The sequence below is a fragment of the Theobroma cacao genome, chromosome 6 (genome assembly GCF_053813885.1).
Source record: "Theobroma cacao isolate CCN51 chromosome 6, ASM5381388v1, whole genome shotgun sequence".
Lineage (NCBI taxonomy): Eukaryota > Viridiplantae > Streptophyta > Magnoliopsida > Malvales > Malvaceae > Theobroma > Theobroma cacao.
In genome coordinates this window covers 6541049-6613137 of record NC_142644.1, presented here as the reverse complement: position 1 = coordinate 6613137, position 72089 = coordinate 6541049, and the positions used below count along the sequence as shown (strand labels likewise).

General features: G+C 34.0%; 1 protein-coding gene and 1 non-coding gene across 2 annotated transcripts; one reads left to right on the top strand and one right to left on the bottom strand.

Moving 5' to 3' along the window:
- The first annotated feature begins 48199 nt into the window (after positions 1–48199).
- Positions 48200–48306, top strand: LOC148762028 (small nucleolar RNA R71). Its single transcript, XR_016027285.1, has one exon. It is a non-coding gene; the product is annotated as a small nucleolar RNA R71 (small nucleolar RNA).
- A 4242-nt stretch (positions 48307–52548) lies between these two features.
- LOC18595543 (ABC transporter G family member 39-like) lies at positions 52549–61398 on the bottom strand. Its single transcript, XM_018123879.2, has 20 exons — positions 60748–61398; positions 60532–60652; positions 59687–59775; positions 58788–58872; positions 58399–58689; positions 58230–58320; positions 56996–57896; positions 56620–56780; positions 56318–56421; positions 56019–56184; positions 55760–55846; positions 55475–55611; positions 55014–55346; positions 54624–54914; positions 54433–54516; positions 54124–54257; positions 53790–54017; positions 53504–53675; positions 53162–53416; positions 52549–53067 (listed from the first exon to the last, which is right to left on the bottom strand). Exons 1-20 carry the CDS (start codon positions 61104–61106, stop codon positions 52798–52800), a joined length of 4359 nt encoding a protein of 1452 aa, XP_017979368.2. The 5' UTR covers positions 61107–61398; the 3' UTR covers positions 52549–52797.
- Positions 61399–72089: the final 10691 nt, after the last annotated feature.

The following is a 72089-nucleotide window of genomic DNA, read 5'->3' as shown; positions in this document are numbered from 1 at the left end:
TTTGAGAGACTAGGATGGTGAGAAAGAATTCCGAAGCACAAATGGGGAGAAATGGGGAGAAATTGTGATGAATGGTTTAATTTATTTGAAATAGTTTAAAGGGTATTTTCATCAAGTTATGACTAAATATGGCTAAAAACAGTTAAACTTATTTTGATGGTTACTTTTAAAATGTCTTTATCAAGAAATGTCATTTCTCACAATTTCCTCCTTAAAATTTGTAGAGATTTAATTGCATGACAATGGACAAGGTGTTGACTAGTACTTTGTAAGCTTTTCAAGGTGATAAATATTGAGAAAATTGTGAGAAATAACCTTCTTAATAAAGTCATTTCAAAAATGACCTTCACTATAATTTTAATTGTGTTAAGACAAATTTTGGCATGATTTGACAATAATACCCTTTACACCATTTAATCCAAATTAAGTGGTTCTCGTTTTTTTCTCCTCTCCCACCATTCAGATAAAAATTTCAAAATTAAATCTCGATTTAACTATGTTTCCATCCAAGTCTCCAACGTCATCAGGGTATATATCTCGTCGTTTAGCTCTCCAATGCTATCAAGGTCTATATTGACATCCAACTTTTTCACTATCCCAAAGTGCAGAGATGACATCAAGGTATTTGTTATGAGTTCTTGGGTTTATTTTTTTATATTCATAGAATGCAAAAGTTGATGGATAAATTATATGACTTTGGAAACTTAAATTTGGCTGGAAGTAGAGAATCAATCAGTTTATAGGCGATGCGTAAATATTTATTAGGCATTGCGTCACTGAATATTGGGTGTGTTACTAGATATTAGGAATCGTAACCTGTTTATTTGGCATTACGTGACTGAATATTAGACAATGTGGGACTAGATAGGTGTCAAACCCTACTTTGTAAAATAATTATGATGTCATTTACATGCTCAATAGAATGTTTGTATATTGAGGAAGCTCGAGAAATCAACAAAAGATGGTATTGCCCCTAGATGTGCTGTGAAGTTGATTTATACCTCGAGCTAGTTCAAATGAAAAATTTAAAAGGAATTTGAGAGTTCTGAAATCCCAAAATTTACTTAGAATGGTGATTTGGAGTTGGAAGATCAATTTGGAATCAATCAGGAAATTTGACCGGTTATGAGGCAAAATGGTCATTTTACAATTTGAGGACAAAATGGGAATTAGAAAAAAAAAAGATTTTCTTAGCCCCATTTGACATATTTGAGTATGATATGAGTATTAAAGTACAATTGGAAGATTTAGCAGCGAAAATATATGAATTTTTGGTATTTTTGGAGTATAGGGGTAAAATGGTAATTCTACCATCCTAGGACGAAATTGAATTTTTTGAGAGAATTTAGATCAAATTTGATTAAATGGAGCATGGTATGAGTATAAGTGATGAAAAATATGTCTATGGGCAATTTTTCAGTTTTTGGGGTAAAAATGTAATTTTTCACTTTACGGGGGTAAAAGTGTAATTTTTAAAAATTTACTCCACCAAAACTTTGGAAAAGTCTAGAAATTTCGTGGAAGACATGGATAAGTGAAGAGGATTGAGTGGTAGGAAAAGAAAGTCAAAAAGATGGCTAGAAAAAAATAAAATAATAAAATATTCAAAAGGTAAATAAAATAATAATATTTTATTAAGCCTATTAAAAGGCTTGAAAATTCCAGAATTCTTCATTGGGAGGGTCAGCCAAAACTAGCAGGAGAGAGAGAGAAATAAGAACAAACCCTAGAGTGAGAAAATTCAAAGAAAAAGTGTGATTTTTCAAGGAATCAAGTGTTTAAAGGTATGATTTTTCAAGCTTAGCTTAAGATTTATCATTTCCATGCATTTCTCCTTATTTTTCATGGTTAAATTATGTGTTTTGATGATGGATTCAAATCTGATCATATGGGTTTAGAGAGAGAAAGTTGTTAGATTAATTTGATTTTGAACTATGTTAGTGTTTAGTGTTAGTTTAGCATGTTTATGAGTAAAATAATAAGAAAAATATTCATTTTCTCCATGAATTTCTCTAGGCCGAATCTAGCCAATAGTGTGTGAGGATGAGGTTGACTTTATTTTAAGAGAATTAGATGGAAAAATGATGAATTATGAGGTTGGAAATTAAATGGGAATTTTTGGTGCAAAAAAATTGAAATTTTTACCCACTAGGGGTAAAAGCGTAATTTGTGGTCCGAGCTGATAAATTGGATCACATTCACAGTCATTGAGGTTTTGTGGATATAATTGGATAATTGAAATTGAAATGGATGGAATTGGAGTTGAATCGGAGATTTTAGAAATTTACATCGTGTATAGGCGAGTTAGGTCGGACACTGTAATTAAGCGATTGTCCAAACATTTCACACCCTATCTAGTGCATACACATGGATAAGAGCCTGAAATAATACATATTGATTTGACACAAATTATTGAATTTTTTGTGTCATGTATTGTGGATAGGTGGTGAGCTATCTGATACGAGTAAAAGACTACACTCGAGGATCGAGAATAGGAGTATATCTACTCCTAGTACAGTAAGTAATAAAATTTTTGAAAATTTAATAATGATTTCAAAAATAGAGTAATTGGAGACCTATACTATGATTGTGTTGTTTATCCATGATTTTACATTAAATGGCTTATGATAAATGTGGGTATGACTAGTTATTTTAATGATTTAAAGAATATGAGAACTGCTTTGATTTGCCTTGAATGTGTTAAGTTAGCCATGTCATACTATTGTGATTTTATTGGTTGGTGGATTATAAAGTGGGCACTGTAGTGACGGGGGTTCCGTGGGCTAGCCTAATTAGAGGGGCACGATTCTCAATTATTGAGCTTACCTCGATTGGAGAGGCGTGTAGGATAACTCCCGAGGTAGGATTTGAGTACACTTCACGCTAGCCACCACATGAAACTGGGACTCAGCCAACGCCGAGGAACGGCTGTGTTGTCAGAGGTGAAATGTGTTTGTGTGTGTGACAATAAACAGCCTTGACGGTCTCGGTAAAATGCTTTCGCGGGGTATCTCCGAGAATGGATTTTTGGCAAAGGCCAAGTTTTTGAAAAGTGCATAAGCCATGTTGAGTAATTGGATGAAATCCAATTATTTATATGGGTTGGGACGAATTATTTTAATTGTCTCCTATTACTTGGCTTTAGATTATTTTGATGATGTTTATCTACTCACTGAGATTTTATAATCTCACCCCTTCTTCCTATACATTTTTCAGGCTTAGAATAGGTAGTAGACTGTCAATTGCATAAAGAAGTAAATTTCGGAATTGCATCCTAGAAAGCAAGGTTATAGACTTAAACCTTCTCAGTTATTTGAGGGCCCACGTGTCATTGTAATTTAAATTGCATACTCCAGTTTTCTATATTACAGTATGTATAAATTTATTTTGTTTTTATGCGCAGAAATTTAATTTTTTGATGTTTCAAAAATATACATATATATATTGTTTTACATTAAAATAGATTATTTTAATTAATATTTTTAGTTTATTTTATTATTGAAAAAAAAAAGAAAAGAAAAAAAGAGAGAGGAATGGAAAAACTGGTACGAAAGCCTTGCGAGGTCTCGAAAGGCATTCAGAGGAAAAATGTCTGTCAAGGCTTCGCAGCGGTTGTCACGGGCTAGATGGGAGTTCCAGGTCTTGACAATATGAGCCAATGTGAGACTAGGTTTTAGGAATTTCGTGAGTTGTGCAATGTGTGACTGGTTTATAGGCATTGCATGACTTGTTGTAGGCATTGCATGACTGGTTTTTAGTAATTGCGTTGCTTTGTCTACCTAATGCTGAAGCTGATTATCTACTAATTCAACCCCCTCAATAACAATTTTTGTAAAACTAGAAGAGAATTAGGAATGTTTAATAACCAATTCAACCCCCTTATTCCACTTATATCAATGCAGAAAACCATCCAGATTCGATTAACACAAAACTTTGAAATTCTCTTTAAAGCACTTAATGCATTAATTTACGAACTAACCATATTCATCAGAAAACAAACCTAAAACCATTGAACACCCTTCCAAGATTCAGCATTCATGCTTATAAATAAAAGGAACCATTATCCATTTTAATCAAAGTTATCTAAAGGAAAATCTCAAAATTCTAATGGCATTCAAACGTTCCAAAGTCGAAAGTGGGAAGAAGGTTGCTGTTAAAGAGGAAGATATACCCAACAATGTTGCAGCATATCTAGTCAAGTTGATGGACGAGAAAGACATGCGTGGGTTGATGGATAAGTTCCTAGTTAGGACAGAAGTCCTGGAGACAGAAATTCTGGGCAATAACAAGATTCTAGCTTAAATTTATGAAATAGTAGATGAGATTAGGAAGAAATGAATCATGGTTCATATGTTGTATCATCTGTTTTTTTTGGCTAATGAATAAAAATATTGATTGATCACATATTTTCCATAAAATGAGTTATTGCTTTTAATTTCTATTATACTGAATAACTTGGTTACTTACCCTAATTTCTTAATTTCTATTTATATAAGAGAAGCAAAGGTATGATGACAAAAGTTCGAATATTATTTTATTTATAGGCATTAAGTGAATGGATATTATGCATTATGTGAATGGATATGATGCATTGTTTGAATGGATATTAGGCATTACGTGTCCAGTTGCTATGTATTCCGTGACTGGTTTTTTTGTATACCGTGACGTAGGGCCAATGCGTGACTGGGTTTTTTGGCATAACGTGAGTGGTTATTGCGTGACCTATTATTAGATATTGCGAGACTGGGTTATAGGTGCTACGTGAATTGTGCAATGCATATCTTGTGTTAAGACCTTGCTTGACTTGTTTTTATGTTTTATGTGACTTGTTGTTATGTATTGCATGATGTTGGGCTAGTACATGATTGGTTATGTTGGCATAACGTGAGTGGATATTAGGCATTGAGTGACTTATTATTAGGTATTGCGAGACTAGGTTATGGGAGTTGTGTGAATTGTGCAATGCATATCTTGTGTTGAGACATTTCTTGACTACTTTTTAGGCATTGCGTGATTGGTTTTTATGTATTGCTTGACTTGTTGTTATGTATTGCGTGATGTTGGGTCAGTACGTGACTTATTATGTTGGCATAATGTGAGGAGATATTAGGCATTGAGTGACTTATTATTAGGTATTGTAAGATTGGCAATGCATGACTTGTGCAATTCATCTCTTGATTTGAGGCTTTTGTTTACTAGTTTTTAGGCATTGCGTGTGTCACAGCCCAAATTCTCTGGCCATGACCGGTGCATGGGCCCAATAGGCATAGCCCACTAAGCCCAAGCAAGCTTCTTTATGCAATTTCGATTGTCATTCCCATCCATCATCTTTAAAATGAAGTGTTGTAACTCTCAAAAGTAAATGTTCTAGTAATATTTTATAACAACTGAATATTCACATTTATATTATATCAAAGTACTGTCATTATCAATCAAACATATACATACTTCATTTATAACATGACTCTTAGTAGTTTACATTACATATACATGTTCACCAGTAATAGACTCGAGATCGTTAGCGGAGTGACTTTGGGTGAAGATACAGCTACTGAGATGCCATAGTACTTACCAAGAAGACGAGCATATGTGTGCGACTTAATCTAGGTCCCAACTGCCTCCAAATCTGAAAACACGAATTTTAAAAGCATGAGTACGAAACTCAGTGAGTGAACACAAGAAGGGAACAAGCAATCAATAGGAAGAATTTGGAAATCATGATGCACTTGTTTCAAAAACAATGCAATTGATTTAATTTCTTACTAGAAACCCCTCATTTAAAACTTTGATCAATAACTTCATAGTGATACAAAAACCCATGATCAATCCATAAAGTTAAATGGGTGAAAATATGTAAAAAATCGAATAGGGTAGCATGCAAGACATAATGTTTCTCGCTGCAACGAGAAACAGTATAAGTTTGCATGTATTTCAGTTTTCTGACATATCTTCCACTACAAAAGTCCAATTGACCTAATTTTTATACCATTAGAAATCTAAGAGGTAGGGCTACAACGTTTATGTTTACCACTTTTCCTAGTTCTGGTGGGAAGGTGGTCAACATCTTTATCAAAGTGAAAGCATTGCATCAGAACCCGAGAGTTTCTCGCTATAGCGAGATTCAAGGCAGATGACAATTAAAGGGTTTTAACATGCCACAAAATCCATCCCTAACATATTGCACATCAAAGTGAACACATTGACAATAATCAAATTATCAACATTTACAACAATCACATGTTATAATCATAAACTTGCTATCCCATATACATATATAAACATATATCAACAAGTACACCAGCCCCACTTCATTCATCATCATGTACACCGTCCCATTATCATCAGCTCATGTGCACTCCCCACTCGCACATGGCTGGGTCATCATCGCCTTATGCGTACCCTTACTCGCATATAGCCGAGTCATCATTGGCTTATGCGCACTCCCACTCGCACATAGTCGGGTCATCATCGGCTTATGCACACTTCTACTTGCACAAAGCCTAGTCATCATCGGCGTATGTGTACTCCTACTCGCACATAGCCGGGTCCACATCAACATACAAAAGAAACACCCAATGCATATTATACATATTATCATATTGTGATAACACATAAACCATTTATATAGCACATTTTCACAAGATAAAAACACTTCACCAAAGGCTTGTTCCCCATGTACATTTTTAAAGAATAGCTGGATAAATCATTCAAATGTTTCATACAAAACACAATTATATTTCCCAAAATGATTTTGAAATGCAAGTTCACTCACCAGTATTATTCGAGCCTTTAGCCGATCCTAACTTCTTTAATTGTCCAAATGGGATGATGGGGCTTCGTTGGAACCTATCATCACATTAGCATCACCAATTTGTCAATTCACATACTTATAAAGTCTAAAGCTTTCTTTTAGCTAGCTTCCAATTGCCATTTAAATGGCTATCTATCTTCACTACCCTAATCACTCTAAAATGAGTGGATAACCTCAACTACAACATTCACAAGTCTACTTACTAATCATTCCCAACAAAAAAAAAAATAAATTCTAATTCACTACTCACCTTGGTAGATTGTAACTTTGAAATTCTTTCCAATAAATTGTCCAAGCTATTATGGGAGCTTTCTCTTTCTTTCTTTCTCTAAACACCTAGCTAGTAAGAGAAAGTATGAAAGTGGGATTTTTTTCAAGGGTTTTGAAGTAAAAGAGTGAAAAGAGCATAAGGGTTCCATGGAAAGGTGCACAAAGGCATGAAAATTAGAGCTAGAGAGAAAGAGTTATGAAGTTTTCATACCATGCTTCAATGGAGGGGGAAAAAAATGTGAGATGGAAGGAAGAAGAAGAAGAAACTACTTGAAATTGAAGAAGCTGCTGGAAGGAGAAGATATTTATAGCTCAAACTTATCCAATTCTTTTAAAAATTACTAAAATACCCTTTAGCAAGTTAACTTATTCTTCTCCAATCCTTTGTGTTCTTCTCCAATCCTTTGTGCAATCTTTTTATTCTTTTGACACAGGGACAAGGTCCACAATGATCTAAACTACTCAAGTTTACGAAAACTTAAAGTTTTGACTTGGGGTGCAAAATGACCATTTTACCCTTTTTGTTTCCTTCCGTTTTAATTTAGTCCTCCCAACACTCATTTAACTCCAATTTCCTTCTATTACCTTCTTCTACACATGTACAAACAAAGTATGAAGTTTGTACTCCAACGCGTTGTCCTCATAATATTTAAAATATTTATTTACCCGCGCTATTTTTATTTAATAAAGAAACGCAGCCCCATTAACATCATTTTTCTCCAAAATTCTCTCATTCTTCTTCTCCCCCACTTAGATTGACCATATACTTCATGAAAAATTTTGACATTGAATAAAATATTAATATTTTAATATTATTTTATTAAAAATATATATTATTTTATTTCAAAAATTTCTTCTTGTCTCCTCTTGTCTCCTTGGCATCCAAAATACCTTATTATTCCTCAATTGACTTCCGAATCACTTTTATCCTACAAATTCTTCTTCGATAAAAATATTAATATATTATTATTATTTTTTCGCATGCGAAATATTTTATCTCAAACTATTCCTTAGGCCTACTTGGACCTTAAAAACATTAGAAAACTACTTTTAGGGGCTCACCAAGAGAAATGACGAAATTACTCCTAGTCCGCATTATCGCGTCTACTTTTAGTTATGTGCCCATGGAGATCGAGATTTCACAGGTTCACTTCTGAATTACCCTTTTTAAGTCAGTAATCAACCTCAATTGGCATCCGTAAACTTTATTAGTTATCGTATCAAAATACGGGGTACTACAGCGTGAATGTGTATTAGACATTGCGAGACTGACTTAATGTTATTCCATCATTTAGGCATTACGTAAGTGGTTTTTATGCATTGAGGGGCCATTTTTGAAAAATTGACTGATTGTGACACTTATTTTCTATTAAATTTCAGTGGCTTGACAAATGTGAAGCTTATGATTACATACGGGGGTCATTGGGTTGATGCCACTTATAAAGGTGGTGACACACAAGTGAGGGGTGTTGGGAGTGACTTGTCATTTTCAGGCCTGGTGAAGCTGGTTAAAAAGGTTGTTGGGGTCAACTCACATAATAACGAAATCAAGCTACATGCATTGCTCAGTCATGCTATAAGGGTTTCGTGCGCAGTTATCAAGGATGATGAAGATGTAGCAAGTATGTTGGTTTCGATAATATGTGTTAGAGGGGAGGTGAATAGCACAATTTGGCTCTTAACAATATTGGAAACTAATTTTCAGAACTTAAGAAAATAAAAACAGAGTATAAAATGCATAGCAATTTAGAGTGGTTCGGTCCAAGACCTACATCCACTACCTTGATTATCCAACCAAGGATTTTCTCACAAATTCACTAAACACCGGTGAAATTCACAAGCTTTCACCAAGCTTTACAATGGCTTTTACCAAGCTCAGCCAAAACCTTTTACACTAGTTTTTCATGGGCTCAACTAAAACCCAAAGTGGTTTTTCAAGGCTCAACCACAACCTTCAACAATCAAGCTATCCCAAGCTTGAACAACCCCTTTGAGTGACTCCTTCACTCTAACAATATAAGAAAAGTAGTAAAAAAAGGTACCTATGATCATTGGTTGATCTGAGTGGTACAAGATTGAGTGCTAACTACAAATGCAAGGAGTAGGCATTTAAGTGCAGTGAAGCTTTTCTGGTTTTTCAACTTTTTATAGCTCAAATCTCATTCAAGGCTTCTAAAAACTGGTTTCTAATTGTTGGAAGACCTTTTTATACTTGGAGATGCAATTCTGATGGCAGTTTGGCAGTTTATGTCCGTTGGAAACAGTTGAGGATGAGTTCTAGCCGTTAATCTGTCTTATAGTGCTCTGGTTCAAATTGCAAACAAAGAGCTCTTAGTCGACTGACTTGGTTGACTAAGTTGGTTTTGTTTTAGGTTGCAGATTCTGGCAGAGAGTAGTTAGTCGACTAACTTGGTTGACTAAGTTGATTTTGTTTCTCAAACTCTTCAACCGGCCATTCCTCCAATTTGAAACTTGGTCAACCAACATTCTTCTTTGTTTCACCAATAAGCTTCCTCATTGTTAGACAGTTGCATCTTGTTATTTTTATCCCTCTTTTTCTTTTAATATACTATTTGAAGAGTTAATTAATTAATTTCATATATTAATTTTCCTGCACACTTAAGTAATGGTATTAAACACAAATAAAAGAGAATATTTTATTATCATCAAAAACTAATGGAGCCAACAATCTCCCCCTTTTTTATGATGACAAAACATTCCTTGATTAACAACATAGTATCTTTTTAACTCTTTTTATTTTTCTGTAGAAAATGAGGATTGCTCCCCCTAAGTATGTGCATATTTTGCTTACTTTATTCCATCAAATTTTATTTTTGTCATATAGAAAATGACATTGTACATATGTGCAGTACTATGGAGTGATTTGTAGCACGTATTAGCAGATCATCATTAAACTTTCAGCAGTAAGTGTTGACAAATTTTCATAAATGTTCCAGCAGCTGTCAATAGTTTATTGATTTCAGATTTTGTCTACATCATTCATGTTTCAATTGGTATACTATACACCACATCTATATCTATTTACAAACAGAAATCATTCATAATGCCATAACAAAAATCATTTATCAGCATCAATATCAGCATAGCATTAGCAGATTTTGTTCATGATAGTAAAAATACAAAGATAACAAAATATCAACAGACTTCAATTTGTAGCAGTTAAACAACATAGACATTTCAACATTCACTTTTCACACACAACTATATAAACAACAGAATTAAACTTAAGTGTTCAAGTGCCACCATGGCACAAATAGCAGTTAATAAAAAAGTATTTCGAAATTGCCCTTGGACAATTTTGCTTCCTATCTCTTATTTTTCTAAGTTCCTACTCCTGATTCTGCTTTCTTTTCTTTCCTAGGTTCTTGGTTCCTTCACCCTAACATTTTTTTTTAAAATTTATATCCTCTGGTTCCTGCACCCATTCTACTCCCCTTTTTTGTCAGCATCAAAAGAAGCGGCTTCCATTCATCTGATGTGTTAGAGGGTGAGGATTCAGTGTCATAGAAAGGGTTTAGAGGAAAAAGAGAGGGCTCTCGGAGAGGTGATGACTATCTAGGGGAAGGTTCTAGTGAGGACTTGTTTGAGGCAGGGATTGGACTCTGAGAAGAAGAGGCAGAAACCGGTTTGGATTTCTTTGCCAACCTGGAAGACTTTCTTCTCTTGAGAAAAGCTGTCTTGGTAGCCATAGTCTTCTTTCCCTTGGTTGGTGGTTTTGCCTTAGTTGATAGTGCTGCAGTGGCTTTTTCTTTCCCGAATTTTATCTTTACTTTGGGAGCTGATGCAGGTTTCTTTCCTTTTCCTTCATCCCTACCATCTTTTTGAGTTTCTGTCCTGGCAGTGTCTTTTTCAACTTGTCCCTCCTTAACCATTTGGTGGAAGACATCCATAATGGAAACTTCCTCTGAATTTGGAGGAGAGGTCTGCTGTTTCTTTGTCTTTGAACCAACCATTTCTGTCCTTTGTTCTGAATCATTTTTGCTTTGAGGTTCAAGAGAAGATGTCTTGGCTGGCTGATCAACCCTTTGAGGAGAGTCCTCAATTTGCAAAATAGGACTGGCAGACTTGTAGGTGGAACCTTCAGCTTGAATGCCAGAACTTTCAACATGAGGAGCAGATTTTTTTGCTAGCTCAGTTGAACCTTCAGCTCCTTGTTGTGCAGGTACAGTGCTGGATGTGGCAGAACTGTTTGTAGCCACAGGTTCATATGGCATGTTTTCCTTTTCCTTCAGCTTGTTTTCCAACTTAGTGATTTTGTCTTCAATTTTTTGTAGTTTTACTCCTTGGTCAGTCAGTTTTCCATCAATCCTCATGAGCAAGTTGAAAATTACTTTATTTGGGAATCTGGAAGAAGCTCCTTCAGGTCAAGCAGGTAGGCTGTGTTCTTTTCTTGGACCAATCTTGGAGGTTTTAATGAACCTTTACCCATAGAGTATATACCCCATTTTAACCAAGCTCCCATAATAAATAGCTTGATCTTTGGTTTTTACGAAGTCCATAGCATACTTTTTTGCCCATATTCCTTTCTTCTACACAAGGAATGTAATTACATTCCCATACGACAGATTAACCTTATCAAGTCTGCAGACACTTCTCATCTTTTCAATCATAAATCTTCCCAGATTCAGAGACACTCCATTGAAGGCATGCTCTATCAGCCAGAGGTCTTGGAGGCTAATGTAGCTAAGGCTTCCGCTTCTGCCTTGAATATCCGCTGCTATAAAATAGTGTAAAATTCTAATCTGAGGGGTGATTATCAATCCAGAATTGCTCTTTGAGGAATTTTTTCCTTTCTACCAGTGATGATCTCCCACAATGAGAACGGCTTATATTTTTCAAGCAGTTCAAATTCACCTTCTTTACATTCTATTTTTAGTAGGTTTCCTAAATCTTCAGCAGTCAAAATAAATTCTTTTCCATTCAAATATATATTCAAACCATCTTCATCATAATCATCAGAGTCTATTAATTCCTTTCTTTTGAAAGTAATGCTAGAATAGAATTTTTTAACCAAACTTGGACTATAAGACCTATTTTTAAAAGTGCTGTAACCTTTTAGTTTCAGTTCATCAAAGTATTCAGATAAACCAGTTTGGATTTCAAAATTTTCCTCAAAACTCTTCCAATCAATAACTTTGCCACAGGAGATTGGTGCATTCTCGATAGTTTGGAACCTATATTCATGCAATTTATTCCTAAACTTTAAAGAAAAAGAATTGGTACGTTCGTGGAATGAGGGTTCTGTTTCTTTGGAGTGAGGGTTCTTTTTCTTTCTTTTTGTTAGTTTTCTGCTTTTTTTCTCTTAGTTTCTCGGATATTTCTTTCACTGAACTAGGCATGATTTTCTGTTTCTTTTTCAGACTTTCTGTTCCTGTTCCTTCCTCCATTGGCTTTTTCCCTTTCTTCTTTTTTGATATCTCTTTACTCTGAGATGTTCTAGCCATTTTGGTTCCAGAAATTTCTGAGAGTTTGAGTTAGTTTCAGAGGCAAACAATAAGATTTGGATTTTTGTTTTTAGAGCAACAGGTTTTAGGGGAGAGAAGATGAGAGGTTGTCAATAGTTATTTCTTAGAAAAACTGCTCACTTTCTCTTAAGTGCTGCCCTACTTTCATTCTTTATAATTTCAAAATTCCCTCTAAAATTTTGGTTATTTACCTTTGGCAATATTTCTTCTTTCTCTTGCACCCGATTATATTTTTACCTCATTTTACTCCTCTTTCTCTAAACTGACTGAGTCTTATTATTTAATGCTGTCAGACCACTCTTAGTTGACTAAGATTTCCTTAGTCGACTAAATGCACTCTGTTTTCTATGTGAGAGCCAAAGGTTTTTGTATAATTCCTTCATACTAATCATCCCTAAATTTCTTATAATCTCACAGAATCTATCTTCATTCAAAGGTTTGGTAAAAATGTCTGCTAATTGATGTAAAGTGTTCACAAATTCTATTTTAATATCATTTTTCACAACATGGTCTCTAATAAAATGGTGTCTTATTTCAATGTGCTTTGTCCTAGAGTGCTGCACAAGGTTTTTTGATATATTGATTGCACTTGTGTTATCACAATATATTGGTACGTTATGCATAGTTATTCCATAGTCTTTTAATTGTTGTTTGATCCAAAGAATTTGTGCACAGCAGCTACCTAGTGATACATACTTTACTTCGGCTGTTGACAAAGTTACTGAATTTTGCTTCTTGCTAGACCAAGACACAAGCATCCTTACTAAAAATTGGCATGTTCTACTAGTGCTTTTTCTATTAGTTCTGCTACCAGCAAAGTCAGCATCTGAATATCCAACTAAGCTAAAAGTTGAGTCTCTAGAGTACCATATTCCTAGTTCTTGAGTGTCTATGAGGTATCTAAAAATTCTCTTAACAGCTGTTACGTGTCATTCTTTAGGCTGTGACTGAGATCTAGTGCACAGGCACACACTAAACTGAATATCTGGTCTACTTGCTGTTAAGTAGAGAAGAGAACCGATCATACCTCTATAGAGCTTTTGATCTACATCCTTACCTTTTTCATCTAAGTTGAGTTTGGTTGATGGACTCATTGGTGTGGAAATTGATTTCAGCTTCAGCATATCAAATTTCTTGAGCATATCATGAGTGTATCTTTCTTGGTTGATGAAGATTCCTTCCTCACTTTGTTTAATTTGAAGACTAAGGAAGTACTTCAACTCTCCCATCATGCTCATTTCAAATTCACCCTGCATTTTCTTTGCAAAGTTCTTACATAAAGCTTCATTAGTTGCACCAAACACAATATCATCCACATATATTTGCACAACAATTAAATCATTTAGATATCTTTTTATGAAAAATGTAGTATCGATGCTACCTCTATCATACCCTTTTTCAACTAGAAATTTTGAAAGCCTCTCATACCAAGCTCTAGGAGCTTGTTTCAATCCATACAAGGCTTTATGAAGTTTAAAAACATGATCAAATTTTTCAAAGTCTTCAAAACTAGGTGGTTGTTGTACATATACTTCCTCTTGAATCAATCCATTTAAGAATGCACTTTTTACATCCATTTGGAACAATTTAAAATTCATGAAACATGCAAAAGCTAGCAACAACCTTATGGCTTCAATCCTAGCAATGGGAGCAAAGGTTTCATCATAATCTATTCCTTCCTCTTGGTTGTATCCTTTTGCTACCAGCCTAGCTTTATTTCTAATTACATTTTCTTGTTCATCTACCTTATTTCTAAATACCCATTTTGTACCAACAATAGGGTGATTTGAAGGTCTAGGTACTAATGACCATACACAATTCCTTGTGAATTGATCAAGTTCTTCTTGCATGGCCATTATCCAACTTTCCTCTTTTTCAGCTTCTTCAAAGTTTTTAGGTTCAATTTGAGATATAAAAACTGAAAACTCACAAGTTTCTCTTGTTTCTTTTCTAGTTTTAACTCCTCGTGAAATGTCACCTATTATTTGGTCTTGTGGGTGGTCTTTTACAAATTTTCAACTCCTTGGAAGATCATCATGCTGATTTTCTGCTCTTTGCAGATTTTCTAGAAGTGGAGTTTCATTTTCTCTTCTAGGTGAGTTTTCTTCATTATTTTTGTTGTTTTCTAAGCTCATTTCCTCCATTTGTTTTTCTAGGATTTCTACATCATCATCATCATCATGAACTTCTTTTGTAAAGCATTTGACTCATCAAAAACTACATGAACTGATTTTTCAACGGTTAAGGTCATTTTGTTAAAAACTCTATAGGCCTTTGAGTTTAATGCATATCCTAAAAATATTGCTTCATCACTCTTTGAATCAAACTTCCTTAGGGGCTATTTCCCATTATTCAATACAAAGCATTTATAGCCAAAACTCTTAAGGTGAGAAATATTTGGCTTCCTACCTTTATAAAGTTCATATGGAGTCCTTGAAATCAAAGGCCTTATTGAGACTCTATTAAGAATAGAAGCTGTTGTATTTACTGCCTCAGCCCAAAGATATTTAGGTAGATTGTTCTCACAGAGCATAGTCCTAGCCATTTCTTTTAAGGTTCGATTTTTCCTCTCTACAACTCCATTTTGTTGGGGTGTTCTAAGTGCAGAAAAATTATGATCCAACCCCTTTTCATTGTAGAACTTTTCAAACTCATCATTTTCAAATTCTCTTCCATGATCACTCCTTATGATAACTATGGCTAGTCCTTTTTCATTTTCTACTTTCTTACAATGACTTAAGAATGCTTGTAGAGCATCATTCTTATAAGCAAGAAAATACACCCAAGTATATCTAGAATAGTCATCAACTATTACAAAGCCATAAGATTTTCCTCCTAAGCTAGTTGTGCTTATTGGACCAAATAGATCAATGTGTAACAATTCAAGAGGCCTAGATGTTGAAACAGTCTTCTTAGACTTAAAAGATGTCCTAGTTGGCAAGCATTACATATTCTATAATTTTCAAATTTTAACTCCGGCAGTCCAGCAACAAGACTTTTCTTAATTAATTTTGACATGGTATGCAAGCTAACATGTCCTAATCTGCTATATCATAGCCAACTATCATTTTCAGCATTTGCAACAAGACATACTTCACTATTTGTACTCATATCTATTGCTTCACACTTAGTTGAATCAAAACATACTTAAATCCTTTATCACATAATTGACTAATACTTAGTTAATTATGCTTTAAGCCTTTAACCAACAACACATGACTAATTTGAGTTTGGGAATTCTTACCAACCGTACCTATGCCATGGATTCTTCCTTTTAAATCATCTTCAAAGGATACGATTCCTCCCTTTCTCTTATCCAGCTAAGCAAACAGCATTTCATGTCCTGTCATGTGCCGTGAACAGCCACTGTCCAAGTAACAAGGCTGCTTCTTTTTAAGTTGAGCTCTTAAACATGTCTCTTTTAAGTCTAGCTCAACCTACAAAACAGAATTTCAGTTTTTCTTTACAGGTACCCATACTTTGATGGGTTTTTGAGTGTTAGTTGCAACAAAGGATCCCTTAGGAATCTAGATTTTCTTAACTTTCTGTACTTTTCTTCTTTTAAAATAATCATATGATAAATGACCATGTTTACCACAATTATAACATCTAGGTAATGCTTTAGCTGAATTTTTATTATGGTATACATCTCTTTTTGAAGATTCATTTTTCAAACATTTAAGAGCTGTGTTTTCATCAAGAATTATTTGCAAAGCTTCAAACTTGTTTTCCAACTCTTGTTTTAAAACCTCAAAGTCTATTTTTGAGTGTTCTAACTCAACTTGCAAAATATTTCTTTGCTAAAAAACAGAAGTAAATTCTTGTTTGATTTGTCCCCAATAATTTTCAAGTAATGCAGTCTTTTTCTTTAATGATTTGTATTTTGAAAAAAAAATTTCAAATTCATTATAAAGACACTCATACTCATCTTGTAAATCATCATAAGAATTAATGCAAAGGGATAAGGATACCTTTGTTTCATCCTCTTGTGCCATTAAACAGATGTTTGCTTTTTCCTCAAATTTTTCATCATCTATTTCAGAGCATGATGTGTCACTGTCTGACCATGTAGCTGCCACCATTGCTTTCTTGGATTTCTTATTTTTCTTGGGAGTTTCATCTTTTAGTAATGGACACTTGGACTTGAAGTGACCAGGTTTCTTGTATTCGTAGCAGATGAGCTCCTCATTTTTGTTGGAGTCAATTTTGTTTCTGGTTTTCCATGAGGCACCTTGGTCTTTCCTGAAACCTCTTCTAGCTAGCCTTCGGTTTCTTCTGCCCATTAGCTTTTTGAATTTTCTTGCAACCAAAGCTAATTCTTCATCATCATCACAGGAAAGCTCTTTTAGCTCTTCTTCAAGGATGCTAGTTTTAAGTGTAATACTTTTTTTCTTTTCCTTTGCTTCCCTTCAGTCTTCTTCTTCTTCTTCCTTAAGCTCTAGCTTATGAGTGAGAAGAGAACCATAAATCTCGTCAAGTGTGATGATGTTAAGATCTTTAGCCTCTCTAATGGCAGTCACTTTTGGCTTCCAAGATTTTAGTAGGCTTCTAAGTAGTTTCTTTACTGATTCATGTTCAGGAATAGGCTTTCCTAGCTGATTCAATTTATTTGTTATGTTTGTAAACTTATCAAACATGTTGGTGATGTCTTCACAAGCTCCATTTTGAACATTTCATAGTTATGTGTTAATAGAGCAATTTTGGACTCCTTTACTTGAGAAATCCCTTCATGAATTATTCTAAGTTTTTCTCACACTTGCTAAGCTGTTGTACATCTTGAGACTTTGTTAAATTTAGTGGAGATTAATGCACAATGCAATGTGTTGATGGCCTTAAAAGTTTATTTGAACTTTCTTAGTTTCAGCCTTAGTCCATTCAGACCTTGGCTTGCGCATCAACTCATTTGTCACCACATTCACGGTTGAGGGCATAAAGGGTCCATAAGTTATGGCGTCCCACATTTCATAGTCTATAGCTCTAATGTAAATTGACATTCTAGTGCTCCAATAAGGGTAATTAGAGCCATCAAACAGAGGTAGTCTGTTTGTTGATTGTCCCTCAGCCACTACTAATTTTTGGAGAGCCATATGGATCCTCCCTAAGGATGTTAAGCCTTAATAACAGGGAACTAGCTCTGATACCAATTGTTGGTCCCGATAATGTGTGCTAGAGGGGGGTGAATAGCATAATTTGGCTCTTAACAATATTAGAAACTAATTTTCAGAACTTAAGAAAATAAAAATAGAGTATAAGATGCACAACAATTTAGAGTGGTTTGGTCCAAGACCTACATCCGGTACCTTGATTATCCAACCAAGGATTTTTCCACAAATTCACTAAACACCGATGATATTCACAAGCTTTTACCAAGCTTTACAATGGCTTTTACCAAGCTCAGCCAAAACCTTTTACACTAGTTTTTCACGGGCTCAACTAAAACCCAAAGTGGTTTTCCAAGGCTCAACCACAACCTTCAACAATCAAGCTCTCCCAAGCTTGAACAACCCCTTAGAGTAACTCCCTCACTCTAAGAATACAAGAAAAGTAGTAAAAGAAGATACTTATGATCACTGGTTGATCTGAGTGTTACAAGATTGAGTGCTAAATACAAATGCAAGGAGTAGGCGTTTAAGTGCAGACAAGTGCAGTGAAGCTTTTTTGGTTTTTCAACTTTCTATAGCTCGAATCTCATTCAAGGCTTTTAAAAACTTGTTTCTAATTGTTGGAAGACCCTTTTACACTTGAAGATGCAATTCTGATGGCAATTTGGCAGTTTATGTCCGTTGAAAATAGTTGAGGATGAGTTCTAGCCGTTAATCTGTCTTGTACTGCTCTGGTTCAAATTGTAGATAGAGAACTCTTAGTCGACTGACTTGGTTGACTAAGTTGATTCTGTTTCTCAAACTCTTCAGCCCTCCATTCCTCGAATTTAAAACTTGGTCAACCAACATTCTTCCTTGTTTCACCAATAAGCTTCCTCCTTGTTAGATAGTTGCATTTTGTTATTTTTATCCCTATTTTTCTTTTGATATCCTCTTTGAAGAGTTAATTAATTTCATATATTAATTTTCCTGCACACTTAAGTAAAGGTATTAGACACAAATAAATGGGAATGTTTTATTATTATAAAAAACTAATGGAGCCAACAAAGTATTCTATGATATGAGAGGGCAGTTGTTGTGTTTGTGACAGTTAAGGCACGAAATGCAAATGATATTCCACATGAACATGGTATCCAACATAGTAATCACTGACAACAGAATGTTAATTATTCTGACATACCACTCCATGCATTTCCTAACTAACAAAATGATGTTTGCACAATTCTGATCGAAATGTGCATCAAATGAAATACTTGGTACTTTACAACAAACGCAACCGTGGCTCAAAAATGCAGTGGGTCCATTGTCATTTGCAAACGACACTATGATGGTTGTGAGTGATGACAATGCATCTGATCAGATTGAAGATGATGTTGAAGAGGACAACATGGCGGATTGGAACGATAAGTTGCAAGATGACTGTGAAGATGATTACATTGGTAGACAGGATGACTGTTCAGAGGATGACAAGGGTCAGCACAACGACATTCAGGATTGTAATCATGCAAATGGCAGTACAGGACATGCCACAACTGTTGTGTTAAAAGAGGTTCAGTGCGATGACCATGCCACAACTGTTGAATTAGAAGATGTTGAGGGTGCCGACCCTATTTATGACAACCCCATCACACTTGAGAACAACATTCGTTCGCTTGATGACAGTGATTAAGAGAGGGTAAATATAAGGGTATCTCGTCAATGGATTATTCCTGGGGTAGATATGATATCCTTCTAAACAGTTACGACTGAGGAATCCAGATCAATGGACGACCACTTATATCGTGGAAAAGTGTTTCCATCGAAGGTTGAATTGAAACAAGCTTTGAGCATGTTGGCACTAAAAGAGCATTTTGAGATTAAAGTTAAAAAGTCATGTTACTCTCGTTTGGAGTTTGGTTGTAAAGAAAAGGCATGCAAGTTTGCTTTGCGTGCAACAAAGTTACCTGAGGGAGAATATTGGCGAGCTTGAACGTTGTGAAAGGTACACACGTGTACTATTAATGGTTTGCATTGTGGGTACTGAACTGCGAGGCAAGGTTAATTTGTGAGCTTATTGTTGTTGATTTCTCACGCAAGTGCACGTATCGTTAACAAGTAATATAGTAATGAAGTAGAGTATCGTTCCCACAGAGAACTGTTTAATTTTAACTGTTAACTACTAAAATTATAAAAACCTAATTTTATCCAAACAATTAAAATAAAAAAGAAAAATTAAAACTAAAATTAAATATTAAATAAATATCACTTAACAACCAGACCTAAGATTATAATATCCCTCAATACTTCATTTGATTATTGTCTCTCTCTCTTAACTCAGTTTAATGGATTAAATTGCTAACCTAGAGTCCTAAATTATTTACAAGTCTTTGTCGAGTTTCTTATAAAAATACCTATTCTAATTAATTTACTATATGTCTATGCAAATTAAATTGAAGAAAGATTCATTAAGTTTATGCTCTAATCCTGGCTACGTATGGCTTATAAGTGTATGTCTACCCTATATGTAAATCAAATCACCTAATCAACTAAGTGTATTCGATCATACGCTATTTTATTCAAGGTCTACCTAAATCTCCTTCGTCAAGGTTTAACCTAGGTTTCCAATTCAATCTAATTGGTGATAAGGCAATTAGAAGCATTAAGAACAAAATAAAATAAACAATTTAAATCCATCAAACATAAGTAAAAGAAAGATAATTAATTCAGACTATATAATGAGTTCAATCATAATCTTAGATTAAAATTTTAGTTCCCCATCGAGTCATACATAATCATTGAAGAAAATATAAACATTAAAACCAAAACCAAGAAAATAAGAGAATAAAAGAAAATTTAGAAAAACTCAAGAATTGTATTCTTGATCTTCAAATCTCCCTAAATTCTACAAATTCTTCTTAGCTTCAATGACTCTGTGCATTGCCTCTCAAATGTCAATCTGGTGTTTCTTCCTCTCCCTTTTAAGTTCTCTGAAAGGTTATTTTTATAGGCTTTAAAGTTAGACCAAGTTGGGTGAAGAAATAAGTCAATTTCTGCTGGGATTTCCTCATCAAACTATGCAAGTCGAAGCTTTGCCAAATTAATTAAAAGAAATCGCAATTGCTCTAGGACTACTGCAGTATGTCAACTTCGACAAGATTTTTGACCATCTTCGAAGCCGAACTGGGTAAAGTGATAAACATGAAAGTTGTAGATTTTTCTCTTATCTTTCCAATGGTCAAGAATCGCTTCATTTGGAGCTCTGTAGAGAAAGTTAAGGCCAAAATACTAAAACATATGCATTAGAAGTCTGCACCTCAAAATTGCTCTCTTTCTTCCATTAAAATTCTTCTTTTAAACACCTACAAAAGCACAAATAAATCCTATCTTAACTACATTAACACCAAATTAAACATAAAATTAACCAAGATTAAATTGACTCACCTAAAATAACTAATTTAAAATAATTAAATAAAACCTACTAATTTTTATGCATTACTACAAAAACCTAGCCAAATTATTATCAAAATTAAGCCCAAATAACTCTATATCATAGAGTTATCACTTATCTTCACCAGGCTGCAAGGAAATTATGTAACCCCATTGAGACTTAAGGAAATAATGGAAAAGATGAATCGCAAGTGGGGATTGCAATGCCTATAGGTAAGTCTTGGTGATAACTCTATGATATAGAGTTATTTGAGCTTAATTTTAAAAGTAATTTAGCTTAGTTCTTGTAGTAATGTTTAAAAATCAGTAGGTTTTATTTTATTATTTCAAATTAGTTAATTTAGATGAGTTAATCTAATCATAGTTAATTTTATGCTTAATTTGGTGTTAATGTGGTTAAGATAGGTTGTTATCAATTTATTTGTGATTTTGTAGGTGTTTGATGAAAGAAGAATTTTAGTGAAAGAAGGAGAGCAATTTTGAGGTGTAGACTTTTACTGCATATGTTTCGGTATTTTGGCCATAACTTTCTACAGAGCTCCAAATGAAGTGATTCTTAGACCATTGGAAAGATAGGAGAAAAATCTACAACTTTCATGTTTACCACTTTGCCCAGTTCGACATGGAAAATGGTCAAAAATCTTATCAAAGTTGATGCAATACAGCAGTCCTAGAGAAATTGCTATTTTTGTTAATTAATTGGGCAAGGCTATGGCCCACATAGTCTGATGAGGAAATCGCAACTGGAATTGACTTCTTTCTTCACCCAACTTGGCCTAACTTCAATGCCAATAAAAACAAATTTTCTGAGGACTTTTAGGGGGGAACGAAACACCAGATTGACAGTTGAGAGTCAAACCACAAAGTTATTGAAGCTAAGAAGAATTTGAAGGATTCAAAGTGATTTGGAGATTAAAAATACAATTCTTGGATTTTTCTATCTTTTTGTTATTTTCTTATTTTTCTTAGTTTGATTTGAATGTTTAAACTTTATTCAATGATGATGTGTGACTTAATGAGAAACTAAATTGTTAATTTAAGATTATGATTGAACTCAATATGTAGTCTGAATTATTTATCTCTCTTTTACTTATGTTTGATAGATTTAAGTTGCTTATTTTATTCTGTTCTTAATGCTTCTAGTTGACTGGCCACCAATTAGATTGAATTGGAAACCTAGGTTAAACCTTGACGAAAGAGATTTAGGTAGACTTTGAATCGAATAGCGAATACACTTAGTTGATTAGGTGATTTGATTTGCATATATGGTAGACATACATCTATAAACTATACGTAGTCAAAATTAGAGCACAAACTTAATGAATCTTTCTTCAATTTAATTTACATAGGCATATAGTAAATTAATTGAAAAAGATATTTTTATGAGAAACTCGACAAAGACTTGTAAATAATTTAGGACTCTAGGTTGGCAGCTTAATCCATTGAACTAAGTTGAGAGAGAAAGAGAGAGAGAGACAATAATCAGATAAAGTATTAAGGGACATCATAATTTTAGGTGTAGCAATCACTAGAAGTAATTTTGCTGATATATTGTTTTAATTATTAGTTTATAAGTTTCAAATCTTTCTTTTTTATTTTAATTGTTTAGATAAAATTAAGGTGTGTTAATTTTAGTAGTTAACAATAAGCATTAATTCAATTCTCTATGGAATAGACATTCTACTCATCTCTATATTATCTTTGCGATACATGCACTTACGTGGGTAGAAAATTGAACAACACCTGGCAAGCGAAGGAGTATGCGAAGAGTCTTATGTTCGGTCCCCTAGAAGAGTCATTCCAACTTCTCCCCTTGTATTTCCGTATGTTGGAACGTGAAAATCCGAGTACTGTCATGGCTATCGCTACGGATGGGGAACAACGATTTAAATATTGTTCTTGGGCGTTTGAGTCATGTATCCAGGGGTTCAATGTTGCAATACGACTTGTAGTTCCAATCGGTGCACATATCTGAAAGGCAGATTCAAGGGTATTTTGTTTGTCGTAGTATGTAAAAATGCGAATGAACAGATATATCCAATTGCATTTGGCATTGCCACCTGGAGGACGAAGAGTCTTGGTCGTGGTTTCTTACCTAATTACATTATACGATTGGTTGTCCTGAAAATGCAATGTTCATTTCTGATCAGCATCTTAGCATTAAGAATGCAGTTGAGAAAGTGTATGAGGATGCACATCACTGTCTATGCAATTACCACTTCGCAAAGATGTTGTCGTAATTTTCACCTTGGTCACCAACTACTATAGGCTCACCGATTTTAACAAATATATGAATTAGCTAAAATAGCTTTGCAAACCTGTTTACGATTGCGTTATGATTTTAGGCCTTAAGAGACGGGTACGTGCACGGTCACCAGTAAAGCGATACAAGCTCATGACATCCAACATTGTAGAGTGTATTAACTCCTGTTTGAGGCATGCAAGAAAAAAGCCAACATTGTAGAGTGTATTAACTCCTGTTTGAGGCATGTTTCAACATTGGTTCCATGACCGGCACAATGAGGCATTGAATTTGACCATGCCCTTCAACCCTTGGGCTACTGATTTGTTGAACACATTATTCAATGAAGCATGTCACTTTTCCACATAACTAATCGATCGGGTGGAGTTTCAAGTTATAGGTGGGACTAAGGATAGAGTCGTCAACTGGTCCACCAAGAAGTGTTCATGTGGTGAGTTCCAAACCTATCTACTCCCTTGCATGCATGCCATGGCGGCAATAAGTTATGAATAATCATGTTTTCTTATTTTGTGATGAATTGAAATTTGACATTGTTCGCCAACTATGATTCATTGTCTTGGTAGTAAGTGCAAACGTGCAGCCATTGAATTCTGCTCAAACTATTACAAGACTTGGTCTTAGGTGGAGGGATATGCAGTTCCCATTCACCCAAATGTGCATCCTAGTGAGTGACACATCCCTCATGATGTTCAACAAATTGTCGTTTTGTCACCAACTTAGCAAGGTCAAGTGGGAAGACCTGGGAGGAAAAGGATTCCATTAGTTGGGGAAGGCAGTCGACGATGTAAATGTTCGCAATGCAAGAGCTATGGTCATAATAAACAAAATCGTCGGACTCCGTTTGCTGGTCCATCAACAAACGGGGAAACATCATCTATTCAGTGGACAGCTCAATAACGACGATGACCAAAGGCATGGTCAATTTGTAGACAACTAGGGTGTTGTTTAATTTTCTACTCACGAAAGTGCATGTATGGTAAAGATAATATAGAGATGAGTAGAGTGTCAATCCCATAAAAAATTAAATTAATCCTTGTTGTTAACTACTAAAATTAACACACCATAATTTTATCTAAACAATTAAAACTAATATATAAGCAAATATTATTTTTAGTGATTAACAAACCTAAGATTATGATATCCCTCAATACTTCATTTGAATATTGTCTCTCTCTCTTAACTCAGTTTAATGGATTAAGTTGCTAACCTAGAGTTCTAAATTATTTACAAGTTTCTGTCGAGTTTCTTATAAAAATACCTCTCCCAATTAATTTACTATATGTCTATGTAAATTGTATTGAAGAAAGATTCATTAAGTTTGTGCTCTAATTTTGGCTAAGTATGGCTTATAAGTGTATGGCTACCTTATATGTAAATCAAATCACCTAATCAACTAAGTGTATTCGATCATACACTATTCTATTCAAGGTCTACCGAAATATCCTTCATCAAGGCTTAACCTAGGTTTCCAATTCAATCTAATTAGTGGCCAGTCAACTAGAAGCATTAAGAGCATAATAAAATAAATAACTTGAATCTATCAAACATAAGTAAAAGAGAGAAATAATTCAGACAACATATTGAGTTCAATCATAATCTTAGATTAACAATTTAGTTCCCCATCAAGTCACACATCATCATTGAATAAAGTTTAAACATTCAAATCAAACTAAGAAAAATAAGAAAATAACAAAAGATAGAAAAACCCAAGAATTGTATTCTTGATCTCCAAATCTCCTTGAATCTTTCAAATTCTTCTTAGCTTCAATAACTTTGTAGCTTGACTCTCAGTTGTTAATTTGGTGTTTCTCGTTCTCTCCTTTCTTTTTATTAAAAGTCTTTCGAAAAGTTGTTTTTATAGGCTTTGAAGTTAGGTCAATTTAGGTAAAGAAAGAAGTCAATTCCATTCAGGATTTCCTTATCAGACTATGTTGATCGCAGCCTTGCCCAGAAATCATAATTGCTCTAGGATTACTACAGTGTATCAATTTTGACAAAAGTTTTGACAGCTTTCCATATCGAACTGGGTAAAGTAGTAAACACAAAAGTTGTATATTTTTCTCTTAACTTTCCAATGGTCCAAGAATTGCTTCATTTGAAGCTTTTTAGAGAGAGTTATAGTCAAAATACCAAAACATATGCAGTGGAAGTTTGCACCTCAAAATTGCTCTTCTTCTTTCATTAAAATTCTTCTTACATCAAACACATAAAAAAGCACAAATAAATCAATAACAACCTATGTTAACCACATTAACACCAAATTAACTAAGATTAGATTGACCCACTTAATTCAAAATAATTAAATAAAACCTACTAATTTCTATGCATTACTACAAGAACTACATTAATTTGTTATCAAAATTAAGCTCAAATAACTCTATATTATAGAGTTATCACACCCCCAAACTTAAGATTTTGCTAGTCCTCGAGCAAAACATAGAAAAGAACCTAACTTATGAAAATCAAATTCAGTCAATGCAAAATTAAATAAATATAGTCACTACTACTTCTATTACTAGAGATAAAGTGCACCAACTCAATGATTTCCCTTAATTTCCTCAAAAGTATGTCTATCAATCATTAACCCAAGGAAAAATATAAACCTCATTCAAATTCATGTTCCAATTCCAATGCAAGCACATTCTCGAATGGATTTTCGTGTGTGTGTGTAGTCTTTTACCAAAAATATCATGACATCCGGATGCGTTTATGCCAACACAAATTTCAAATTAGTACTAGAACTCCATAGGTTTACTTTTCATCTCTCTCTCCACTATTGTGACCAATACAAAACTAGTGATCAATAGGACTTTATAAAGCTTGTAATGTATGGCTAGGGTCAAGGTTTGATAAAGGATATTTATGTGGCTTAAATCACCCTAAGCACATAATTAGCCTAGGACCTATATATAGAGCTTTATTGGCTCCATTAGTTTTTGATGATAATAAAACATTCCCATTCATTTATGTCTAATTTTTCTACTTGAGTGTGCAGGACAAGAATTGTATGCTTTTGGTAAATAAATTATTCCAAGGAACATATCAAAAAGCATATGAATAAGCAGTCACAACTAATCAACAAAACAGAAGCCTCTTAGTTGGATAATGAAGGGTTAGTTAGCTAAAATTCAAATCAGAAGTTGGCAGACTCAAAAGTTTTGAGAAATAGAAAAGACTTAGTCGACCAAGAAATGGGTTAGTCGACTAAGAAGCTACTGTTAGAAATCTGGACTTCAAGACAGAACCAACTTAGTCGACCAAGAAGTAAGTTAGTTGACTAAGTGCTCACTGCTAGAAACTGGGATCAGAAGACAGAGACGACTTAGTCGACTAAGACCACAATTAGTTAACTAAGAGCATTCTGTTAGAAAATTTGAATTGTGCACTAGAAGATAGATTAACAGTCAGAACTGCTACCAAACTGTTTCCAATAGTCAAAAACTGTCTAACCCACATTAGAGCTGATTTTTCAAGTATAAAAGGGACTTCCAATGGCTAAAAAAGTAGAATCAAGGCTTTCAAGTCCAAAAGAGCTCAAAAACCAGCAAATACTCTTTGCTTATTTACTACACTCAACTCCTATCCTTGTAATTGTGATATGCACTTCACTTTGTACCACTTAGATCAACCTTGTGATCATAAGTACACTCTTATCACTTCTCTCCTTGTATTCTTAAAGTGAGCGGGTCACTCTAAGGGATTGATTAAAGCTAGGATTACTTGATTGAGCATAGGTTCTAACTTAGCCTTGAAAAGTTAGGCTTTGGGTTTTAGTTGATCCCTGTAAAAACTATTGTGAAAGGTTTTAGCTAAGCCTGGTAAAAGCCATTGTAAAAGCTTGGTGAAAGCTTGTGAATTTCACCATTCTTAGTGGATTGATTGGAAAATCCTTGGTTGAACAATCAAGGTAATGGATGTAGGTCTTGAACCAAACCACTCTAAATTCGGTTGTGTTGTCTACTCTGTTTTTTTGTTCTTATTTTCATTCCTTCTCTTCACTTGCATTTGGTCCCACTTAGAGCAAATTTTTGAAAGAGCCAAATTGTATTATTCACCCCCCTCTAGCACATTTACTTGGGACCAACAAGTGGTATCAAAGCCTAACCCCTGTTATTAAGGTCTAACGCCCTTGTTTGATCCTTACAATGGTGGTGAGAGCTGAACGTGGCCTAAGAACTAGTAGTTCGGCTTCTTGTAGGAATTCCGAGCAGGCAAAAGTGAAGGAGTTCAATGGGAATAGGACTTGTGAGGTGGCGTTGCTGGACGATAATTCACAATCTGAAAAACGTTCAAAGACTTAGAAGTTAGATGCAATTCAAATTCCTTCAAATTCAAAAAGTAAAGAAGTTGGTTTCGACTCTACTAGGCTGTTAGTAAAAAATAGTTTTGCACAATTGATGGAGGATTTAAACAAGAATGAGAATAATGTGGAGATGAGGGATGAGGTTGAAGATTTTGATGGTAACTTAAATTCGAACAGTATTAATTTGGATGAGAATGAATTAAGTTGTCACAATTTTGCTGCTAAGAATGGTGATATGGGGGAGTGTGCGATTAAAAATTATGATGGGGAAATTGAATGTTTACCTTGTCTGAATCCACAATTATTGTGTCTGAATAAGGCTAATTTATTAAATTTTGGGATGGACATAATCAGTTATGCTAATGAGCCATTGACGTTGGGTGGAAATGTCAATGAGCATCCCAATTGTCCAGTAAGGACGGCTAATGAGGAGATGGACCCCTTTGTTTTAAGCCCTTTGTCAATTGAATATAATAAATTATCTGATCTATGGGAGTTTACTTAATTTCTCAAAATTTTGTGGATAATGAGTGATCTATGGATTTGGATTTTGGAATCTCGGAGGTAATTGTAGCGGAGAATGATATGAGGGACCATGGTTTGAATAGAAATTTATGTACGAGTGATAAAGAGTTGTTGGATGGGGTTGTTGATCAAGGAGATGATAATTTACTTGAAACTGACAGTGGCGTTAAAAGAGGAAAAGGGAAACCACGTGGAAATAGGAAGAATGTGAATCATAGTAAAACTTATGTTGGTGGCATGGTTCTTCGTAGTATGGGATGATCTGTAACTTCATTGGAGGAATGTGTGGCTGAAATGGATGTTAATGAAGTAGAGTTAATGTGGAAGGTTTCGAAAGAGCTAGGTATGGAATTTATTAACTCTAAGGATGATGTTAATATAATTTCAAGCCTAGAAAGGGAGGACCATGACTCCAAAGGTTAGTGGCGTGCAATTTTTGTCTTGTCTGTAGTACATTGTTTATGAATTTTTTTAACATGGAATGTAAGAGGTGTATCTAGGGGGGAAAAGCGTAGAGCTGTTCATAGTCTAATTCCAAAAATGCATCCGGATATGGTTTTCCTCCAAGAAACCAAATTAAAACGTTGTTTGCAAGTTAATTTTGATTTGATTTTGTTTAAGGATAGGATTAAAGGTTTAGCTGTGGATTCGGATGGAGATTTGGTGATTTAATATCTATGTGGAAGGATGATTTTTTTACCTTAGAGAAATCTGTACGGGATAAACATTTTGTCATGGCTGTTAGGGTGGTAAAAGGGATATCCAGGAAGTGTGGTTTCATAAATATCTATGCTCTTAATGATGAAGGGGAGAGGGTCATTCTTTGGAATATCATCTTATAGGCGATTTGGAGTCATGATGTTTGGTGGTGTGTGGGTGGGCATTTCAATACTTTATGTGATGAGGTGGAAAGAATTGGTAGAAGTGATAGTCCTAGATTAACCGCAGATTTTACAGAGTTTATATAGAATGCTGGTTTGGTAGATTTACCAATGTCAGGGGGGGGGGGGGGGGGGGGAGTTTTCTTGGTGTAGTAGTAGAAAGGTGGCCACATTCAGTAGACTTGACAGACTCCTGGTGGATGTGGATTGGTTAGCTTCTTATAAGGAGGTGTTTCAATAATGTCTTGCTAGTTCATTATCAAATCATAATTTGGTGTTGTTGTGTAGTAAGACTTGTAATTGGGGTCCTAAGACATTTAGAATATTTAATTTCTAGATAGAGGATAAGTCTTTTCAAGAGCTAGTTAAATCTATTGAAAAAAAGGAAATTAGCTAGTTCAAGAAGTCCTTAACTATGGCAATGTTTAAAACATTGGAGGCCCTTAATTTTTTATTGGAATAAGAGAGAATATGGTGATATTCCTTGTAGAATTGAATCTTTGGAATTTGAAATTCAGAATTTTTTATTAGAGATGATGATTCAATCAGAAAGGTAGTTATGAGGAAATGATCTGAGCTTTGGTCACTTTATAGAGTAGAAGAGAGGAAGTGGAAGTAACAGTCCTAAGCTAAATGGGTGGCGGAGGGGGATCAGAATACTAAATATTTTCTTGCATTGGCATCTTCGAGAAAGAGGTCGAATCATGTGTTTAATATTTTATTGAACAATCAGATAGTTTATGTCCCATATTTAATTAAGAAAGAAATTGGGAGGCATTTCAATAAATTATATTCGGCCAGGAAAACAAGGAGATCGGTAGATTTGAGATGTGATGTTAAATTGATTCAAAGGCAATCTAGTGATGAGTTGGAGAAACCTTTTTCTACAGAAGAGGTTTGGAGTGTTATCAGATATATGAATGGGAATAGAGTGCCTGGACTAGATGGATTCAACTTCAATTTCTTCGAAACTCAATGGGATATGGTTAAATATGAGGTCCTGTCTTATGTCTCTAATTTCTTTAATTCAGGGAGATTAGGACGTGGAGTTAATGAGTGCTTTATCACTCTAATTCCCAAGAAGAAGAATCCAAGTATTTTGCGTGAGTATAGACCTACTAGCCTTATTGGCTGTATCTATAAAATTATTGCTAAAGTTTAAGCAAATCATTTCAAAAAGGTGATTGGGGATTCACAGTCTGCTTTTATTTCTAAGAGATAGCTTTTAGATTTGGTCTTGATTGCTAATGAAGTCATTGATACCTTATCAAATAAAGAAGGGAGGGTTATTGTTCAAAGTTGATTTTGGAAAAACATACAATAATGTATCTTGGGATTTTTTAGAATCTACAATGAGGAAGATGGGGTTTGGTAGAAAATAGATCAAATAGATTATGGAATGTATTTTTTACTACTTCAATTTCAATTCTAGTTAATGAGTCTCCTATAATGCCAATTAAATTACAGAGGGGGGTTTAAGGCAGGGCTGTCCTTATCACCATTTTTGTTTAATATGGTGATTGAAAAATTGTATGTTGTTGAAGGCAAAAGATAGGTGGATTTGTAAAGGGATTCAATTTGGTAGTGGCGACCTTTGTTTAACTCATCTTCACTTCATAGACACTCTTTTGTTTTGTTAATCAGAGTTTGAAGAATTGTTAAACTTGAAAAGAGTCTTACGTTGTTTTCAAATTGTTTCTGGATTACAAATATATCTCTAGAAGAGTAGTTTATCTGAGATTGTGATGCATGACGAGGTAATGGTAGAATGGGCATCTAAAATATTTGCTAAGGTTGGCTCTTTTCATACTGTTTATTTAGGTTTGCCTCTGGGTTCTAATTTATCTTCAAATAAGTTTTGGAGGCCGTTGACTGAAAAGGCTAGATTAGAGGGTTGGAAATCTAAACTCCTTTCTCGTGGTGGTAGAATAACCTTAATTAAATCTATAATTCATTGCTTGCTGGTCGTCCTCATGTCCTTGTTCAGAATTTTGAGTAGGGTCAAAAATGAGTTGGATAGGATTCAAAAGAGGTTTTTGTGGACAGGTTTTGAAAATAAAAGAGGCATTCATTATATTAAATAGGAGGATGTGTGTCAAAGGAAAGAAATAGGAGGTCTAGGTACTGTGGATTTGGAAATAAAAAATAGAGGGCTATTAAATAAGTGCATGTAGAGGTACGGGAATGAGAAGAAAAGCTTGTGGAGATAGATTATATAAGTGAAGAATGACTACAAATCAAGTGACCTCTTTTTTTATGTTGTTGTTACTCGTAAATGCTCTAAAATATGGAAAAACATAGTTTCTCCTTTAATGCTTATTGATAAATTTTTCTTGCAGGTAATAGCTAATTTTGGAGTTGCTTTAGGTGATGGTGGGTCGATTTTGTTCTAGCATGATGCATTGTTAGTAGAAATGGTCTTGAAAGAGGAGTATCCTAGATTGTTTACTTTGGCAGTCAATTAACGTGATTGTATTAAAGATGAATGGATTGATCAAGGGTGGCAATGAAGAATCGAACTTAGAAGACAATTATTTAGTTGGGAATTTGAACAATGGACGAGACTTTAGAGCTTTCTTCGTGAAAGCTCATTAAATGAAGGTTTCAAAGATGAATTAGTGTGGAAAGCCAATGCTAATGGTAAGTACACATCTAAATCGTTCTGCCATTTAGCTTGTAATGTTCAATCCGAGAATTGTGATTTGAGGAAGAAATTATGGCTTGGTTATGCTTTATGTAGGGTGGAAATTTTTGTATGGCATTAATGAGGGAGCGTATTGCAATCAAGACTGAGCTAATGAAACATAACTTGTTACTAAAAATCAAGCCATGTGTTTGATATGTAATCATAGTTTAGAAATAGTGCAACATCTTTTTTTTACATGTGATGAGGTATGGAAAATTAAAGGGAGGTGGTGTTTCAAATGGATGATTAATTGGGTTATCCATGAAAGTCCTAGTTATTCTTTCTTAGCTTGGAACTCTTTATGTGTTTGTGGTGATAAATTGAAAATTTGGAGCTTGGCTTTTTATGTTTTCACTAGTCCATGTGGCTATTTCGCAATGATATTGCTTTCATTAATAAGAAATGGGATGGTGATAAGCTTTATGAGTTAATCAAGTTGCAAATTGCTTTGCGGAGCAAAGCCAAATGGCTTGACTTAGTGGAGGATATTGCTTATAGTTTGAGATGACCATATTTAGTTTCTTTTCCAAGAAGCATGAAGGTTACTTGGCAAGAGTTTGTATAGAGTGCACCTTTAGATGGATGGCTCAACTCAAGGGAATCTGGGATTGGCAGGGATATGCGGTTTACTGCGATATCATACTGGTAGAATTCTGTTAAAATTTTCAAGACCGATTGGTGTAGGAGGTTTGAGCTTTGTAGAACTAATAGCTATTAAAGAAACCTTTCAAGTGTTCTTGGGACTGTTGGGTCACCATTCAAAGAAACTGTAGATTGAAAGTGACTCACAAAATGCAGTCAATTGGATTAGGACTTCGTATGAATGCCCATGGAGATTTAGGCAGATTTTGATTTAGATTGCTAATTTATAGAAAGAAATTCTCTATTGAAAAAATACTCACATTAAAAGGGAGGGGAACAATGAAGCAGATTTATTGGCTAAGGGAGGCATTGGCAGAGTCCAAGATTTGTTGCTAGTGTTTGTTGATTAATTTGGATGATATAAATATCTATTTGGGTTGCAATGGAAAACTAAACTTGTAGCATTAGTAAGACTTTTAGTTCCATTCGAATGTTGATGTGAATGCAGCTTTAAAGGGAGATCATTCGATGATGTTTTCCAAATTTGAAGATAACGTGTTTGGACAATTATTATGGGGACATGCTGTCGGTTTGTCCTAGGCGGTTGGGATTTAATTGCTACATATGTAAATGGATTCGGACATGGTTCGGATGCATGTTTGGACAGACTTTGTTTTTGGACTTGGATTGATAGTAGTTATGATCCCTTTTATTCTTTGGCGTTGATTGTTTTAGTCTTTATGATTGGTTTTAGACATCCCCATGTCTAAACATTATGTTCTTAGGGGTTTTTTCTTTATTTTAATCTTTTTACTATTAAGTTCAAAGTTTTTATCTTTGGCTCTGAGTAATAAGATTGCATACTTATAAAAAAAAATATTTTAGTAATTAAACAATTAATTAAATTAGTAATATTATTTAATTTAAAAATATTTAAAATAATTAAGGTGTTCATGAGTTAATTAAATAATTTAGTTAATTAAGTAATGTAATGTGTTAGGGTTTAAGCAATTAATTAGATAAGTAATATTATGTAATATTATAATTATTTAAATGAATTAAGGTTTGAGGGAATTAATTGCTTAATTTAACTAATTAAAAAGAATCATGTGTTAGTAATTAAGTAATTAATTAAATTAGTAAATTTAGTAGAATTTATAATTATTTAAATTAATTAAGGTTTTATTAAATTAAGTAACAATTTAAGAAATCAAATAAAAAAATGTTTTAGTAATTAAGCAAAATGAGTTTGCATGTTCGGATGATGATTGATGGATACCTTTTTCTAAAAAAAAAATTATATGAATATATGTTTTGCACTTTGATATTAAAACTTTATGGTCATTCAATTATATGTATCATTTCATATATTTATTTATTCACAGTTAAATTAATGTTTATATGCATATTATTTATTGAATGTTACTAACAATTGTACATTTTTTCTTCTTATTTCACAGACATGGTTAAGTTGAAGACAAAGGCACACCCTCGAGGGCAATCCAGTGGCGCTGACCCGTCGGATGCTCGACCTCCTATGCTGCATCTTCCCCTCAAACTGTAAACTCCCACTCTAGTGGCAAATACTCATTTAGAGCTAGAGGTACCGATGTCGAGTCTGATTACTCTAGTTAAAACCTCCACTCTAGACACTGTTATTGTGTCCAACAAGTATGACGTAGGCTATAGGCCAAGGGTCAAGTCTTGGCTTGCCCATTCTTACTCATCTAGATCAATGTATTCTTCTACATTCTTTTAGAGGGAGGTAATTTCCTTTAGTTTAAATTATATCATTATATGCAATAAATTTAGTTAATTAATGTGTTTTACTGACAACAAGTCCATTTTATAGTACTTTTGAGGAGACTAGCATTACTTCAACCATAACGAGGATAATCAAAAGTAACTTTAGTAGACCTTGGCCGACATGGAGGCAGGTGCCTTAGGAGCAAAAGAATAACATGTGGTGTAAATTCGAGGTAATGTAAGAATATAGTATTATTGTATATCTATCATCAGTTTCAGTAAATATATATATTTTTTATGTAGAAATCTTTTACATTGGCTGCTGTAGATGCAACGGAGGTCCGATCCATATGGGAGAAGATTTGCAAGGACTACCTCATGGATTCCTTAGGGGATGAATGCAAAAAGCCCACAAAGGATGCGGATGGCCTTAACGTCAATCTCCTATTGACAAAGGGTAAGCAGTGTTGATCACTGCAGAGGTATGGGACTAGTTAGTTGATAACTTATGGTTCACGCCCTAGTGGCAGGCACGCTCATGCTAGGCAAAGTAGAACCAACTGACAAAGAAAGAGGGTAGCGTAGAGAAACATATAGGGGGTTCTTTAACTCTTGCTCTACACTAGAAGAGAATGGTACATGTTTTTATTGTAGTACTACAAAAATAATTCACTTTATTTGTTGTTATTTGTGTTGTTAACGATTGCGATACCATGCAATGATGTGTTTTTTATTCTTATCTTCTTTTTATAATTGTAGCTTGAGGAAAAGTAGAGACTGGTGATGTTCTTGCAGCTTTTTAAATGCACTCACAAGCTGCAGAAAGGTACTAGAGAATTTATGGACAACAAGTCCAAGGCTATCTATATCAGTTATAATATGTGCGTTTATATTCAATATATATGTTGCTTACCAATTAAATACCATAATAATTTTAATTATTTTTCTATTTGTAGAAATCATACGTTTTGGCTTTATCGCAGAAGTATGATGATGCGATATCGTCCCAATCAATGTTTGATCATGAGGCATGGTCCAACGCAATTAGAAGGCTAGATAGTACTTGGACACACCTCTATGGATTTTGCACCAAAGTTCCTACTTCTAGACTTCTAGCTCCAAAAACGATGCCTGAGTTCGCTTGTGGTCTTGACGTTGCACAACCTCTTCTACCTTTTGCGCTTGAGCCCAAGGGCTATCAGTAATTAATTAGTAATGTCAAGTTTTTAATGACCTCAATGGGCAATATTAATAACTTGTTGAAGGTGATTGCATCAAGTTTATCGCCTTCAAATGCCTCCAAGTTTTCCTTATCATAATAGTCAGGTCCTCCGTCTCAACCACAATAGCAAGATGAGCAGCCACCTCCTCAATGATCAAGTGTTAGATATTTCTTTGTATTTTTGTACTTTTCATGGATGTTTACATTGGATTTTTTTAAATTTGTATTGGTTATGGTTTGTATTACATTTTCTTATTTTTTATATGCATATATGTTTGCTTTTCAATAATTGCCTTATATAATAATTATATTACCAATAGGACAAAATTGAATTTACAAAAAAAAAATGGTTTTGCAATTATTACCGATAGAATTAATCTATTATTGACGAAATTCATTAGTTATTGACAGAATTCATCCATTACCAATGGAGTTCTTTAAAAATACCGATAGATTCTAAGGCATTGTTGATGGATATGACTTTTGCGCTTTAAAACTAACTTTGTCAGCTTTTTGTCGATAATCCATCAGTAATTCTATCACTAAAATATTGATGGAATTACCGACGAATTGATTCTATCGCTAATTATCGACAGATATGAATCCATTGGCAATGCTATCGATAAAAATTGCCAATGGATTTTTCCCATTACCAATGAATACATCGGCCAATGGATCTGACCCTTTGTTGACAAAAATATGGACAAAATATTCTATTAGTAACCTTATCGGCAGAAAGATCTGTTATCATCGACAGATTTGCCATTACCAATGACAGTAATACTAACCAAATGCTAATGAAAATTTCTACCAATAATGTGACATATCGACGAAAAATTCCATCAATAACAACTTGTTTTTTAGTAGTGGATGATGCATAATGACCAAAAGATTTATTAATTATTTTTTCCTTTAAATAATATTATGTATTACGATTTTATATATTAATTTTTCAATAATTCTACAATTTTAAACTTCTTTTAAATAAATAAATTTTTAATTTTGAAATTTTGTTTCCTTAAAATACAATTACTTGAATTATGGAATATTGGAATATAAAATTAAGACCCTCCTATCATTTTGATGGAACCTAATCAAATTCCTTATCTAGGAAAATTAACTCGGAATTGTGACTATGCACATTTTAAGTGAAAATCCCATCATTGGTTTAATTCAAGTAAAATACTTACCATATTTAGCTCTTTTTTCTTATTTATTATGTTAGCTTTAAAATTGAGCCTAGTTTTGAGATAGCAAAATTTAATGATCTAAATATGCTTTGAAACTAAGTGAAAATGATTTTGAAGTTTGAACTTGAAGAACAATCCTTAAAGAGTTTTGAAGTTGTTTGTGAAAATAAAAACCTTTTGAGCACTTTAATCTCAAGTTCTAGCTATTGGAATTGACTTTTGAAAGTGAAAAATTGATTTTATGAAAAAAAAATGCAATATTTCATTTTTGTAACAGAAAGAATTAACTTCTTTGAAAAGGAAACATTGATTCCTGAAGATACAGAAGATACTAGAAGAACAAGAATCAATATCAGAAGAAGTAAAAGGTCGATTCTTGATAATGCAGAAGCAATCTAGAAAGTCATTGGTAAACAAGAATCAACTTTTCAAGCATAAAATCATCTATTCCTAAAGATGCAAAGAGAAAATTAAAAACTTAGAGAAAAAGAAAAGATGGGATAAAAAGACAAAAATGTAAAGAAGAATTGATATTTGGATAGGTAAAGATCAATTCACAAAAAATAAATAAGTTACTAACTTTAAAGTTGGATGAGAAGAATTGATATCTCAAGAATACAAATATCAATTCTTAAAGAACAGAAAGCTCTAGACTTAAAAGTGAGATGAGAAAAATCCATATCTCGAGAATGGAGAGATTGATTCTCAGAAAACAAAAAGCTCTACACTTCAAGTGAGACAATAAGGATAGATATCTCAGGAATTGAAAGATCGATTCTCAAAAATGAGAAAGTTCTAGACTTTAAGTGAGACAAGAAGGATCACTACCTCAAGAATGGAAAGATCGATTTTCAAAAATAGAAAGGCTCAGGATATAAAGAATCAATCTCTCACATATCAACAAGTTGATTCTTGATGTTCGACTAGCGTAATTCAAATGGTCCCAATGTTCAACAATAAGACAAAAACTTACCTTAACGGGCAAAAATCAAAAGGCATTATAAGTACTTTGTGAAGGACATCATTCAACAAAGAAAAGAGCAATAAAATCATTTGAAAAGTAAAAGAAAGTAAAGATTTTAAAAGTTCATTTCTTTTCTTTTTCCATAGCATATTGTCTGAAAAGGCTTTCATCTTTTAGCTCTTATTCTCTAAAATATCTTCATCCTTCTGTACTTAACTTAGCTCATCAACCATTTGAGGTCCTAAGCTATGTAAACTTGTAAGAATCCACTATTGAAAGGTTATACCTCCATAGAAAAGGTAAAGAAAGGTTATACCTCCACTGTAAAAGGTAGTGTAAGGTTATACCTCCATTTCAAAAGGGAGTGTAAGCTTATACCTCCATAGAAAAAGTAGAGAAAGGTTATACCTCTATAAGAAAAGGTAGTATGTTAAAGGTTATGCCTTAACCTAATTTAAAAGGTAATGGTTAATGTATTCAAACTCCTTGTGCTATCAAGGGAAAGGACGTAGGCTTTGAAGGTCGAACTTCTATAAAATCATGGCTGACTACTATTTCCTTTTTTTATCTTCTTTAGAAGCTTCATACTTTATCTTCATAAGTTTTCATAATCTTGTTTTTGAGCTTTCATTTACAACTATGTCCCTAAAAGATCAAATTTTTATTTATGAAACCAATTCACCCTTTTATTCGTTACTTCACCTTAAGCTTGGTTCTTAAGATTGTAGGTTTAACAACCTTTAAGTAATTCTAGAGAAAGCTTAAAGCAACAAAGTTGGAATCTTCAAGCTTTTTTGTTGAAGGTCAATCCATGATGAGGCCTCTTTTGTTTTCAAAAGAAATTACCCCTTTTGGAGAATGAAGTTTGAAAATTTTATTTAATGCTATGATTTAGATTTCTGGGATATCATTAAGGAAGGACCCCATGTTCCTAGTAAATTTGCAGAAAGTGGATGAGTGATTAAAACTAGAGCTGAATGGGATGAAAAAGATAGAAAATTGATTCAATTGAATCACAAGGCTATAACAACTTTGTTGTGTGCACTTAGTGAGAGTGAGTTTAATAAGGTGACAATATGTACATTAGCCAAGGAGATTTGGGATACCTTAGAAAACTTTTATGAAAGCATTAGTCAAGTGAAAGAGTCCAAAATTGGACTATTAACTCTAGATTATGAGCTTTTCAAGTGAAAGAGAAAAAGCCAATAAAAAAAATGTATAAGAGGTTTACCAAGATAATAGGAGGATTAAAGGCCTTAGGTAAAGAGTTCCCTAATGCCCAATTAGTTTAGAAATCCATTATTGTCTCCTTAGATCACAGAGACCTAAGGTTACAGCTACAAAAAAAGCTAAAGACTTGAACAGCTTTAAGCTAGATGAGCCATTTGGATCCCTGCTCACTAATGAGATTCAACTAAAGCATGACAGTGAAAGAGATGAAGCACTTAAAGGAGATACCAAGAGAAATGGTGTTGCTTTTAAAGCTACCCAAAAAGATGAGAAGAGTGTTAAGAATGATGAAGAAAAAGAAGAAAATAATGAAGAAGTAGCCTTGTTGACTAGGAAATTCAATAAGTTCTTAAGGAACAAATAAGGTGGTAGAGGTAGAAGACCGTTTAGAAGAAATATACTAAGAAGAGAGCCACCAAACGGAGAATCAATAAAAGATCACATCATTTGCTATGAGTGCAAAAAATTGGGACATACCAAATGTGAATGTCCAAATGTCAAGAGGTGCAATCCAAAGAATTTAAAGAAAAAGGTAATGGTACCTACTTGGAGTGATGCAGGTAAGTCTCATAGTGAAGAAGATAAGGAAGTTGAAAATCTTTGCCTTATGACCTTAGATGATCACAAGAATGAAGAAGATTAATTGAAATCAAGTTCACAAGAAAATGAACTACCATAATTTCTGGGCAAATGCTTAAGCCATATAACTGGTATCAAGAAACAAATGGTGGACTTGAAAAAAAAAAAGAATGAGATGTGATCTTTGAAGACAACTTGAAAGGCAAAGGTGAAGAAAGTCATGCTATCACTTCTATGATGATAAACTTCATTGCAACAGCCTCCAACAATGAGCAATCAATTATAAAGCCTTTTTTATCTAATGGTGAAAACTAAATCCATTAGAAACACAAAATGAAGACATTTGTTCAAGTTAATGACTATGTGGTTTATAGGATAATTAAAGACGGTCCGTTCAAGTTAACCAAGAAAATGAGTGAGTGGGAGACAAGTTACTTTGATGTGTTACAACTCAATGCCAAAGCCATGCATATCCTCTTTTCTGCACTTGGACAAAAAAGAATACAAAAAGTCTCTGTGTGATAACACAAAAGAAATATGGAAACAACTAGAAGAGTTGTATGGAGAAGAAAAAGGAATTGAAAGATGAAGATTGTGAGAGCGAATGTTCTACAAGTGACAAGGAAATTAGAGAATAAGGGTCAAGTAAAATCCAATCGTCAAACCAAGAATGAAAGGTAAACTCCTTAACTTGTGGATTCTTTTCTTATTCATTTTTAAAAATTAGAAGATGATTTTAAAGAACTAACTTGTGAGTTTGAGAAAATAAATTTGAGACACAGAGAAAGGATTTCAAAACTTAATGTCGAAAATGAGTTTTTCAAGAATGAAAAAATTGATTTGGAAGATGAAACTAAAAGATTGAAAATAGATTTTGAATTTTCTTAAAAAGTTCTTGATATTTTAGGAAAAGAAAATGAAAAAAATTAAAAAATGAGTTCCATACTAGCAAAAAGAAAACTAATTGAGTATGCACCCAAAAAAAAATTAAGTTCAAGAGTAAATAAATTCCCAATTTTTTTATTTATTAAATGTATACATAGATTATTTTATTCTATTATGCATACATTCAAGAAATATCTACCTTATAAAGGTAAACATGTATTTGCAAAAAGGAACTTTGTATGTTGAAAGTAACAAAAAGGATCCAAAGAAAGTTGGATACCAAAAATCAAATGAGAATGATTATTGTAAGTAAGTTAGAGCAATAAGAAACAAGATCTTAGAGATTGAATGTTCTCTAGACACATAAAGGAAAATGGGTGACTTTATACTGAAAGTTATTTATGTGTCAAATTGAGAATTATGATTGCTTGTTATTATCTTGCTTTGATTGTAGTAACCTAGTTTGGCTTCTCAAATTATTTGCTTTCCTTAAATGAGATTTTAGTTGTGTATTTTTGCTTCAATGCCAAAAGCACAATTCATTGTCTACTCTTTTGAGTTTTATTGATAAATCTTGATTATGAAAAATTGATAAGCCTATGAACAGAACCATAATGGCCAGGATGAAGATCAATGCCTCACTTCGGAATAAGGATTTTTTGCACAAGGGAATGTGAATGCCTTGTAGCTACCTCAGCAGATACAAACTTACTCTGATCGAAACAGGTTGCACTACCACTACCTCTAGCTCTCTTCTTAAGTGCCATAAAAACTCAATAAATTTGTAGCAATTTAAACTCAAATGTCAACAATAATATGTAGTAACTTTCTCAATTTAATCCACAAATTTTCCACCAAATTCTCTAGTGCACAAATGCTCCGACTACCACAAGATACTATTCAATTGCAAAATTGTTTTACTATTCAGAACATCCTAGCATCCAATCTTTCAAATAATCAATGTAAAGCATTAGAAAGCAAGCACACATATTACAATCTCAAATTAGACACAAACCATCAACAACCACAAGTTCTTCTCCAATAGCTAAATCTACCAAAGAAGCCAAATCTTCAAAGAACAAAATCACTTGTATAAATTTTTTGCACTTAGATTTGTTTGTTGATGTGTGGAAGAAGATTTGCTTGCTTTAAAGGAGTGAATTGATGCCAAAGTTCTGAGTTTTTGGAGTGATTTTGAGTGGGTGGAAGGTAAAGAGAGAAAATATAGAGGTAGAGAGAGAAAAGAAACCTAACTAAGTAACAGAAAGGAAGAAAAAAAGATGGGGGTGGTTTTAAAGTTTAGGAGTGGCCCAAGCGGGCATCGCGATGCCTTACTCCATTTTTTTGTATGGGAAGGGCATCAAAAGCTAGCATTATGGCCTTGACACCAATGGCACTACGACGCCACTTTGATTTTTTTTGTTTTTGAATTAAACACTTGTAAAATTAAAGAGAAGAAAAAGTTAAAATTCAAAAATAAAACATAAAATGTAAAATAAAATTGTAAGGAAAAATAAAATCAAAATAATGCTAAATAAAATGACAAAAAAGTAAACTAAGTTTAGAAAACTTGAGTTGCCTCTCAACTAACGCTTCTTTATAATCTTTAGCTGGACTCCCTTTTAAACTTAATTTGGATCGAAAAGAATGATAAAGGATCGTTGACAATCAATGTCACCTCCCAATAATGCTTCAATCATTGCCCATTCATTTTGAATGTTTCATTTGTTAAACCATCCATTACCTCCACTGCACCATGTGGAAAGACCTTTGATACAATGAAGGGCCCCAACCATCTTGGTTTCAACTTGCCCGAAAATAGTTTCAAGCATGAGTAAAATAATAACACATGTTGGCCAAGCTCAAAAGTATGCTCAACAATCTTTTAATCATGCCATCTCTTCATATTTTCCTTGTAAATCTTGTCATTTTCATATGATCAAGTCGAAATTCATCCATCTCATTGAGTTGAAATTGACATTTTTTAGCAACAGTGTCAAGATTAAAATTCAATTTCTTGATGGCCCAATTATGCTCCAACACTACTGGAAGATGACATGCTTTACCAAAAACCAATCTATATGGAGACATACCAATTAACGTTTTGCAGGCAGTCCTATAGGCCCATAATGCATCATCCAGTCTCTTAGCCTAATCCTTCTTAAAGAAGATACAATCTTTTCCAAAATTTGCTTGATTTCTTTATTAGAGACTTCAACTTGTCCACTTATATGTGGATGATAGGCAATTGCAATTTTGTATTTGACGCCATATTCAGCAAGAATTGCTTCCAAATATTCTTTGCAAATTAGCTGCCTTAATCACTTATAATCGTTCTTGGTGTGCCATATCTAGTGAATATTTTTTAAGAACTTCGACACCACCGTAGCATTATTCATAGGCAAAGCTGAAGCTTCCACCCACTTAGAGACATAGTCTATCGCCACCACAATGTAACAATTGTTTGAAGAAGAGATAAATGGTCCCATGAAATCTATACATTAGACATAAAAAATCTTCACTCCAAGGATGCTCTATCCTTATACGATGTAGGCCAATACAAACCTGACTGAAGAACTTTTGTTACTATTCTTTCTACTACAAAAGGGCCCCCACAGTTCGAAGAATGACAATGCTTCTAGATGCTTTCTACGTCCTCTTATAGAACACACTTTCTCAAAATTCTATCTGCACATTGCTTAAACAACAATGGTTCATCCCAAACATAAAATCTAACATCATGAAGAAATTTCTCTATGATGGCTATTTGAATAAAGAAGGAGAAGTTTACTTACAATGTAACTGACGTAGTTAGCATATCAAGGTACTTTCTTTTGATCCATAAGCAATAATTGTTCATCAAGAAAAAGTTTCATTAATCAAAGTTGTGTCCTTACCTTGGTTGTCATTCTCCAACCTTGACAGATGGTCTGTTACTTGATTTTTTTCACCTTTTCTGTCTCTAATTTTGAGGTCAAATTCTTGAAGCAACAAAATCCATCATATCAATCTTAGCTTGGCATCTTTCTTAGTAATCAAGTACTTAATTGCAGCATAGTCAATGTACACAATAACCTTAGTGCAAACCAAATATGCATAGAACTTATCAAATGCATAAACAATAGCTAATAATTCTTTCTTAATAGTGGTGTGATGCATTTAAGTTTCAATCAAAGTCTTACTAGCATAATAAATAGAATGAAAACTTTTGCCTTTCCTTTAACTTAACACTGCACCTACAACATAGTCACTAGCATCACACATAAGCTCAAAAGGAAGTGTCTAATTAGGAACAATAATGATGGGTACAAATATTAATTTCTTTTTCAATTCTACAAATGTTGTATGACATGCATCATCAAACTTAAAAGGAGCATACTTTTCCAACAAGTTACACAAAAGTTTAGAGATTTTAGCAAAGTCCTTAATAAACGATCTATAAAAACCTGCATGACGAAGAAAACTTCTAATACCTTTTGCTGAAGAAAGAGGTGGAAGTTTCTCGATGGTCTTTATCTTGGCTTTGTCTACCTCCAATCCTTTGTTTAAAACCTTGTGAGAAGGCCAATGCCTTTTTGCACCATGAAGTGGCATTTCTCCCAATTTAGCACTAGGTTCGTCTCTTCACAACTTCTCAAGACCTTGTCAAGATTCAACAAACACTCATCAAAATTGTTACCAAACACGGAGAAATCATCCATAAATACCTCTAAATCTATTCTACCATATCAAAGAAGATGAATATCATGCATCTTTGAAAAGTTATTGGAGCGTTGCATAGTCCAAATGGCATCCTTTTAAAAGCAAAAGTACCATAAGGGCATGTAAAGGTAGTCTTTTCCTGATCCTCTAGAGCTATAGCAATCTAATTGTATCTCAAATACCCATTCAAGAAACAATAAAATTCCTTGCTAGCCAACGAATCCAACATCTAATCAATAAATGACACACTCCATATTAAACTTCCAATAGTCCATGCACACTCTCCATCTAGTCATTGTCCTTTGAAAAATGAATTCATTGTTCTCATTTTCTATCGTCATCATCCCATTTTTCTTTGGAACATATTGCACTAGGCTTACCCATGCATTATCTGACATAGGATAAATGATGCTAGCATCTAACCATTTAATGATCTATTTCTTAACCACTTCCTTTGTAATTGGATTGAGTCTTCTTTAGTGCTGGATGGTGGCTTTGTGATCATCCTCCAACAAAATCTTATGCATACATATTGAAGGACTAATTCCTTTTTATGTATGTAATTGTCCATCCCAACGCCTTCTTGTGCTTTTTTAAAACTCTCAAAAGCTTATCTTCTTGCATGTTAATAAAAGTAGAGGAAAAAATCATAAGAAGAATAGACAAGTTACCAAGATATGCATAACTCAAGTGATTTAGCAAAGGTTTAAGCTCCAACTTAAGTGGTTTTGTAACCAATGGCTTTCTTGATGAAGATAAAGAATATGAGAAATCTATTGTGTCAAATTGTGTCCTCATGACATAGGATGAGGCATCCAATAAATTCACACATTCAATGATATCTTCATCAAGTCTCTTAGAATCTGTTACTAAGGAAGCTTCAAGAAGGTCATAGGGTGGTTTTCCCTAAACACTTCACTTGTGACTTTATCAACTACACTTACTGCAAAACACTTATTATGATCATTAGGAAACTTTAAAATTTTAAAAATATTGAAATTTACCTCTTGATCTTGCACTCTCAAGGTAAGCTTTCTTTTCTTCACATTAATGAGTGCTCTAGTAGTGTGTAAGAAAGGTCTCTCCAAGATGATTGAAACTTCTCTATCCTCCTCCATATCGAGAATAATGAAAGCAACTGGAAAGAAAAATGATAACACTATTATATAGAGTTATTTTGCCACATTTTGGGGGCTTAAGTAGCTAGATCTTTGAGATTTTAGGTTTAGATTTTAGCATTTTAGGTGTTTTTTTAATTTAAGTTTGATTACGGTTGAATAGTTAGTTTAAGTTATTTTAGTTTAATTTTATGTTATTTTGCTTTAAATTACTGTAAGAGTATTTATTGTTGATTTCACTTATTTCTTTTGTAGGAAATTTCATGAAAAAGGCTTATTTGATGAAAATTCATGTAAGTATGGTGATGGCTTCACATGTATATGTTTCGGTATTTTGACCATATCTCCCTTTAGAGAACTCCAAATTTGGTGATTCTTGGACCACTAGAACTCTAAGAGGAAGCGGTACAAGTTTTATGTTTACTACTTTAACCAGTTCTGGTCGGATCATGGTCAAAATATTTGTCTAAGTCCGAGCACTATAGTAGTATGCATGGACTGAATATGATGCGGTATTTGAAACATATATTTCATTCCAAAAGTCCAATTGATGTGATTCTTGCGTCATTGGAAAGTTAAGGGACAGAGATAAAACTTTCATGTTTACTACTTTTCCCAATTCAGATCATATCAAGGTGAAACTTGCATTGGAAGATGCTCAACTACTGTAATTCTGCACAAGGCAGCTTGTGGAGGAAGGTCGCAACCTTGAGTTACTTAAGGTTGCAGTGCTGAGGAAGCCATGGCTGCAGCACCAAGGAGAATAGGGCTGCAACGCTGGTGAAAGGAAGGGCACCATACAAATTTCTGAGACTAGAGCGCTGTAGGCCTAAGAGTGGAAGGCCACGATGCTACTATAGCAAAAAGGGCAATGTCGCGACACCATGAAATCATGGCCGTAGCGCTAAATGATTTTCCAATAATAAAAATTTGACGGCGTTTTGAAAATTAGGTTACTTAGAGCCTATTTAAGGGAACATTTTCAGAGGTTTTTAAGGGTAGGCAACAAGCAACTATTATGAGAAAAGGAGCCAAGAACTCAGCATGAAAACAAGAAAATTTTGAGAGAGAATTGAGATTGCAAAGCTTCAATAATTAGTTTTTTTCTCTATTTTTGTGTTTTTCTTATTTTCTTTGACTTGGATTTGTGGCTACATTTCTTTGGGTATTATTTTATTAGATATTATGAGCTAAACTATTTTTTAGAATTGTGGTGGATTTCAACATGTAATCTAAATATTAGTTCCTCTTATATTTACTATGAAGAGGTATAGTTTTGCTTATTTAAATCTGCTCTTAATGCTTTGGATTGTCTAGCCAACAGTTAACTGATTTGTGAATCTAATTGAGACTCAACAGAGAGATTTTAGATTGGATTAGGGTTTGAATAGTGTATGTTCATGTCACTTAGGCAATCTAATTGGTGATTCGGGTAGACATACACCAATTACCATACACAGCCAAATTAGAACACTAGCTTAATGAACCTTATTTAATTAATTACCATAGACATATAATGACCAAATTAAGTTAAGTATTTGTTCAAGCATCTCGATGGAGACTTGTACATAGCTTTAAATTCCAAGTTAGTAAAACCATCCATGAACGTAAATAATAAGATAAGCTGTTATCAAATGAAGTGTTGAATGAACCCATAATCCTAAGTTTTAGTTTATTTCCTTTTCCAAGTAATTTTAATTTCTGTTAGTTAATTTAATGCTTGTTTCAGTTATGTTTTAATTAATTTTTTGAAAATTTTAGTTACTTAAATAAGATTAATTTGTCATAAATTTTAGTACTTAGTAAAGATTTAGGAACAAATCTTTGTGGGAATGATACTCTGCTTCATCACTATATTACTTGTTTGTAATAGTGTGCACTTGTGTGAAAATTTGACAATAATAAACTTGTCAACTTTCACTAGCACATGTTCAACAATACCTTTCGGATATGTTGTTTGATCAACAAGTTGTAAAGTTCTAGTGGTAGGCTTAATTTTTCTCAAAACCCAACTTAATATAGATAAACAAAGGCATCAAATTAAAGCTAGCTCTTAGATCACTCAAAGCCTTGGCAAAAAATAATACACCAATAATGCATAGAATAGTAAAGTTGCCAAGGTCCTTAAGCTTTGAAGGAAGCTTATTATGAATAATTGCACTATACTCCTCAATGAGTGCCATTGTCTTAAACTCACCTAGGCTTCTTTTATTGGACAAGATATCCTTCGAAAATTTCACATATTAAGGCATTTGCTCTAAAGCCTCTACAAAGGGAATATTGATGTGAAGCTTTTTAAATACCTCCATAAATTTCTGAAATTGGCTTTCTTGCTGTTGTTTCTTGAAAAGCTGAAGAAAGGGTGGTGGTGGTAGAGTTGCCTTTGCTTCCTTTTCTTGACACTACTCACTTGAACTTACAATCTGTGTCTCACTCTCAACTGTCTTACCTTTCTGTCTAACTGGCTTTGGGTTGTTTTCAACTTCTTTTCCACTTTTTAAGGTGATGGTTTTAACATGTTCCTTATCGTCCCTCCTCAGATTTGCCTCTGCATCACTGGGTAAGGTCCCTTGAGCTCTATTATTTATTGTGTTGGCGAGTTGAACAACTTGGGTCTCAAGGTTCCTTAACGAGGCCACTTAACTATGTGTAAGGCAGTCGATCTTGGCCATATATTGCATCATCAATTCCTCCAAAGATGGTTTCTTTCCTAGAATTAACACTCTTGCTTGTTGTTGGAATTTGGGAGGATTGTTCAACCTTGGAATGATTATGATCTTTGATTATTACCCCAAAAAAAGTTCAGATGGTTCATTTACCCAAGGTTATAGGTGTTGGAGTAATGGTTGTTTTGTTGTCTATTCCCCACAAACTAAACTATCTCTATGCTGCTTAGACACTGATTACTAGCATGCCTATCTCTACAATACCACAAACTTTAAAAGGACTTTGAACTGAGTTAGCACCAAAGAATCACGTTTTTTAGTTAAAACTACTACTTGTGTTGTTAATGTTGAAATGACGTCCATCTCATGAATTCCAACTACTCTCTTATGCAATGATTGCTCTGATCGCCACTAGTAATTGTTCGATACCATCTCCTTCAGCAAGTCATATGCTTCATCAATTGACTTTGCCATGAGAGCTCCTTTGGTAGTGGTATTAATGGTGGTTCACACATAACCACTCAATCCATTCTAAAATGTTTGCACTTAAAGCCACTTTAAAAGACCATGATGAAGGCAATGCCTAAGCAAATCCTTGTATCTCTCTCAAGCTTCATACAACAATTTCGCATCTAGCTGCATCAATGATGTGATATCATTCCTAATCTTTGTTGTCTTTGCCGGAGGAAAGAATTTGGAAAAGAACTTCCAAGCAAGGTCATCCCATGTTGTAATGGATTTAATAGGAAGTGAGTTTAGTCACACTTTCACTTTGTCCCTTAATGAGAAAGGGAAAAGTCTCAAGTGGATCGCATCATCTATGACTCCATTGTGTTTAAAGGTATCACATATCTCTAAAAAATTTGAGATGTGGTCATTTGGATCGTCATTTGGAAAAACCCCAAACTAAACTGAAGTTTGGATCATGGTGATGATGGCTGGCTTAATCTCGAAATTGTTGGCTTGAATAGTCAGCCTATGAATGCTCAAAGGAAGCCCTTGTACCAATGGAACAACATAGTTCTTTAAGCAATGATTCTCTTCCACTACTCGTTCTTGGACTTGCTGCTCAACCTATAGATTAGCCATTATATCAATGTAAGCAAGAACTTACTAATTTTCTAGTCATAGTCTTCAGAATGTTCTCTCAATCTCTTGATCACAACATACAATCTCCAACTTTTTTGCTCTTTTCATACAATGACGGAACAAACCTAAAAAAAAAGGAAGAAAAAACTCAAATTAAGACAAATCTATCAATATCAATATTAGCAAAATAAATAAGAAACAAAAATCCCAAGCAATGGTGTTAAAAACTTGTTGTCAATTTACTACACGCAAGTATATGTATCAAACAAGTAATATATATAGCAAATCTAGAATCATATCCCACAAGGATTTACTCTTAATTTTTTACTAAGTACTAAAATTTTGATAGATTAATCTTATTCGAGTAACTCGATTGTAGAGAAAACCAATTAAAACTAAATTCAATCAAACACTAAACTAATTAACGAAAACTAAAATTGCACTAAAGAAAGGTGACAAATTAAAACCTAGAATTATGTGTTCCTTCAACATTTCATTGGATATCTGTTTCTCTCACTATTTACATTCTTGGGTGATTTTACTAACATAGAATCCAAACCTATGCACAAGTCTCTGTTGAGATGCTTATACAAATACCTAACTTGTATGATTGTTTATATGCTAAACTTGATAAGTTAGATTTAAAGTATAAGGTTTTGAGAAAGAACATCTATACCTTTCAAGGATCAAGCACAACATTACTTCTTTTACAAGGTGAAAAACAAAGATACCTTTACAATGTGGGTTTTGCTAAGTGAGTGCAAGTTTGGAAGAGATACTGATGATAAGATGATTACAAAGGATGGGAATGAAAACACAAAGTATTTAAGCACTAAGGCAACTTGAAAGCTTGGTGAAAAGATGTGGATTACTTGCTTTAGCATGGTTTCTCTATCTTTTACTCTTTTTTCTTCATATGATTTGATTCTTAATCAACTGATGTTCTTCTCTACTCTTCTAACCTCAAAAATGTGCCTAAAAAGTTCTTTTTACACTTGGAAAAGCTTTGGAGCTGTTGGATAAGATTTTATGAAGAAACTAGTCATTTTTCCTTTGAATTTTCATGTCTAACAACTAGTTCTAAAACCCAAGGATCGATTCTTGCAAGGCAGCAAGGATCCTGCACATTCTATGAAATTGGGATTGACCTTTTGGGGCTAGGGATCAATCCTTGTAGCTTAAATCATGAAAAATGCTTCTTTTTTAACCCAGTTTGATGCCAAACACTTAAATATTTCAAATACAGATGTATGAGGGTTTTTAACATGAAGAATTTAAGCTGAAAACTCATTCAAGCAATTTTGGTCATTTTTGTCATTGAAAACTATAATCACTTTAAAGCTAATAAAGCTAAAAATATCATTTTTACTAGTTTTAATGTATGCCATTAGTCATATCATTCTAATTTTATGACAAGGGCAATGCATTACAAATCTCCTTGATTCATGGTTAAGAGGCAAATTGATGGTAACATGAAGACAATTGGTGAAAGCATGATTTTTTTTTTTTTGGTTAAAACAAAAGGAACATCACAATTGACAACAAAGAACATGAAAAAATGAAAAATCAAAATTTTGAGAGGATAACATCATCCAAATAATGAATATTTGGACAATCTTGAAAAACTAATTTGGGACTCTTTGGAAAGAAAATCCATTCCATGGTGACCTTAATTTCGAACATGTTTAACCAGACTTTTTGAAATGTTTGCATTATATTAAGTACAAGCCTCTATTCAAGATGCTACTTTTACTCATACCTAAGTCACCTTTACAGGTTTCCAGCATAGGTGCTTTCCTTTTCGGGTTCAAGTCGCCTTTTTAGGCTTTCAACTAGAACTTTTTTTTCCTTTTCCTTTCTTTGAGATATTTGTACTTCAAGTGTAATACTTTTTCACTTTATTAACGTTTGTTAGGTTTGGAAAATCATTTCCATACATTTTTATCAAAATTAACATGCCACCCGGAAAAGGTTTCCTCACCATACATGGACTTTCTCAATTTGGAGTCCATTTTCTATGAAGATCATGTTGTATAAGCAAAATCTTTTATATTCTTGTTCCTGAAAGCATTGTGGACAATCTTTCTTGCCATATGCTTGCATCATTCTTCTTTGGCACAATTGGCCATGATAAAGTGCCACAAGCTTTCTCTTTTCAATGAGGTTTAATTGTTTATAACAATCATGAACCTAACCGGCTTCCTCTAATTCAACTTCCTTCAAGACGTCAAGGAAGGGATTTCCACTTTAATTAGGACTATTGCTTCCATTCCATATACTAGTGAAAATGGAATGGCTCTTGTGGATGTGTGAATTGATGTTTGACATGCATGCAACACAAAAGGTAACTTTTTGTGCTAATACTTTTACACATTTATGACTTTCTCAATAGTCTTCTTGATATTCTTGTTAGCAACCTTTGCTGTTCCATTCATTTTAAGGCGATATGGTGTTGAATTTTGGTGCTTGATCTTGAATTGAGCACAAAATTCAATCATTATTTTATTGCTTATGTTAAGAGCATTGCCCAAAATGATCTTTTTTGGGAGGCCATATCGACATATTACCTCTTTCTTAATGAACTTGCATACAAATATTTGTGTTACATTAGCAAAAGATGTTGCCTCCATCCATTTTGTGAAATAACCAACAACTACCAAGATGAATTGATGTCCATTGGAAGCTTTTGGAGTAATGGATCCAATTACGTCCATTTCCCACATAGAAAAAGGCCATGGAGGTTCCAGAACATGTAACAAGGCTAGCCACGGAGTTTGGATCTTATCTGCTTATATATGGCATTTATGATATATTCTAGCAAAGTTAATACAATTGTTTTCCATTATCAACCAATACTAATTAAATTGCTTTCATGATTTGCCTAACCATCATGTGTCCATTTGCATGTGATCCACAAATTCCTTCATGAACTTCCTCCACTATTCTCCTAGCTTAGATAGTATTTACACATCTCAAGAGCAGTTGATCTCGACGTCTTTTGTACAACACTTCTCCACGAGGAAAAATCCCACTGTCGTCCTTGTGATAATTCTTTTATCATTCTTAGAGATTTGCTCTAAAAATCACTAATATTTGATGTATTGCAAAATATCATTATACGATGGCTCTCCATCTATCTTTCCTTCAATAGTTGAGCAGTATGCTAATCATTCTTGTAAGCAAATCTTTATAGGCTGGATGTTGAAATTTGTGCTCAACTTTAACATCACAACAAGGGTAGCTAGAGAGTTAGCAATTTGATTTTCCTCTAAAGGCAAATAGTTAAATGAATTTTGCTGAACATTTTCATTATGTTGACTATGTATTTCTAGTATAAGACTAGCTTTGGGTATCTTATTTTCCATTCTCCTCGTAATTGATAGCTAACTAAAGTAAAATCTTCATACACTTCGAGCTCATCAACATTGCTTTCAAGTATCGCTAAAAGTCCCATAACACATGCCTCATATTCTGCAATATTATTAGTACAAAAAAAATCCAGCCTATAGTTATTGGATAATAATTCCTGTTTTGAGATATTAAGACTTTCCTAACATCATGTCCAATGACACTCTAGCTCCATCAAAGAACATTTTCCAAACTTTATTTATAAATGACTTCTCCTCATCAACTTGTAGGATAGACATCAAATCCTCATCTGACCTCTAATCCTAAATTGCTCCTAATTCAAATAGCTAGTGAATATATTCTTTGTATGCGAATAATCTACTGCTATTGGGTAATTATATTAAAAAATAATGGAAATGAATAACATAAAAAAATACAAATAAGGAAAAGACAGCAAAAAGGACAATATGAATATGAAACTAAATTAGTAGTTCATGAAATATTATTTCAGACTTGGTAGGTGTTACTCATCTTTCAAAAAGATTGAGCTCTAAAGTTCCATGCCACTTGCCCCTTTGTACCTCCTAATATATGTATCATAAAACTTGTAAAGTATTGTTAATTTTATTAGGTCATTCTAAATCTTTGTACAAGTTATTAATTATATCATCTAATGTAATATATAGATAATCCTAAAACTAACATGAGTTTGAAAGAAGCTTATTATCTTCTTTGGAAGTTGAGGAACTTGATGCCATAGGCAAAGACGAAGAAGAAGAGCAGGCACCAGCAAATATGTGCCACAGCAACCACTGGAAGGAAGTCATACTCGAAGCCAAACATTTCCTTAATATACGTTTTCAGCGGTATGTCAGCGGATCCAGGTACCTCAAGAAAAGTGTCTTTGTCTCCCACTTGAGAGGTAATAAGGCCATAGAGTGTCCAAGCCACTGGAGTAGCCCAATAGTACCACCTCCACCATATAGGGATTTGCTGCAATGGATGAATACAACTATTAGTTTTCTTTGTTTTTTATTTTCCTTCCTTTTGTGAATATTTTAGGATACGAGATGTTGAGATCATGTACCGGTCTAGGAATGAGAAAACCAGAGAACATGTTCCAGAAACTGAGGAAGAAAGACATGACAATTGCAGCAATTTGGTGGCCTGGAGTTAGTGCAACAACCATCATACCATACAGTGTGAAGTAGACATAACTACTTGTTATGTAGTAGTAGAACCATAGGAATTTTCCAGCCTTCCACTCATACCCGATCATCAAGTAAAGAAGCAGAACGTAAATGAGAGTCTGAATTGAGGTATAAATTGTCTCTATAGCCACCTGAAGAACAAGGGAGGTAAATGGTCCACAAGTCCAGAATTACTAGGAATGGGAAAAGAGAAGTTTTTATTGAAGTCAATTCTTCACCTGAGCAAATGCATAAGGCAGTGGAGAATACATGCCAGCTGCTCTTTCACGATAGAAGACTGTTCTCTCAATTGCAACTATTGCTTGCACTGAGGAAGCGTTGACAGCTCCAAGGAAAAACACAGCAGAATACATCGCTCCAAAAAAATTTAACACATCTTGCTGTTTTGCTCTATTGACAAAAAAAAAAAAAACAATTTTGGTTAGTTGAGTGACAAAATCAGCATTCAAAGATCTTACAATCAATGGCAACTATTTAATCAACGAAAGAAATTATAGGACTTACATTTGTTGTCCTTTGTTCCAGAAGATGAGGCCAAACAAGATGCCAAGAACAAATGTTATGAAGAACCTAATGGCATTATACTGAGGGTTCCTTAGGTAAGACCAATGCTGTTTTAGGAAACAAACCTTGCACTGAGAAAGGAATGGTTGGGCATATTTGGTTGGGAAGTAGAGATCATTCGAGCCTGGAGCTGGAGTACTGAGCTCTTTGATACGTTCTTGATTCCTCCTGCAATATTTTCAACAATAAAAAGAGAGCAGAATGGGACTATTAGTCCTAAACCACTCGAGTGAATATAATTTCGTCTTAATTATGGCATTAAATTCAAGCGTACTGATAAAGTGAGGATTTAGCATAAATTTCTGCAAAGTCTACATCCAGTTGACCCTCAACTGCTGGGGTGCTGATCTCAAGCATCCATGTTGCAGGATTATATCCGTCCTTGATCTTTGGAACCCCCGGTACTGCCTGCAAGGCAATCAAAGCACTTGTTCTAGCGAATGCTTCACTTTTCCTTACTAGAAATATTTGGTTTTTGCTATGTTGATGAATTGTAACTGTCTAATAGGAACTTCCTCTTATTATTGTTCTATATATTGATAAATAGAATCAACACTAGAAAAGGGTAAAACCAAATGCTCACCTCAAAATACTCTACAAGATTGTGAGAGTTGCGACCAAGAGGTCCAGCATAGATGATTTGCCCTCCCCTTTTCATCAATAGCAGCTGAACAAGCAAAATACTGAGTTGAGAATGAGTATTACAAAAGAAATAATGAAGGGAAAAAGGCAGGAAGCAAATTCTGAGAGAAAAATCTAGAAATTGAGAAAAACCTCATCAAAAGCTTCAAAGATGTCTATGCTTGGCTGGTGAATTGTGCACACTATAGTTCTACCTGTATCAACAGTGTTTCTCACTGTACGCATGACAATTGCAGCAGCCCTGGCATCGAGTCCAGATGTTGGCTCATCCATAAAGATGATAGAAGGATTAGCAACCAATTCAACCGCTATCGTCAACCTCTTTCTTTGTTCTGTTGAAAGACCATCTATTCCTGGAAGCCCAACTAAAGCATCCCTTAGTGGCTTAAGCTCAACCAACTCCATAACTTCTTCAATGAACATCTGTGCATAGAGCAAAGGAATTACCTTTATACTATAAGCAACAGGTCAGGGTTTGGTAATTAGAACAGAAAAGCCTGATGATTTTATTAGAAATAATACCTTCCTTGTATTAGTGTCAATTTCTGAAGAAAGACGGAGACAGGCCGAGTACAGGAGAGATTCATAAACAGTGACATTAGGCGAGTGGATATCATTTTGTTCGCAGTAGCCACTGACACGATTAAATGTAGCTTGGTTCTTTGGGTAACCAGAGATGCTAATACTTCCCTCAATATATCCCCCTGTTTTCCTTCCTGCTAAAACATCCATCAGGGTTGTCTTTCCAGCGCCAGTGACACCCACTAATGCTGTCAATATACCTTCTCTAAAAGCACCACTGACATCTCGTAGCAGCTGAAGACGATCCTCTTTAACTCCCTGATTCTTCATTTCCTAGAATAGAAAAGACCAATCTTTCACCTTAGCCTTTTGGTCATAAAGTTAAAGTTTCTCCAAAAAATTTTATACTGATCTTATTATACAGCAACAAGTAAAACATTAAGGAATTATTAGTAACTTACAGAAGGCATATCTACATAGTAGTTAACGTGGTTGAATGCAAGTGAAAGGGGTAGGAAAGGCAACACCATTCCTTTTCTAGTTGCCCGGTCCACAACATGGGAAACATTTGAAGAATTTCTTACTGACGTAGCAGTGCCTACAATTATTCACAGAAGTTCAGGTTTTTAGAGCAATATAGACGAAAGGTATAAAGCATCATCTAGGAAGAATTGTTTTGTTCATTGAGATTTGAAGTGACATATTAATATAACTTTTTCAATCAAATATTCAATATGTTTCCTCACCTTCTTCCGTGTGCTGTCCAGAGAATGACTCTTCATTCTTCTTAGTTTCATCTTTGTCAACAACTATTGCTTTGGAATCACCCAGAGCTGAAAATTGATCCGCATAGAAACTGCTTGTCAACCTCCAAATTTCGGTTCAGATGAAAGATATTACAAGTACAAATGAAAGAAAGTACCCCAGAGCTGGATATTGATACATACAGAAAATGGTTTGAAGTATTGAGATTTCATTCAAATAAAAGAAATTAATGTAACTTACGATTCAGGTAAATCAATGCTCCAATAAATAAAATGTTGAAGATAACAGAAAACCCAAAAAGTGCCCCAACACAAATCCAAAACCAATAATCTTCTGTAAAAAAGCCTCTAGTCTTGAGAAGGACTTGACCAACAGTGGTGGCATTAATTCTGGTGTCATTATTTTGCTGCATTTTAAAACAACTTGTAAGACATTTAAGCTCCAGAAAAAGTAGATGCCTAACCAGAGTTTATATGTGTAGATGCATCTATACATATGCCATAAGTTGCAGGAAATGAACAAAGCTTAAGAGATCTTACTGCGTTCCATCTTTTATCAAGAAACTCATTCATGACTATGGCATTCTGTCCATACATCATAGGAGACAAATAGTAGCCCCATATCATCCATGGCTTAATGTCTTCTGCACTTAGAAAAAGGGTTACCACGCTTGAACTGAAGCAGATATTTACATTAAAACATAAAAAAAGTAGCAAAGGATATCAAAGACTATCATCTGCTAGTAATTAGTATTTTTAGGAATATCAAGATGCTCTGGCTTTGTTTATGGCCTGGATTAACTTCTTCATTATTTGACAGTAGGGAGAGATGAACTACTTACCTCTGGAAACAATGAATCCTCCAAGCACAAAAACGATTAGCAAGGTGAAGGTACCCAATGTGCTTGCAATGACTTGTGTTCTTCCCACAGCAGCAATGAACCTGAAGAGGGATAGAGCCATCTGATGGATGCCGAAAAATGCCAAGAGCTGTCTGAAGAACCTGCAGATATAAAGGAAAAGAATTATTAGATAAAAGAAATTAAGTATTACAGTTGTGATGTTATTTAGTTGAAGTGTACACTAAACCAGCAATTAGGATATAGAAATTGAATATTTAAACTCTGAATAAATTTCCTAATATGCATGATTCTCAATAAACTACGAACTGTGTAGTATGTGAGGTTGATCCAATTGTGGAAATGGAAGGCTGCCTACCTGCTAGGAGCTGGAGCAAATCCAATTGTGTAGTATGTGAGGATGATCCATATTCCTGATTCCACAAATGACAATGGGATCCTGAGGACCCAAATAGGAAGGCTAAAAGCCCATGCAGGGTAGAACAAGTAATCCCTTTGTTTATAGAAAACAGGAAGCCTTAAAACTGTCAACGCAAGTTCTGCCATCCCGTTAAACATCACATTAATTAGGCTGAAAAACAATGCTCCAAAAAATTTTCCTCCGTCTTCCAAATTGCCTGCATGCATTTCTGTTCTAAAGAATACAGTCATGCCAATTAGTGACATGATTGTAATTTGGGTAGTCTTAAATATATACACGAATAAGTTACGTTTCATTAGCAGCCACTCCCTCGCAAAGCATGCCCAGAACAATTCCCAATTTGAAATGCCATACTTTTCTGTAACTAATGCCGGATAGGGTCCTCCGGATCTGTCATTAGGAACCATAAGATCCAATGCAAGCTTTTGGCCTACGTGGAATGAGTTGAAGCCCTGCACAAAGTCAGAAACTGTAACATATCTGTAAGGTTGGTCCTTTTTGAGCCAATATTGCTCTTGGTCCTTCTTGGAAGTTACTTGTTGCAAAAAATCAGCAACTCCTTTTCTTTCAGGGCATTTAAAACCCATGTACTCAAAGAACTCAAGGACACTTTCAGTCGGACCTTGGTAGACAATTTGACCCTCCGAAAGAAGGATAATGTCATCAAAAAGATCATATGTCTCTGGTGCTGGTTGTAGAAGAGAAATGACCATGGTTACATCCATGACATGAACCATTTGCCTCATGAACTTGCAAATCTGAAAAGTGGTAGAACTGTCCAGCCCTGTTGATATTTCATCCATAAAGAAGGCCTTTGCTGGCCCAACCAACATTTCTCCTACAATTGAGGTGAACAGAAACCATTAGACTACCAATGTCTAATAAGGGATATGCTTCAATCATTAGAAAACCAATATACAGTATATTCTCAGGAGTAGTTGGAGAATTAGGCCAGGAAACTAATATTATATAGTCGATGTTAGGCAAAATTTTTGACATCCTGGTGTTTAATAATATGGAATAAAGAACAGATTAGAATTATAAAAAATATGCACTGTACCAACACTATCAATCAGTTTAGAGGGACTCAATGTGAAGCAAATAAAATTTTTCTTATGTCAGAGAAAACTGATCCTAGCCATACAGACGCAAATTCTGCTGACAAGCATACCTGTGGTCAAACGCTTCTTTTCCCCACCTGAAATACCTCTTCGCATTTCGTCTCCAACCAAAGTATCCGCACAAATTTCTAATCCAAGTATCTGTTAAAGATTATTAGATGTGTCAGTTTGCTTGTGTTGGTCGGTTCAATGGATATATAAAATTATGCAAAAGCCAACCTTAAGAATATAATCTGTGACCAAGCTAGTTTCTTGGCCTGCCATTGCTGTTGCTTTCATGAAAGCATCAATTTCTGGATCTGGCTTAATTCCTGCTTCTTGCTCTCGCTTAGAGAGCTCTTTCAGTATTTCATACCTCATGCCAACACCCAGACAACGTCCCGAGAAATCCAGTGTCTCCCTCACGGTCATTTCACCATGGTGGAGATCATGTTGACTGATATAAGCACATGTTCTTTGCGGGACAAACTCACTCATTTCATAACCACAGTATGTGATTCTCCCACAAGACTGCTCCCAATGCCAAGTTATCAGAGAAATATTCCAAATAATTATCAACATTCAGTTCTACTAAGCAAAAGAATTCTTAAAGAGGCTGAGAAAGTCACCCTTAGATCATGATCAAGCTTTCCTGCAAGTGCCAGCAACAATGTCGTTTTCCCTGCGGCTGGAGGACCGAGGAGCAGGGTCATCCTAAAAATTTTTCATATCAAATCATTAATTCATACAGTATTAGTCATTTCATTTTCCAGATTAGCTTCACTGTCAATAAGAAGAAATTGACATTTTGTATGCAACATTGTACGTTCTCAAACAATTAGACAGTTGGATTGTTACACATTCTAGTACAATTAATGGGTGCTTGACTCAACTAAAGGATGAACTTTTCTATTAACCATTTTTTAAACCAAACTATAAATTAATAAAAACTTCTTAAAAATGTGTTAATATATAGTGATAAATATTTAATAACATCTTCTTATATATCACTTTACTTTTCAATAATTTACAAAATTATATGAATAATTATATTTTTTTTATTTGTTTCAATATTTTCTCTTTATTTTATTTCAAAAAATATGATTTGATTCTGTTAGAGTTCTTAAGAAAGAGAAAGAACATGAAAACAGAGACAAACTTTCATTACAATTTTATTAATAGTTGATACATATTTATATTATATAGCAATCGACTTAAGTTAAACTAAATTCAGTTGCAACTTAACTAATCATTATCAAACTAGAAACCATGGTGACCATTGTAACTTTTTTTACAAAATGACTTAAAAGCTGTAAATATATTTTGATAGAATTGCGGCTGTGACATCCCAAAGCCTGCTTGCGTCTTTCATACTCAAAAATCCACCTCTCATTTGTGGTGTGAAAAATATCTTCAACTTTTACCGTCAATGTCAAAGTATCTTCAATATGATCTCCATAGTCAAATAGATTTAATAATTAAATTTTTAATATTTTTAGAACAACTCCACTCGAACCGTGCTCCTTACCTTGATGGTTTGACCATTCCACTAACATCTTTAAGTATCTCAATCTTTCTCTTCTTAGCTGGTATAAGCCGAATCAATCCAAGAATACTCTGTGTTCCATGCAAGATGAAAAAGACGGAAAGCAATTACCCGCAAGTATCAACTTTGAAAATAGAATAATAATTGTGAAACAAGAAAACACCATTCAACGTTCTTCTTGACTTACAACAGGTCACGTCAACCGAGAGAGAGTTAGAAAGACAATTATAAAAAATAATAATAATTACTTTTAAAATGGTCCATGAAATTTTTTTAAATTATTTTAAAATTTTTAAATAAATTATTATTTTTTATTACGTTTAATCTCATTTTAAAATAAAATAAATTCTCACAAATAATGATAGATTAATTGTTATTAATAAAAATATTATTTGTTATTTTATACTCACGTGATGCATATTATTATGTCATATTAACATGATATGTTATTATTTATTATGACATGTTAACATGCCATGTTAGTGTCACCTATATAAAATGACAAGTAATATTTTGATTAATAACAATTAATTAAAGACTACTTATAATAACTTATTTGACTTGAACAAAATTTATAATGATTTTATTGAACGTAATAAAAAATAAATATTTTTTTTAATTTTTTAATAATTTAAAATATTTAAAAAATATATATTTTTTTTTATCTTTTTCAAGCTTTCTGCAACAGAAACACTTTTCTCTGTAAACTTCTTTGCTTCTATATATGAAATCTTATCTGATGAATACAAAGGATGTTGATCAAAACATTACCATCCCTATCCAAAATTTTAAATTATGTCTAACGAAATAAAACAGAGAAGAGATACCTCCATTGTGTTCAAGGTAACATTAAGCAGCGTAGGAAGAGCTCTGCTTCCTACATACACGTCTCCTTCAACTGACAAACGCTCAAATCGAACTTCAATCTTTGGAATTTCAATACCAACTCTTCATCAATCAAAAAACCCAAAGCCATAAATCGGTTAAAATCTTAAAAAGAGGCCAAGAAAGATTAATCTGGAAAAAAAAATGACAGCATATACCTATCAGTTCTGTCCCTTAATCTCCTAAGAAAGTTTTCATTGTCTTCTTCAACAACCTTCAAAATACTCCCCATCAGCTGCTTCTTATGTTGCGTTCCAAGCTTAGTTACGTCAACTTCGTCAAGAACAACGTTCCCATTATCAGCAACTTTCCTTAGCAAGCCTTTTCTCAAACGATCATACATGGGAAGTCGTTCGATGGCAGCCCACATGAGGTCTTCTTCCGTATCATGACGTTGGCTCCGGTCGAAAACTTCTGGTGGAGATTGCCAAATTTCCCGGAACCTTGCCGACCCCCACCTCCGTCCGCTGCTCAGTGATCTTGCTGCTAGATCATCTCCCGCTAAAGCTGATGCCATATTGGATTCGTTGTAACAAGATTTCAGCAAAAGTCAAGTCGTAGTTTGCTTGCCATACGTTTGATATGAATAAAAATGTTTCTATTTGATCTTGAGAACTTTCATTTCACCAACTTCTCAAAAAGTAGTTTCATTGTAAGCCAAGAAAGAAAGAGCATGGAGCGTTTCTTGATGAGAGAATTGAGTGCTTTTGTTGCAGAGGTAACTAGTTCGTTTGCTGAATCTGCCAAAAAGTAATGTAATCAAACAGGAGAGGGTGTTTCCTCGTTAAAACGTTCTTTTGGTACAGCTCCAAGTGATGACTTTTGTTCGTTGAAAAAGATCACGAGAAGGTCGTCTAATGATTGGCCATAATTACTCTGTACATCAATTTTCTACTACAGTACAAATAATGAAACAGTAGAAGCCAGCATCGACTAGCCTAACTAGGGGAGCTCATGAGCAAGAATAAGGTTCAAGTTCTAGTTGCCAGTTTGTATGTTCCTAATTATTCTCACTCTTACAATTGGTTGTGGTTGGGTAAGAAATGTCACCTTCGGGATTGGGATCTTTTTGATTCAAATCCAGTGAAATTAATTCAATTCATTTTCTTGCATAGGTATTCGAGTAGTAATTCCCCTATATATACACCCTTACATATACGCACACCAGACGACATAATTGTTAATAATTGACACACTAGTTTAACTTTGTTCCTATCTTATATATATATAAAAGGATGCAGTGATTGAAATATTGAAGTATAATTTTAGTGATAATTTAAGTTTATATTATGTATATATATGTGTGTGACAATGACCACAATCTCCCAACTAATATCTTGAAGAGAGTCATTAATTGCTGAACTACCTGAGTTTGTTTTTATGAAAACCTTGTGAAGTGAGCATTATGTTACAGTCCATCTATCGAAATGACCCTCACGATTGCTACTAAGTATCAATCACTACCACTTTCCGCTACTACTTTAGACTATGCAGGCATTCGCAATTGGCCTCTCATGATTGTTTGACTTCCGAAAAAGGAACAGAGAGATACCTATTTAAGCACATTGTTTTTGTCACGACCCAAATTTTGGGCCATGACCGACGTAAGGGCTCAATAGACGTAGTCCATTAAGCCCAAGCAAGCCTATCTATTTATCTCACTCATCATTCCATCAACTATTGCTAAGTCACAATTTATAACTTTAAATCAAAATGGTGATAAACATTGCCAACTCGTTTTGGCATTACTCATTTAAAACATACATACATTGTCTACAGCATGTATTCTAATAATTTACATTAGGTTCGTCTATACACAACAAAAGAATACTCGACTTCTAGCGGAGGGACTCGGACGAATGTACAGCTACTGAATACCGAGACACTTACCAAAATATGGATGCAAGTCTACAAGGACATCTCGTCATAGTTACTAGTTGCCTCGTGATCTGAAAACATGAAGTTGAAAATGGTGAGTATAAACCCAGTGAGTGAACAAAAAAGGGAACAAGCATACCATAAGGAATCTTTAATGAAATCATGATGCATTCTTTTTCAAAACAATGCAATTTGTTTCTATTCTTATTAAAAACCCATCATCAAGCCCTTAAATGATTAACCATTTGAAAATCATGAACCCATACATAACGAACCATTTGAAGAATGAAAGCTTCAATATTACACAAGCAAGTCAAATATGACAATGAATCTTCGCTGCAGCGAAAATGAATTTTCGTTGCAGCGATATTGGGATTTAGTTATTAGCTGAACGAGGGTTTCTCAACTGGCCGAGGGTTTCTCACTAAACCTCCCCATTTTAAACTTAACTCATTTAATCCTTAATGTTGGAAGTCCATGCTCCGATATGGTAGCAAAGAAGTGAAAGATAGGGCAACAATTGGACAAGATAGGAGACCAAAACAGAAGGTTTTTTGAATCTCACTGCAGCGAAATTGTAACCCAAAAATAGAAGGTTTCTCGTTGCAGCGAAATTCAACTGATGAAACAAAGAGTTTTTCGTTGTAGCGAGATTCATTTTTCATTGCAGCGAGAAGCTACGGTGACTATCTCGCTGCAGCAAGAACCAGTTCTGGTGAAGGATCTCAAACCCGAGAGTTTCTCGCTGCAGCGAGAATGATTTTCGCTGCAGTGAAAACAGAGCAACAAGAGAAAAGTTTCCCCTCTCTCAACAAAAAGGCCATCCTGCTAAACCAACAAAATAAACATATAGCACATGAAAATTCCCAAAGTGTAATGTATCAAATTTCTCATATATATATATATCAATCATATATCACATTCATAAGTTTTCATGTCATAATTCTAGATGTGCATAATTACATAGATAAACATCAACATCATCATAAACACACCCGGCTCATGTATATCCCCCCACATCGTGCACATAGCCGGCACCATCATGTGCATCCCCCCACATTGTGCACAATCAGTGCCATCGTGTATATCCCTCCACATCGTGCACACGGGCACTATCATCATCCATCTCTCACACCACCATCATCACCGGCATGTGCATCCCCCCACATCGTGCACACACACGGTTACAGTCATTATACATAATATCATTCATCATGCACAACACACACATTTATATATCATCATACTACAATAGTGCATGAATCCATAGCATTCACATATCACAATATAAAACCATTTTGCAAAAGCTTGTTCCCAAGGCACTTGTCTTTATGAAAAACTTGATAATTCATTCAAATGGCTAGCAAATACATTATATTTCCCAAAACAAGTTTTGAAGGCAGTCCACTCACCAATTGATTTTAGAGTCTTTAGATGACTCCAATTCCCCTAATTGTCCAAATGAGATGATGGGACTTCCTTAAAACCTAGGATCACATTAGCATAAGCAATAGGTCAATTTACACACTATGAACCCTAAAAGCTATCTCTTAACTAGCTTTCAATTGCCACATTCAATGGCTATCTATATTCACTATCTTAATCACTAAAAAGTAATGAACATCATCAACAACAAAATAGCTCATAAATCCCAATTACTAGCCATTTTCTGCAGCCAAAAACCAAGCTTAATTAATCACTTACCCTAGGGCTCCTTTGTAGTCAAATTCTCTTCTAATTGCTTCCAAATCAATGGGGTAATTCTCTTTTTCTCTCTTTAGAATGTCCAACTAGTGAGAGAAAGTGTAGAAATGAGATTTATAAAGGGTTTTAAAGTGAGAGGATGAAGTAGCACAAGGGTTTATGGAAGGGTGCACCAAAAGCATGAAAAATGAAGCTAGAGAGAGAAAGTTATGGAAGCTTGAAGAAAACTCCCATGGAGGAATTGAAGAAACGTGAGAGAGGAGAAGGGAAAAAGAAGACCAGCTGTTGGAAAATCTCTAGAAGTTGCTGGAAATTCAAGATATTTATAGCCAATCTTATCCATTCCCTTAAAATTATGAAAATGCCTTTCCACCAAGTAACTTATTCTCCTCCAATCTTTTATGAAATCTTTTGTTCTTTTGACACTAGGACAAGGTCTATAATGGTCTAGACATACTCGGGTTCACGAAAACATAAAATTGTAACCCGAGGTGAAAAATAACCATTTTGCCTCTATCGTGAAAATCATCAAAATTTTGGTTTTCTTTCCATTTCACCCCTAATTTCACCATCCATTTATGCCTTAAGCCTACTTAGGCCATAATATTGTTTAAAACTTACTTTGGGAGCTTATTAGAGAAAATGACGAAACTACCCCTGGCTCGTATTATTACATCTATGCTTAGTTACAAGCCTATAGAGGTTGGGGTCTTACAGTTCTCCTGTGCTTCAACTCATATAAAGTTTACTCCAGTATTTAGTTTAATTTAAAATGTATATCTCTTGTCTTATTCAAAAAATTATTAGATTCGAACTAAGTTTTGTTTTATGATGGTCCAAAAGCAAATGCAATTAAGCCTAGCTTGTCTATTGTCACGTGAAAGCTCATGAGAAAACTTATACCAAGCTACTACCAATCCGTACACTAGATAAATTATTCCTTGGTTTCTAGTTTATCAATATGGGCAAACAGACGGCAAAGTAATTGGAAATAAATTAGAGATAGATATAAATACCAAATTTATCATATATTATGTTTCAATTTTTTTATTTTATATTTGAAAGAAATGAGATTCAAATCTTACTTTTTTGAGAAAAAGAACATATATTAATCAATAAATCAAATACTTGAGTACTACATTATATTTCAATATTGAATTTTATAATTATATTTTTTATCTTCGCTATATAACAAATTCAACATTGAACCATATCTATACTATATATATAAAAGTAGCTCAGCAAGCTACTAGTCCAATTGTCCTTGATTGGGCCTCTAATTGAATGACAAGTTTGTCATTAAATTGGAGGGCTACATCTTTTTTTTTCTCCCCATCTTGCAAAACAATGTTATTTTGCATGTTTAGGAGCTTTTTCCCCTTTCTTGTTGGGTTGCTGAAAATGACATCATTTTTAAACTTACCATTTGGCTTGCCTAGGTAGGGTTTAGTAAGTTTCTATGTCTCTTTTTGTTTTCTCTATTTTGGTTCCTTTGCTGTGACCTTTTCTTTGTTTTTTACAGTTTTGGTTATTTAGTGCTTTGATTGAGTGGAAGAAATGAGGAACAAGGGATAAGGATGGATAAAGGAAGGGCTTTAGGGTTTGTTATCTGAGGGGTGGCTATTGGGGGTGGATAAGAAAGAGTATGGTATTAGGGGTTTTGTTTATTTGTCTAGGGAAAGGAGGATTGATGGTGATGGGTTATCAGTTTTGCTAGAGAGGTTTTTGGTTGTAAGAGTTGCAAGGATGAGACGGTTCTTCTATTGATTGGCTTAGGGATTTGTTTTAGGATTCGATTGAAGTGGTCAGTTTTTTCCCAATGGTTGATCTTCATTTTTTGTCGATGGAGTTGGTTGTGGGATTGATGGTTTTAGGGTTTACTTACTGCTTTAAAATGATGTCGTTTTGCACATATGAATGTAAAAAAAAAAAAAAAAAGAAAATGTCAATGATTTATCTGCTGATTTGACTTTGTGTTCTGAGGAACTCTATTAACCGATTGCTTGGGTTCATTGCATAATAACCGGTCCTTTCTATTCCTCTTTTGGAAGAGCCTATTGAGTAATGCTTGCCTTCATTTCTCTGCGACTGGTTTCTTTTCTACGAGAGTTTGAAAGCATGATTTAGGATTTTTTTTCTGCTCTGTTTTAGGCTCTTTTTCTTAATTAGTTTAGTAAGTGATTTTTTTTATTATGATTGTTATCTTTTCCTTTTATTTTATCATTCTCTGATTTGATTTTTTTGGTTTTTTGTGGTTTAAGGTATGGTATGTTTGCAGTATTTTAGTATATGTTGTAAGGTTTTGTTATTCTTTCTTTTCAATTACAAACTCTCTTTGTTGATTAGTTTATCTAGTGATATTTTCTCCTTATCATAGCTTTTGATTTTCCTTTTATTTTATCTTTCTCTAATTTCATGCTTTCTGTTTTCCTGTGGTTTAGGGTTTAATGTTGCAGTGTTTTAGTATGTATTGTAGGGTTTTGTTATCATTTTACTTTTTTGTTCTCTTTTTAGCCATATTAAGAAAGCAATGAAATCTTTTGTTTCATTTCGAATTTTCTGTTTGGTTTAACTATTCTGTTCTTTATATTTATTTTAGTATTTTGTTTTTTTTTTCATATTGATTTGGTTTCAAATTGTTTGATTGTTTGTTATTTAATTGTAATATTTTCTTTTATTGTTTTAGGTGCTCAGATTTGGTCAATCAAATTATTGAATTCTGTACTTGGGGTTTTCAGTCATTTGAAATTGGATAAATTTGCTTACCTATGAGTTTACAATGTTTACAAATAACTTCTTGTGTTTTATATTTTTTCTCTTTAGGTTATTTCGTTATATTCTCATTGCTTTGTTACTTTGATAGAAATTTTATTGGTATTCTTTTCTTTTGTGTATTTTGTTTGTATAAACAAGTATGTACAATAAATTGTTAACATGCTTATGGTTTACTTTTGGTTTCTTAAAAAATATTTACTTTGTACTTAAGATAGTAAGAATAGTTTCTCTTTTGATACCTAGAAGTCAACTATTGAGGGTAAGGGATACTAAATTAATATATAGGTTTTATAAGTTTAATTTGTGTATTGTGTATATTGTACAGATGCAATGTCAAATGAAGGTATGAGGAAAAGAACAAGATACATGCAAACTACTAATCATTCAAATTATAGTGATGTTTTTTCTTATGAGCTTTATGATGTTCCTTTTCTTGATTGTTCAGAATTGTCATTTACTATGGGTCATTCTTCTATAGTAAAAGATAGGAATGTTGTCGACAGTGTTAATTGTGAAACTATTGATTATCATTGAAACTATTGTTATGGATGTTAGCTTGCTGTCCGGTTACGGAACAACACATGAGGTGGCAGATTTGGAAGGGTGAGTTATTTTTTTGGCATGATTGTTGGATGGGTGAGGAACCATTAATCAGTAGCTTTCCATCCTTTGCATATTCTATGTCATGAGTTTGCTATTTTTATGATAATGGTGCATGGGATGTTGACAAGTTGAATAATGTATTACCAGAGGAGGTGGTAACGGAGATTCTAACAATTTCGATAGACACATCTAGTACTGATAAGGCGTATTAGGTCCCCACTTCGAATGGTCAATTCACTACTAAATCTGTTTGGGAGATAATACGACAACGTCATGCGGTAAATTCTGTATTGAATTTACTTTGGCATAGAAACATTCCTCTTACTATTTCTTTTTTCCTGTGGAAGTTGTTATAGGATTGGATTCTAGTTGATTTGAGGTTGAAAACTAAGGGTTTCTTGTTAGCTTCCAAAAGCCAACATTGCAACTCAAAGGAATCTCTTTTGCATGTCATGTGAGAATGTCCAATAGCTACACAGGTTTGGAAGTATTTTGCAAAATTCTTTCAAATCTACATTTCTCACCCACAAAATATTTATTAGATTATATGGGCATGGTTTTACTTTGGTGATTATACGAAAAAAGGGCACATCCGTACGTTAATGCCTTTATTTATTTTTTGATTTCTATAGGTTGAACGCAATGATGCAAAGCATAAAAACCTAGGCATGTATTCTAACAAAGTGGTGTGGAGAGTTTTACAACTTATTCACCAATTATTCCATGGGAGGCAATTCCAACAATGGCAATGGAGGGGTGATTTACAGATTGCTCAAGCATGGGGTTTAATCTTTCAGAAGGCATCACCAATTCCACCAAAAATATTGTCTTGGCATAAACCATTAGCAGGTGAGTTTAAGTTAAATGTTGATTATAGTTCCAAACATAATTTTCAGAATGCTGCTGGAGGTGGACTTCTTCGAGACCATACAGGTATTATGATTTTTAGATTTTCTAAAAATTTTGGACCTTATAATTCTTTACAAGCAGAGTTAATGGCATTATATAGGGGTTTGCTTTTATGTATTAAGCACAATGTATATAGACTTTGGATAGAAATGGACGCAAAAATAGTGGAACAAATGATACAAGAGGGACATCCAGGTTCCTCCAAGACTCGATACTTGTTGGCTTCCATCCATAGATGCTTGAGTGGTTTTTCTTTTCGAATTTTGCATATTCATAGTGAAGGGAACCAAGCTGCAGATCATCTCTCCAACCAGGGACACACGCACCAGAGCCTGTATGTATATTCACAAGCAGAAGGTCAGCTGAAAGGTATTATTATATTAGATAAAATAAACTTACCTTACGTTCATTTTAAATAAATGTAAAGGAGTAGTACTCCTAATTTATTTCTGTTATTTGTTATGTATTTCGATTTCTGTAATAAGGATGGGTTTTAATTTTATGATTGCATTCATAAATTTGCACATAAAATAAAACACTTCCTTTTAGGTACTTATCAAAATTCTTCTCGAACTCATGTAATTTTAAAGGTTCGGTTTATGTCCCCCTCCCTGCTGTACTGAATTTTTGTTCGATTATTAATAAAATAATTATAGGGTAGCTAGGCCCTGCGAGAATTTTCAGCATAGAAAAGAAAGTTCAATCAATTGTGAGTATGTCAACAAAACATATAATTTTGATTTTGAAAATTTATATGATGCTCTAATTGTACATAATTTGATAGCAGAAACCATAGGAAGTTGTAATTCTGATTTTAAAAGTCCATATGATGTGCCTATTATGGACCGTCAACTTACAGTGGATTTTGCTTCAACCAGTGGTACCGAGGCATGAAATAACATTCAAGGTATATGTACAAATATTTGTATGATTGGCTTAACATATACAATTGTTTGATAGTTGTTAAAGGAATGTTTAGTATTGTTGGTATTTGCCAATTTATGATTTTTGTTTGTCTGCAAAACAAAAAGGTAGTCATAGAGTTATTAATTCGGGTATTGAATAGCTTCAAAGTCACATTGAAATGTCAAATGAGTTCAGGAATAAAGGACATACAAGTAAGTGATCTTTAAATTTTAACAAATTTAAGTTAGCACAATTAGTTCTACAATTTTGGTGATTGGTAGTTTATTATTTTCTTTCCTGACAATAGAAAAGTATAACACAATCTTTAGCTTTAGAAGACCAAATTGTATTTGTCCTTTTTGTGCTGCTATAATGTGGCATGAAGAAAGAGTTCACACAACTCAGACTGTAGGTTTTTGTACATTTATATTATGCTATCAGCAAGGTATGGTTCAATTACTTTTGTTTAAATGTGCACCTGATTTTTTAGACTCTTTGTTAAATTATGCAAGAAGGTACATGGGTAGTCATTTTAGAGAAATCATTAGCATTTACAATTCTATGTTTCAGTTTACATCTATAAAAGGTAGGATAGATGATGGTGTAAATAATACTCTAAATGGTGTAAATAATACTCTAAGTCTGTATATCTTTAAAATAAATGGATAAAACCATCATCGGATTGGTTCCTTACTTCCATTAGGCTATAGACCAAAATTTGCACAGCTTTATATATATCATACTGAAAATGAGGTTTCAAATAGAATGTTTATCTTTAGACATGTAAATTCCAATACTGTGATTGATAAATCTATAGTAGAATGTTTAATTAAAATGCTTGATGAAACTAATGGAATAGTTAAAATGTTTAGAATAGCAAGAGACAGGTTTAAAGAATCGGATAATACTTTTGTTTGGCTAAAATTAATTGGTTCTCGCAATGGTAGTAATAGAACTTATGCAATTCCTACTACATCAAAAGTTGCTGCATTGATAGTTAGGGATATAGGACAATCAAATAGCCATCGCGATATTATTGTTGAGCATAGAACTGATGGTGTTAAATGAATAAGTGAGCTTCATCCCTCTTTTATAGGAATGCAATTGTAAAACTCAACCCCATAAACACATGTCATGACATACATGCACTGAGTAACATGTTATTACGCTATAAAAGTTCCTAAGAATAGACGAAACCTAGTATTGTACCTAACGGTACATTTGAGTTGATATAACCTCGAACTAGTTCAAATAAGAATCGTAGGATGAAATTTAATATTTTATAGTCTAGGAATGACTAAAAATGATTGTTTGGAGTTCGAGGGTTCATTTGGGGAAAAATTGAAAATTTTGATGTTTAGGGGTAAAATCGTCATTTTGCCACCTAAGATAATAATTTGATCATGGAGTGAAATTTTTGACAAAGATTAACTATTTGGAGTATAATTTAATGATAGGAAGTGAAAAAGTTTAATTTTGGTGATTTCTGGAGTGTAGGGGCAAAATCGTAATTTTGCCACTTAAGGACAAAATTTGAGATTTTGAGAGAATTTAGATCAAATTTGACAAATTGGAGAATGGTATGATTATAAGGGATGAAAAATATGTCTATGGGCAATTTTTCAATTTTTGGGGCAAAAATGTAATTTTTTACTTTTACGGGGGTAAAAGTGTAAATTTCAAAAATTACTCCACCAAGACTTTGGATAAGTTTGAGAGTTTTATCTAAGCTATGGATATGTGGGACAAGTGTATGGTGAAAATTTGGAAACAAATGGATGGCTAGAATTTAAGGAATTAATAAAACATTAAGAAAAATAATATAATATTATATTATTTTAGCCTTTAAAAAGATCAAAATTCCAGAATTCTCATCTTCTTCAGCCGTCCAAACCAGGAGAGAAAAGAGGGAAAAGAAATAAGAACCCTACCTGAAAAATTTGGGGAAAATCAAGAGAAATCAAGAAATCAAGCATTAAAAAGGTAAATTTCATTGATTTTCATTGTGATTTTCACTACCCATGCATTTTTTCTTATTTCCATGCAAAATTAGAAAGTGGGTATGGACACCCATGCTGGCCAAACCTCCATGGATGAGTTTTGAGCTTGAGTTTTGGATGATTTTAATTGAATTAAGTGATTTTAGTTAGGTTATATTGTAATATAGCAAAAATAAGCTAGAGAAATATTTTTCTCCCATTGAAACCCATTATGCCGAATTTTCTAGGGGAATATTGGCTGCTAATCTTGATGTTTATTTGAGAAATTATGATGAATAATGATGAACTATGAGCCTAGAAAAATAATAGGAATTTTCGGAGCAAAAATATGAATTTTTACCCACTAGGGGTATTTTCGTAATTTGCTATCGAGACTGATAATTTGCACCACACTGAGGGACATTAAGTCAATTTGGGTGCAATTGAGGTATAGAAACTAAAAAAAATTAATTTGGAATTTAAACGGATGCGTATATCGATTTATCGGGTAAAAGATCGAAATAGGCTAATACCGCGTTTAAGCCGTTTTAGGCTATTGCATTTCCATACCATGCATTAGTATAGGATTTAAGTCAATTATATAGTGATTTAACATCAATGTGGTGAATTGTGTAATTTTTGCAATGTGTCTAGGAGGAGAGCCTTCCGGTAAAGGCAAGGAAGTTGTACCCGATGAACAGTGATCGGGGCACCTAGAAAGCACTTAATTTGTACAAACGGTGAGT

Coding starts and splice junctions, on each gene's coding strand:
- LOC18595543 (XM_018123879.2), bottom strand. CDS start 61,106: ATGGCATCAGCTTTAGCGGGAGATGATCTAGCAGCAAGATCACTGAGC. Junction 58,690..58,787: donor AGCTTGATCATGATCTAAGG/GTGACTTTCTCA, acceptor CATTGGGAGCAG/TCTTGTGGGAGAATCACATA. Junction 53,417..53,503: donor TGCCTTATGCATTTGCTCAG/GTGAAGAATTGA, acceptor CTTGTTCTTCAG/GTGGCTATAGAGACAATTTA.